Here is a 72,089-nt window from a genome sequence, read left to right on the forward strand (position 1 = left end):
TGTTGAAATTGCAGGACAAATTAATGAAGGTATTACTGGAGGAAATTTTGCGAGAATTCCTGAAAGAATTTCAGAAATAATTTCTGGAGTTTCAATTCTGGGGGAACCCCTGGAGAAATTTCAGGAGGATCATATGATACGCCCTTGTACGGTTACAACAAGGAACAACTTAAAGAACACATGCAGGAAAATCGGAAGGTTTTTCTACAATAATTACTGAATGAATTCCTAAAATGAATCCCTGATATACTGAAGGAATTAATTGGAAAATTCCTGGAGAGATTTCTTGAAGAATTTTATTTTTAATTTCTGGAGCAATTCCTGGCGAAAAACTAAAAGGAATTAGAGAAGGAATACCGGAAGGAATTCTTGGTGAGATTTCAAAGAAATCTATGCAGAAATTTCGTAAAAAAGTTCTGGCGAAATTCTTGGCGAAATTTCTGAAATGGTTCCCAAGAGAATTCCTAGAAATATCTTCGACGAATCCCTGGAAGAATCTCTAGAGGAATGCCTGGCGGTGAGAAATTCCTGGACTATTTCATGGAGGAATCTCAGAGGAAGTTGAAAGGCAGTTCTGGAGAATTTCCTTATGGAATTCTTGGAGGTATCATTGAAAAGCGATTTTTACAATGAGGGTTGTTCTTGAGTCTGAGATCGCCACTTTGTATTTTGGGAAGCGGAAAAATTATTACACTATTTTTGGTATATGATGAGCGCAATATTCCCATCTAAGATTAACACTTTTTTGTAAGTGAAAAATTTATCTCATTTACGACACACTGAACGCTGAGTTATTTATATGGGGGGCGTAGCATCATAGGTGGTGCAGTTATATTGAAAACATGGGTAACCAGCTCTGATTTTACCATAACAGCACTGGTTTCCAGTCGAATGTCCTGGAAAATTCACAATAGTGATGAAGGAATGATGGATATTATCTAAAACTGCTTGCAAGGCAAATTAAAAAAATGCACGGCTCTAGATTGTTTTCTTACGCAGACACTAAGTTTAATATTGTACTTCATGGAATTCCTATTGTCAGTGCTAATCCTGTTTCAGTCGATTAAACATTGCTTTAACTGACGTATTCTAATGGCACGTGCCCTTGACCATCTCGTAGAACCTCCGCATATCATTTCATTCCATGCTTTCTAATGGTTCTAATAAAGCAGTTGTTATAAGGCTCTCGTTGCGATGGTTGAAGAAGATTTGATAGGATGTTTAGAAACTGTATTTTAGTGTGGACTTCTCTCCCTGATACTCACTAGTTAGAAGCAATATTTATTGTGCCAAATGGCTACTGGCAAACAGCTTGAGACAAGATTTTTCGAAGAAAGAAACAAACATATTTATGTGTGCCAAAATGTGGAACCCCTTCAAATGTGGTATGTGTACACATGTACGGCCACACGCAATTCGGGGTAGCAATTTGCATAAGAAGGAAAACTTGCGGAAAAGGTTTATGCCATTTCGTCGAAGCAACAACGAGAGTGCTGCTATATGCTGGTACTCACCTACTTGCAGCATTATTTGCCAAGCATTTAGAATGCATACCATTGCACAAATATGTCTCCATTTCCTTCTGATATTTGCTGCATTTCACAAACCGACACACTTTTGCCGGCAAGCAATTGACGATGGATGGGCAAAACTGTATGTGCGGGGCGGGGGTGGCTTTGAGTGGGCGGTCGAGATGGGACGCCAAAGTTTACACTGCACCAGTTTCTATCGGTTGCATTGCATTGCATCGAAGGGGGTAGTTTACCCAGTTGTGCATGTTCTTCGTCGAAGTCGTCGTTGTCGTTGGGAGCTTTTGCATGCTGTTGGGTGTCGTTGGTAACAGAAGCCAATATTTGCTCGAAGACAGATGAACATTTATATTTCCTCGTGCTTGGGGAAGAAGCTGTCGACAACGACGACGACGACGACGAGGCGAGGAATGAAAGCATCTCAATTTCCCCTAACGATTGGAGGATGTTTTGTGTGCTCGTTGTGGGACATGCAACTGCAGTGTGTAGTTGAATTAGATTGTCAAAAATCTCTTAATTTGAAATTTGCAATAGATTGTCGGTTTATGGCTTAGCAGGGGAAACAAGATGAAAAGAAGTTGAGTTTGTAGCCCGATTTGGTAGTGTTTTATTTTCGTAACGAGTTAATTGCTTGTGGTAATGTGAAAGTCAAATGAAATGGTTTTAAAATTGAAATAGATCATATGAATATAAAAACCAACAATGTTCCTCTTCATTAAACTCGGATATTCTCGATTCGACTTGGATTGGTACACCGAGAAGCATATACAAGAAAAGAAACATAGACTTTTGCCATTTCATTATTTAGAGGAATTTCCATTTTTGTTCTACTCTCTCACGTGGCAAATGACATACCAGCCAACTGCAACTGCCACCATACATATGTACGTTATTCTTGAACTGACTGATGATAGTATTCTTCCACCGGCATCATCTGACCGGATGTATGCAATATAAAATGAAACGTGTTATCACGTATCAGGATACAAATGGAACTGGAACTGGCAATTTTGCATACCTTTTTCTTTGCTTTACGATTCGTTGACATCACCATCAGGTGTTGAGATTGCAGCAAGACGGCAAAATGACTTAAGGTCAAGCTTGAGCTTGTTAAGAAATGGGTTTGCATACATGTTTGCAGTTATTTTTCCAACGTTTGTTAAAGTAATCCTACTTTTATTTATTCAGGACACATTTCTCAATTCACTGCCACCTATTTGACTAAGTTCGAGATGCATGAAATAATTGTGTTTAGTTCTTTTTTTTTATCTGTATTAACGAGATTTTTAGCCCTAGGCTAGTTCATCTCGGGTGTTAAGTTCTTAAGCAAGCTGTGTGTTTTAAAACCGTTCGTCATGCGTTTTCTTTGTTTCGCGTAGTTTTGAATATGGCCAACCGCATTAAGAAACGCTGGTGCACCGTGAACATTTCGCTGGTGCGCCGCAGGGTTTTGAGCCAAAACAATATAATTCAATATCGGAACGTATTTTTTTATTTGATGGATCTTCGAAGTGTTGCTGTACGGCATTTTTCCAAAAATTATACGAACCATCGAATATTATTGGAATTCTGGTATCCTCTTAAACCATTTTGGTTTTTATCAAATCTTCAAATTCTCGGAGTTTTGAGAAATTCTTGGTTAAGATTCAAAAATAGATGATTGGATTTCCTATACTCCAGTTCAGTTTTCGATTTTACCAACAGCTTGTAACTGAAAGTAAACATTTCAAAAATCCTATTACAGTTCTTTCCAGAATAATTTTCGTCAGTCTCCCTGTCTTTATGTTGTATTCCACTTTTCGGGGCGACATTTTTACTAACGTCACTATCACAGAATGCTTCTGAAAATTTTCAATTATGTGCAAGTAGATCGCATCTCAAAAATGATTATATTAAAGCTACGTACATACTCCAAATACCTTGTCTACAATGGAAAATTATGAAAAAGGTAACCCAGTCAGCCAGTGATCGTATAAGATGTTGAATAAGATGTTAAAGTGAAGGTGATATGCGTACATTTTACATGCGCCTAAATGGAGGCATACACGCATATGCACGGTGCTCCCCAGACCGTTATTATAAAATAAAAATCTCCATCCGATCGGTGCCCAGCATTTGATTTCTATGACTATCCTGCATGTCTGGGTAAAATTTGAAAAAAATCGTAGGGCCCATTTTTGAGTTAGGCCCTTTTAAAGGGCGTAGAGCCATATATTTAAAGAAAAAATCAAAATATTTATGTACTCAGCCATTTTTAAACGATTTTGATGAAACATTTTCAAAAAAGATTGTATTGCATTGACTATTTGATATGTTTAGCATAGTTTCTGATATGAAAATACGATCATTTTTGTTTGTTGACATAAATAAATGTGAATTTATATGAAAATATTTCAATAATGTTTGTAACTTCTCAAGTTGAAATACGTTAAGAAAATCGAGAATGTAAATAAACAAAAAAATGAAGTGAAGCACATTATGTGCATTAGAATTAAAGAAAGAAGAGATTTTTTTATCTAGTTATTTATTTGGGGCTCAATCGCGTATAGCGCTTTACGGAGCCGAAAATTATTTTAGAACTTAATATATACATTGTACACACAATAATAACCTTCTAATCATATCTGTTAGTAATGGGAGGAAGCCACGGTATTCGTGACAGCTCGATGTTAGAAGGTCACATTTTGAGGGATGGACAGGGTAACGATTGAACCAAAGGTTTCACTTCAGCTCATCCGGGGGTGAATCGCATCTCGTCAGCGTAGAAGAATAGTTTGAATTATTTTAAGTCCTTAAATATTAGGGGTGATACACAAATTATGTCACGCAACTTTGTATGGGACCTCAAAATTTTTTGTATGGGTTGTCACGGTTTGCAAACCCCCTTCCCTCCCCCCTAATAGCGTGACATAATTTGTGTACGACCCCCTAGTTTTGTTTGCACAAGAAATAAAAAAAAAAACAACAAATTCTGCATAAAATCAGGAACATGAATATGTGATGATTTATAAATCTCGAATGACAATCACATTTAATCAAGTATATATTGTATTTAAGAAAGTAATATCTTGAATATGAATGTGGTGTATTATAAATAATAATACCTACACTGGAAGCCGCGTTGCAGTGAAGACCACAGAAAACATGATCATCACACCACAAGTGCCTCCTGACAGCGATTGGTCTTCTATTTTATCAATTAACATAGTGCTGACACTTTGTAGACATATATTGCAAATAAAATTACTCTAATGCCGAAGCAAGACTGTATATATTTATTTTTTACAGAAACATCTGCATATTTTATGTGAGTAGTTTCTTCAATAATATTCGCAGCTTATTTCAACTGGCGCTGTCCATAATCTACGTAAGGTATCTGTTCTGGTTTCTTTTGGGTATTGTTTTTTTTGCAAGAAGTGAGCATAAATGATAACAACAAGAAAGGAATCAATCGGTGACCATCTTAACCCCCTCCCACTTTTGTCCACATAATAATTTCTAAATTTAAGAGACTGATATATTGACCTTCTTTCCTTCAGATGGTTGATTTATTAATAACTTCAATTTTTTACCAAATATAAAAACTTTTTGTATAAATGTATCAGATGTATTGACATGGTCTTCTGAAAATAACTTTTTATGTGTTTTATCTAGCTTTTAGTCCAATAAGATTTCTAGTCGAAATGGCTTACTTTCCTGTCCATTATGTTAGAAGTGGGATTCAGGCCAGGATTCAGGTCTCGTCTTGAAAGACATGTGTTTCCCACTAGAATGTTCAAACATTGTGATGGATATCACTTTATGAACTCTTGAGAATGATTAAATGTTATTAGACTCGAGAGACATAAAACATTGGAAAACGATTGATATCTTGTAGCAAATATTTTTGAATCCATCCCTTTGAATAAGATTTTTTGTTGGGCTCTGCTCTGCCTCATACTTCGATATTTATTTTGTATTTCATTAATGTGTGAAAACGAATTTACATGGATAAAATTTCAATGCTCTAACTTTTTTCTACCATTTCTATTATAACTCCTGAAATTCTATTTAAATTTTCTCATCACTTTTATCATGTATTAGGTACATAGATGTCTTTATATTTTCCTTTTATGGTAATTTTGTCCGCGTTTTATTTTTAGTTGAAGCAAACATATACATATGTTCAGAATTTATTGTAATATTCACGTAATAATCCTCACTTACCCATATTACAAAACTCAAATGTTCACAGTTTCATCTAAAAATCTAGACTAGCATTTGAAAATGGTGTAACAATCAATGCGATTTCTGCAACCTCTGACCAGTAACAGAGAGAGCAGACTCCCCTGTATCTGATAACGGTATATATTTTCATAAACAAATTTAAATACGCCTCGCAGGGACGGAAGAAGCTATGGCGTGCAATGCTTCTTCCGCCCTTTTTTCATGTTGGTAGAAATCAGTCAAAACTATGTTTGATCCTACTGGCTCAATACGAAACGATTCTTCGTGAAAATATTTCATCGAAATCGTTAAAAAAATGGCTGATCACATAAATATTTCGACTTTTATTTTGAATATATGGCTTTACGCCCTTTCAAAGGGCCTAATTCAAAAATGGGCCCTTAATTTTTTTCAAATTTTGCCCAGACATGCAGGATAGTCATAGAAATCGAAAGCTGGGCACCGATTGGATGGAGATTTTTATTTTATAATAACGGTCTGGGGAGCACCGTGATATGGCCTCCCCTTTATCATCTTATGTAACATCTTATACGATTACTGGTTGTTTGGGAAGTAACTTTGGATCGACATTCAGAAATTTTTTTATAAAGCTTTTGCACCAAAGGCACTTCTTTTTCAATAGTTGGACGAAATAGTCATCCAAAACTTATGTGAAAGATAGAAAAGTTTTCTCAAACACATGGAAATGAATGATCCATCATCAGCCTAGTCCTGAACATTATATTTTTGTACTCAAGTTTGCTGAAAATCATCACACTAGATTGTTAGCAAACCGTTTTTGAAAATTTGTATCTCCAACAAAAATCTAAGGTTTTAATAAAATTCTGTGAAATTATTTAAATGTACCCGGAATCATTTATACTTAACCATTAATCATTAATTAATAACAGTTTTACTATTTTTTTTTGTTGAACTATAAGGCATCAGCAGAAATTTTTGACATATTGGATTACCTTGTTCAATAAATAAATATGACATTTGAAATCTAAATTTTAAAGCATTTTTTATTGAAAACACGTTTTGACCCAAGAAATTTTGTTTTAATTGGATTTTGAGGAAACATGGTACTGAAAGTTCTTCACAATTTTGCATTTAAGTGTTTGAATTGAAATCTATTCAAAAATAATGAAAATTCTCTGTTGAAAGTTGTAGGTGCGCCGCGAAATTTTTGAAAATTTCAAAAGGCGTCGCGATAGTAAAAAGTTTGGGAACCTCTGTACTAAACTATATCTTAAAAACCGTATCCTCTGCAAAGTTTAGACCGTCGGCAAAGTTGTTCAGCAGGTTTATGGCTATCAAATGGTGAAATGTTTGGTACGTAATTCCGCCGCTATGTGGCGTTAGTGTGCATGGTTTAGCTCATGATTCTGACGACCTAGAAAGTTCGTGTCTTCAGCAAAGCTGATCAGAAGGTCTATGGCTATTGAATGGTAGTAAGTTAAATGCGTAATTTCGCTGCTATGTGACGTCAGTGTGCATTTTCAACGAAGTACTTTGACATGATGTATCTCATGATTCTGACCACCTAGACCTGTGCGCCGACTATATTTTGCTCGGCGGCGGCGTAAGGGCCATTTTAGTCGGCGGCGGCGGCGTCATTGGCATCACGCCGGTGGCATCTCTCAGTGGCGGCAGCGGCGACGTGAATCGGCGTGACAAAAATTTGACCATAATGTTACATTGGCAAAGCAAACAAGTTATCATTACACTCTAGAATTTGTAGTCTGAGCTATTTCTTGACCATTGATGACATAATCTATTACGATTGAATGAATACCTTTTTTCATTCCTGTTCAGATCCGTCGCTGCGACCAGTGATTAGACCTATTTTGACATTACCCGGATCCTTAGTGTAGTTCATGTTGCATTACTCTATTGCAAATAAAGGCAATACAATATCGATTTTGCTGTTTTTGTTTTCTGAGAGCATTCAGAAGCTATCAAATTTGAAAATAAGATCGCACTATTTACACAAAGCAATTATTGAATGATTTCAGGGAGGAGTCTCAGAAAGAATTCCAGGAGAGATCCCTGCAGAAACTTCTAAAGGAATCCATGATTCAAATTTTCGAGGAACTTCAGAAGGAAATCCAGGAGGATTCCCTAAATGAATTCAAGAAGAAATTCTAAGGGATTTACAGCAGAATCCACGAAGGAATTCCAAGAAAGAATCCTTTGAGCAAGGATTTCCAGCAGGAATCCTCAAAAGAATTCTAGTGAGAGTTTCCAAGCGAATCAATGAAAAATACCTTAGAGGTATTTCTGGATGAATTCCAGGCAAAATCCCTGAGAAAATTCTAGGTGAATCCCCGAAGGAATTCTAGGAAGAATCTCTGAAGGAATTCTAAGAGGAATCCCCACAGAAATTCCAGAAGGAATCATCGAAGGAAGTCCAAAAGGAATCTCCCAAGAAATTACAGGAAAAATGTTTGCAGAAATCCCAGGAGGAGCCACCGAAAGAATTCTGGGAGAAATCTTCGAAGTAATTCCGAGCGGAATCCTCAAAGGTTTTTTAAGAGGAAACCCCGAAGGAATCCCAAAAGGAATCCCCATAGCAAATCAGAAGGAATCCCCGAAGAAATTCAAGAAGGAATGCTCGAAGGAACTCTAGGAAGAATCTACAAACTCTAGAAGGAATTCCTGAAGGAATTCCTGGAGAAATCGCTGAACAAATTAAAGAAGGAAAGCCCGAAGGAATTCCGGAAGGAAACCTGGAGAAATTCCATGGAGAATTAAAGGAATGCCAGGAGGAATCTCCTAAAAAATAAAGAGGAATCACCACAGGAATTCCAAGAGGGAACTTCAAAGTTATTCCAGGAGGAGTTCCCGTGTAAGTTTTAGGAGAAATCCCCGACGGAATATCAGGAACAATAATTACTGAAGAAATTTCAGGAGCAAATTTTGAAGGAAGTCCAAAAGGAATCCACGAAGGAGTTCCAAGACAAATCCCCGAAGGAACTCTAAGAGGATATCCCGAAGGAATTCCCGGAGGAATCCACGACGGAATATCAAGAGGAATCCCCGAAAGAATTTCTGGAGGAATCCATGAAGGAAGTCCAGGAGGAATCCCCGAAGAAATTTCAGAAAAAATTTTCAAAGTAATTCGTGAAGGAATTCCCAAAAGATTTCTAGGAGGAACCATCAAAAACAGAAAAACCTAGAGAAATCCTCGGAGAAATTCCATGAGGAACTCCTGGATGAAATTGAAGAGGAATCTTCGAAGGCATTTCAGGAGGACTCCCCGCAGGAATTTCAAGAGGAAATTTCGAAAAAAAAAAATCCTGCGTGAATCCCAAAGGAATTCCAGCAATTATCCACAAAGAAATTACAGCAGGACTCCCCAGAAGAATTCCAGTGAGAATTTCCAAGGGAATTCGAGGAACAATTCCTAAAGGGTTTCCAGAAGGGATCAAGTTCCTGGAGAAATTCGTGAAGGAATTCTAGGAGGAATCACCGAAGGAATTCCAAGAGGAATCCCCGAATGAACTCCAGAAGACAGTCCCCAAGAAATCCCAGTAGGAAACCCCGAAGGATTTCTAGAGGTGGCATCCACGGAGAAATTCCATGAGAAATTTCTAGAGGAATTCCAGGAGGAATCTCAGAAGAAATCGAAGAAGACGGAATAACAGGAGGAATTCCTTGAAGAAATTTCAGGAGGAATCCTTGAAGGAATTCCAAAAGAAATCTCCGAAAGTTTTCAAGGACGAATCTCCGAAGGAATCCCTGAAGGAAATCCAGAAAGGATACCCCACGGAATTCCAGGAGGATTTCCTGAAGGAATTTGAAGAGAAATCCCCGAAGAATTACAGGAGAAATCCCCCAGGGGGAACCCCTGAAGGAGTTCTGGGAGGAATTTCCAAAGGAGTTCCAAGCGGAATAGTTGACGGAAATCCAGGTGGAATGCCCGATAAAAACTCCAGGAGAAATTCCAGAGTGAATTCTAAGAGGAATTTCCGAAAGAATTCCAGGAAGAATCCGCAAAGGAAGTCCAGGAAAAATCCCCGGAGAAATTCCATGACGAATCCCCGAAGTTATTACAAGAGGAATCTCCAAATGAATTCTAAGAGGAATCAAAAAAGGAATTCCAGGTTTGATCCACGACTGATAATCCGTCAGAAACCCCGAAGGAATTTCAGGAGAAATCCCCGAAAGAATTTCAGGAAGAATTCTCGGTGGAGGTCTAGGAAAAACTTTAAAAGAAAATCTTGGAAGAATCCCCAAACGAATTCTATAACCAAGCAACATTTAACATAAAACTACGCTTTAGTTTTCGTGTATTTATCCAACAAATATTGAAAAGTTTGTCACGTGAAGTATCAACCAAAATTCCTGTGTCTGTTTTTGCTAAAAATCAATATTATTCTTCAACTTTCACATTTACATAATAATTTAGATTGCTCGTCATCTCTTTTTTTTTCTTTAATTTAGCAACAACCTCAATTAAGTTTGTTTCATCCATGTTTGGTATTGACATGTGCATTATTTTGGTCAAAACGAAAATTAGTATTTTGATTCAAATAAAGGTGGCATGAATCACATCACTTACCAAAGTGAATCCAGATTATGCAACTTAACCCCCTCTTCAATAAATACAAAACTCCTTCCCATGATAGTCGTGAAGAAGTAGAGGTGAATTTTAAAAGGAATTCAGGAGGTACTTCTTATGGAATTCCCGAGAATCTCCAGCAGGAATTCCCAGGGAACTTCTGAAGGAATTCCGGAGTAACTACAGTAGTTATTTCGAAGGATCTCCAGGAGTAATTCAGCGGAACTCCTGAAAGAGTTCCCGAGGAAATCCTAGAAGAATTCCTGAGGAACTTTAAGTGAAATTCTAGAGCAGGGGTTCCCAACCTTTTTGAGGTGGCGACCCCCTTCAAGAATTGTCAAAACAACTGGGGCCCAATGAAAATTTTTAGAAACAAATATGAATTAAATGATCGAGACGGAGTTTTTTGGGGTACAGTTATTATTAGCTCTTTATTATGGGGAAATTCAGCCCGAGGCTGGTTCGTCCCCGTTGGGTACAGTGAAGCAGCCAGAAATTTACTGTTGGAGGGATTTTCGACGTTTTTTTATTCGACACTCATATTTGGTAAACAATGATGTCATGTACATTTAATTTGAGTCGTAGCTGAAAAATAGCGGTGCAGCTGGAATTTTTTTCTTCTGAAGGCGTTTTATACTGAAAATTTGTTCCTGAAATTGTAAATTGTGGCTTTTGGGAAAATTGGAATAATTTGCACAAAATAGCAGAAAAATTAAAATTTTTTTTTGGTAACATCGCGGCTCCCCTGGACTGACTTCACGGCCCCCCAGGGGGCCGCGGACCACCGGTTGGGAACCCGTGTTCTAGAGGAACTGCTAGCAGAACTCCTGGAGGAATTCCAGAGGATATCAAGGAAGAATTGCCGAGGATCGTCCGGAAAGAACTCTGGAACTGCTGGTGGAACGTCAGAGGAACTCCTCTAGGAGTTCCCAATGAACTCTTGGAGGAACTTCTGGCGAAACTTCTGGCGGAACTCCTGATGGAACTTTCAGAAGGATTCCCGGGGAATTTCGGTGGAACTCGTGGGAATATTCGTGAACATCCTGGAAAGAATCGTGCATTATTGCTGGAGGATTTTTTTGTGAACTCCTGTAGAAAATTTTGTTGAAGTCGTCCTGAGGGGAATTTCCGGATAGTTAATTTATATGGTCATTTCCAGGAATTTTTAGAAAGCTTTTGAAGGAATTGGTATTCGTGGGGGACATAGAAGATGCCCGGGAGATTCTTCGAGAATTTCTCGGGAACTCCTAGAAAATCCTCCAGGAGGACTTCCTGGTTAACTGACGAAATTTTCGGGAAGCTCCTGGAGGAAATTCGCTGAGAAACTCTAGAAATATCCTTCAGTCCTTGTCTGTCAAAGGTATTTATATAAGATGGAAACATATTAAACATTTTCGTGACCTTTATTCTGCAACTCGCTTTCCCAACTGGGCTCCCCGATTGATCAAAATCGGATTCGAATGGCATCCGAATCGATAATTTTTGATTTATTACCCGCCATGTCCCTGCGTGGGAGGCCCTCCAGGGATCATCAACGCTGCCCCGATCCGGAGAGCAAACTTTGCCTTTGCCAACGCAAACAAAAGGATATTGTTCGGGAAACACACAGATTCCATAAACATTGACTAGCAAACATCCCCGGAGCGACAAACGGTGGCAAACCTACCTACTGGCGTGACTTCCTGGTGTGTGCCAAACGCACTACACGTTGAGGATATTGTGTGGATAAGGAAATGATATCGAAAAATCAGTTGGCAAATATAAACATTCATGAAAACCAGGCGGAAAGAGTATCATATACAATACCGCATTTTACTCATAATTTTGTTAAGGCAACACCGATTTATTACCAATTGTTTGATTTTTTGTGGATTAATGCTTAGAAAGTTGATTAAAAATGTAAATACATATATTAGCCATTATCTCATAGTCACACGCAATAACCATTGAAGTTTAACTAACTAGCAGAAAATATTGTCACCTTTATTTAGGGATCGAATTTTTCCTGCCATTCGGCTGCGTAAAGCTACTGTGGTGGCTCCAGGGAGTCCTTTCCCGGAAAATTTCTGCCGGTTATTTCCCCAACTACCCTGATGAACATCGAACCGGATGGCTGGCCCCGATGTTTGTATGTTCGGAGCCTCCGCTTCCAGCCAGCGCCGATACACAATCCTCCAAGATTTATGGCTTGTGTAATCACCCCGGCCGTCGTGCGTGAGCTTTCGTGAGTGAGTGCGGACGTGCGTGCGTGCCTGAATGCGGCGGCGGTCGGTGGTTGCCTTTTTTATTTGGCTCGTTGTCCTCGTCCTCGTCCTCGTCGGTTATAATGGTGACAAAAAGAGCGACAAATAAAATCAACCGACAAGACAAGAGCCAAGTGACACATTCGAGTCAGAACGGATAAAGGTTATGGCTGGTTTGCTTCCGGGCAGGATGTGATATTTCTTCCGGCGCAGAGGACACACACAATGCGTGTGAGGTTGCTGCCGCCACTTTTGGCGGATGGGTTCGCTCAGGGCGGTTTCTGTTGGATGTTTCCATCGGTGGGGTCCTTCCAAATTCAACATGATACTTTTTTTCTGACGATACTATTTCGCTGTTGGTTTTGCTGCACGCAAAGAAAACTTGCACGAAAGGCATTTAATTGCTATTTACGGATCTGTTTTTTTAACTCCAATTCAAGACAGCGTTTGGCTGGAGAAGTGTTAGCAATTAGGAAGCGCTTAACGCTAGTTTTGCGATGGGGTTTGCTGTCATGAAAACAGTTCTGTATCACGCACACTTTTTACCGATGTGTTATGATTGTATATTCTCTAGGAGGATGGCTTTTCATCCTCCTTGAGTATCAAAACATACAACAGTCGACAATTATTGTATATAAGCTGAGATCTCTGGAAAAAGCTTACTATTCTTGATAAGGCCGAATTTGTCATTGGAAATTGGCTGTATCTTCAAGCTTTTTTCGGTGATTTATCAAAAAATAACTAATTGCTCTTGAAACCTATTTTTTACAGGAACCCAAGCATCAATTCCAATGCTGATTGGCTTTGTTTGACTTTTATTAGGGCTTTATTACTGCAATAATTAAAACTCACAGTTTTATGACTGCTTTTATGAAAACCATTGATAAAATATTTTATAGTACATACTTGAAGATATCCATAAAGCCAGATTTCAAGAGTAAACAAAACTTTCCGATATGTAAACCTTCTGGCAATCATTATTACCACAATTAAACTGTTAAAACTCTCAACAGATGGCGATCCGTTCGATTAGTAACGACATCTATTGTTGGAAAAGCAGAAACTACGACACTGCTCGGTTTATTGCGGTCATCATAAAAGTAAACTTTCTTTCGTTTTATTTTCGCTAATTGTGGTCGTCACCATATTGAAGAATATGCTAACGTGAATGGAAAATAGTTAATTTTGCTCAAATTAGCAATGAATTGATAGTTTGTCACCATTTCCATAACATATTCACATAGATGAACTCTCTCTGCTGAGTTTTTTTGTGATTCGAGATAGTTTTGCTAAATTAACAAATTGATTTATTTTATTCCAAGATGAATATATTCACTATTTTCAAAGCGCATTAATTTTATGAGTCTGAAACCCCAATATTCACGGTAAAATTGAATGCATATAAGCCCACCAATACAATAACTACTAAATATTACTTTGAAATGATCGCTTTCTACTAACGAATGATGTATCCTCCTGAACTTTACGTGCCATCGAAGAAGCTTCTCTGGTTCTTGAGCTGTCATAGTTTTTTTTGTTGAAAAAAAAAACAACAACAATCGAGAATGAAAAATTTTTCAACTAGGTTTTAAACCGGTTTTATTGCTACTCTTAATGCGGTTTACAAAACCTCTCCAAGAGTGGTCCACTTAGCCGGAAAATGCTCTTAAAGAGGTTATCATGAGGTTTTGATGTATAAATCAGTTTCATTGCAAGTTTTATAAAATTTATCATGAAGATCTTTTATAGAGCCGAACAAAACTTAAAATGTTACTTGGGAACTGCTAGCAACAACGAGGATGCCACCATAAAATTTTTGATTTGATATTCGCAATATTTGATGAGATATTTCAGATAATATTTTGACCCAATCTCGCCGCTTCTGACCCATTGCCACCCTCAACGACGGTAAATCAAATGTTCTGAATTCCTTCAGAAATTTCACAAAGGTTTTCTTTAGAACATCTTCCAAAGATTACTTCGAAAATTCTCTCAGGAATTCCTCAAGTCGAACCTTAAGATAACTTTTCAGGGATTCTTCTAGAAATTTATCCAGAGATTCCTCAGAAAATTTTCTATGGATTTCTTCCAAAACTGCCCTAGTAGCACATATGTTCTAGAAATACATATGCAACTCTTATATGACCAAATTCAGTCATCAAGGGTTACAGATACTTTTATAGAATGTGTGCTGCTTGGGTGCACTATGGAAATCTTAAGAAATTACACCTAGATATCATTCATTAAATCTTTCAAGGATTCCTTCACAAATAAAGAATCGTTGAGAATTTTCTCCAGCACTTTATTCAAATTTCCGATATTACCTTAGAAATTTCTTAAGAAATTTCGCCAAGAAATCGTTTAAGAAGTTTTCAGTGAATTCCTTCCCCTGGGATTACTTGAGAAAATTTACCAAAGGTTTCATCAGAAATTCAGTCAAAATCTTTAAGAAATTCTGCCAGGGATTGCTTCTGAGAACTCTGTCTGAAAACCATTTTAAGAATAAGTTTTAAGATATGAAAAAAACTAAGAACTCTCTAGTGAACTCCTCCATAAATTTCTACAGAAAATCATCCAGGAGTTTCTTTCATAAAGTATCCTACGGAAAGAAAGTTCTCTAAAGATTCTTTTATAAGATCAATCATACATTGATACAGTAATTCCGTAAGATTTCCACAAGTTTCTTTACAAATTGCTCCATGTTTTTTTTCAGATTTTTTTTATCGGTTTATTTTAGAATATCAACAGTTCTGAATTGCTTAGGAAATTTCGAAAAAGAATTCTTGAAAACAACTTCCAATATTTCCATCAAAAAATTTCTCGGGGACTTCTTAGGATAGCACTTAAGATATTTTTTCAAGAAATCTTTCAGAAATTTCTCTAGAGCTTCTTTTGCTTAATCTTCTATGGATTTCTTTCAAATTTTCACTATGGATATCTTCAGAAATTTCACCAAGAATCAGTCATAAAATCATTCACGGATTTGTTCAAAAAATGGTCAAAGGATCTTTAAGAATTTTCTCCAGGGATTTTTTCGGATATACCCTTATAAAAAAATTTCTAAGTAATGCTACGGCCGGCGAGCCAACTGCTCATGGCCAGTGCCAAAACTCATGGCCAGTGCCACTGCTCTCTTTACTGCAGATCGCTGCTCTCTGATCACGATCCTACGGATCACGGTTGAAGCTTGGTCCGTTATATCATAGATTCCTTAAAAAAATCCTTCGGAGATTTCTTTCAAAAAGTTTTCCACCGTAAGAATGTTCTCCACAGAATCCTTTATCAAACCATCCATGCATTGATACAGTAATTTATCCAGGATTTTAAGAGTTTCCTCAGAAATTTCTCCATTTTTTTTCAGAAATCTATTCTGAGATTCTTACATATTTTTTCAGTAGTTTCTTAGGAATAGTTAGGAAATCAAACGTTCTGAAATCCTTCAGAAATTGTTGGCCAAAGTTCACGCTCCATCAAACTATAATTTTTTTGAATGAACAGAAGTCTACGAGGGGGGAGGGGGGTCTGAGATGACCATGTTTTGGTCTACGTGGTTTATAAACAGCCCTTTATTACTTTCAGTGATTCTAGTGAGAATTTCTCAAGATTTTCCTGCAGAAATTTTTACAGAGATTCTTTAAGGAGTTCCAGAGTAAACCTCCGTATATTTTCCCAGGAAGTTCCTTCAAAGATCACTATTTTGAAATTTCTCCAAAAATATGCCCTTGGAATTTTCACAGCAATTCAATTGGAAGTTTATCAGGCTATTGTTCGGATTCCTCCAAGATAAAAAAAATCCTCTTGGTACTCTATTTAAGGATTTCTCCAGGTATTCTTCCACAGTTCTTCCATAAATACTATTGGAGTTCCAACAAACGTTTATCAAGAAATTTTCCGTGGTATTACCTTAGGGATTTATTTATAAGTTCTTCATGAGATTTCTTCAAAAAATTTCTAGGGATTCTTTCTAAAATACCTCCAAGGATTTATACAGAAATTGGACAGGCGTTTTCTTCAAAAATCCCTTCAACTTTTTTTTTAATAATTCCTGGACGGATTCCTTCTTAATTTCTTCAGAAATATCTCCAGGATTTCTTCCAGATTTTTGAGGATTTTTTTAAGGAACTTTGTGAAAAGATTTTTTTAAAAGTTCTTTAATGGGTTTTATTTTTCGAAAAGTCTTCATTAAAAATGCTGGAAAAATTCCTCTAAAAACTTCTCTAGGAGATTCTTGATAAATTCCTGAGAAAATTCGAACAAAGATTCTTTTCGATATTATTTTCTAGAATTCCTTCAAAAATTTCCTCTGAGTTTTTTTTTCGGCAATTCTTCTAAAAATCATATAACAAAATATTGTCGGATCTGAATTTCTAAGGATATCCCACAATGATTTCCTGTAGAAATCTATGAAAGAACCTGGTGAGATTCCTAGAAGAATTTCTTGATAATTTTCAGGAGGGATTCCTGGACCTCCATCCCTGAAGCAAGTTCTGTGATAATCTCGAAAAGAATTCCCAAAATATCTTGAGGGAAACACCTGAAACGATTCCCTGAGATATCTCAGAAAGGAAGAAAACCTTAAATAGCTTCATGAAAAATTCTGGATATACTTCCATCCACTCCTGTAGGATTTTATGAAGAAATTTCCGGAATTATTTTCGAGGAAATTCCTGAAGAGATTTCCAATGGACATCCTTGAAGAACGACGACGTATCAGTAAAGGAGCGTAGAGCGAGAATGAAAAGAACGCAACGAGGGTGGTAATACTGCAGCATGGTATCTGGCAGAGAATGCAACATTCTGAGACCCACCACTTTTGAAAAGCGATCCACTTCCCGTGCCGAGGAAAAAGGCTCATTAATAGCATATTTTGATATGGAGATCAGAAAGTGATATTTAATTGTTTGGGATAAGAGGTAAAAATACTGAATTTACTCCTGGGACATCGTCCTCATAGCACATTTAGCTCTTTGATTTTATCAGAAGGTTCAAGAGCAAATTTTTGTATTGTTTTCAGTACTCTTACCTCATATCTCAATCAAACCAATATCACGTATCGATCGTCAACGCTTGACCGCTACCCGGGTTGGAAGAAGCGGTGTGCGAGGAATTTATTTCTGTTCTCCTGTTCTCTGTCATCTACAGTTCGCGGGAAACACTAGTTTACAAAATAAATCGAAAGTCGTGAACTTTTGTCAACGACCAAAATTTTTGAAGCATAATTTAGCCCTGATTTCGAAACCGTTCTTCAAAAAGTTTTAAGTAGAGCAGTTTTTGAGTTTTAGCTTAATATCAAGTTTCAAAACTTTTAAAAATATGGAATTAACTAAAATTCAAATATCTTGCGTTTTGTTCAACAAATTTCAAATATTTTTTCATTAATTAAAAGCTGAATACAATACCATTCGATCATCTGAATGCAGGTTTTGCGTCAGATTGATGAAATTCAAGATACTGGCGAGTTTAAGGGACACTCTCCTTAAATTTTAGCCAAATTTCCAAAAATATATGAAGAAATGTATTTTTTTCTATAAGAAAAACCCAGATTAATCCACCTAGTGGTGATAGTGCCTTTCTCGTCGAATATGTACTCAAAATTTTTCCGTCGCCATAAGCCGAAGTGTTTCTGAATTCTGAGAATTCTCTAGTACGGAATAAATCTCATTTTACTTCTTTTGTCACATTGCTCGTTGACTCGTCAATGAGGGTGGGGGTGGAGTTGATAAATAAGGAATGTATTTGATGGAAAAATACTCAATTAAGCAAAACTGCTTAACTCATCGGATTTGATAAGATATTTTCTGGAAGACTATAATTTCACATTAAAATAAAAAAAATATATTGGTTTATTTAATTGTGCCCTTCCTCTAAATGTTAAATTCCGATCAAAATTTCCAAGGGGGACCCCTCTTGACTTAAGAGAAAATCGAAATTTGTGTCAGACTTATTCAGAAAAGCAATAATTTTATCAAAGTCATAGTCGAAGTTGGAAACTTATTGATGGCTCTTATTCCGACGCTATGTTAAACGTATAGGCAGAGCTGAAAATATCAAACCTCTCAGTTGACTGCTTGACCACCTTCACTAGCACTGGATACCGATCATTACGAAGATATTTTGGAGATTTTTTTTCTGCACACTTTAACCACAGACAAACAGATGTCTTACTCTGCATACCCATCGTTTCCCTTTGTAACTGATTATTCAAATATTCCGTAGTTCGCAAATCGCTCGCTCAAAGCGCTCGCAACGTTTTTGCTCCTGTTTGACGTTTGGTCACTACCGCCATCTACTCAGTAGATTTGCGAACCACAGCGTAATTAGCATTGGGCGATTATGTTTTCGTGACGATGATTTTTATCGCCTTTTGTTTCAAGTGATACGTCTGTTTGTCTGTGCTTTAGCCTATCCCCGACGCGAATGCCTACTATGGTAAAGTGCCGTAAATAAATAATAAAAATAATAATAATAACTGAAGGACAAGGTATTTGGATTACATAGCTCAAATTTTCTAGAGCACCGTCTTTGATGCATTTTCAGCCATATCATTTCAAAGGTTCTAAAAAACGATGCTCTTGAAAATATGAGCTATGAACTCCAAATACCTTGTCCTTATGCCTATATTTTATTATCATTGGTCATAAGATTCATGAAAAATTTGACAAAAAAGTGCAAGCAAGCGAAATTTCCCATACCCATTCAAATTTCAACCGTGTTACAGAGCGTGAGGGCTCAACCAGATGCATCAAAATTGTTTGCAGTAATTTTAGACGCAAAAGGGGACTGGTGCTATAAAATTTCAATTTTTCCATACAACGCTGATCCATCCTACTGTATAATGACGCCTCAGGAATCTAAAATTGTGTGATTTGACAAGATCGCTTAAATTGTTATCAAGATTTTGTTTTTTACACATATTAATCACTTGCATCGATTTTGTTCACCTTCGTAATTTCAGTGTTGCATCCATTCCTGATTCTGCTACACTGCCGGTAATCTTAGGCGTGGTCAGAGCCTATTTTCTTGCTGCTTGTTTATCGAACATATTTGATGATTTGATGTTTCGCATGCACGGGATTGGTTCAGTTTTTTATTGGTCACTTCCGACGGGACACCTGAAACCGGTTCCGGAACACAACCGGTTCAGATATGGTTTGACACTATTTTCCTGCTTACCGTTCATCTGGTTATCGAAAAAGCCGCTCTTTGATGTGCCGCATGCAATGGTTTGGTTCACGTTTTTAATTGGTCAATTCCGGCGGGACACCTGAAACCGGTTCCGGAACACAACCGGTTCGGATACGGTCTGATACAATTTTCCCGCTTACCGTGCATCTGGTTATAGAAAAAGCCGCTCTTTGATGTGTCACATGCCTGGGTTTGGTTCACTTTTTTAATTGGCCACTTCCAGCAGGACATCCGGAACCGGTTCCGGAACACTACCGGTTCAAACATGGTCTTAAATTATTTTCCTGCTTACCATTGAACTGGTTATCGAAAAAGTCGCTATTTGACGTGTCGCATGCGTGGGTTATGTTCACTTTCTTATTTGGCCACTTCCGGTGGGACACCGGAACCGGTTCCGGAACACAACCGGTTCAGATATAGTCTGCGACTATTTTCCTACTTCCCGTTCATCAGATAATCGAAAATGCCGTGGTTTGATGGGTCGCATGCATGGGTTTGTTGCATTTTCATATCTGGCCCCTTCCTGGGGTACCGGTCCGGAACACCTAAATGGCCATAACTCCGGAACGGCTGGACCGATCTGAACCATTTTCAATAGGAAACAATGGGACAATGTACCCCGTCGAATGAACCATCGGTCGTTGAAATCGGTTCATATTTACTATCTAAAAATGAGGTGACCTTTTTGTACACATACACACACACACATACATACACACACACATACATACACACAGACATCATCTCAACTCGTCGAGCTGAGTCGATTGGTATATAACACTTGACACCTCCGGGGGCTCTATCAAATTTTCGTTTTTGGAGTGAACATATAGCCTTTCGGTACACCTTGGTGTACGAGAAAGGCAAAAAACAATCTAAAAATTCTTTCTCAACGTTTATTTGACATATTATATGTAGCCGAGTTACAGCAAAAATTCAGTTCAATAGGAGCATTGATTATGGAGAATGAGATGTGTGATGTGAGTGACGTTGCTTAAAAATAGAACAAATATCGATTTCAAATCATCAACCTAGTATGGAAAGTCGAAAAAATTTCCGCTCTACTGTAATTTTTTTCCTTCACGTTTTCGAACTCAGGGCATGATTCTACACCAAAAATGATCATCAGCTTACCGAGTTCAAAAATGCTGTAAACTAGTTTAATTATTCCAAAAGCCGAACGCATTCCGCAAAAGCTGCTTGCTACGAAAAAGGTCAGACTCCTAATAAGGCAGCGTCCATAAATGACATTGAGTTTTTTTTTTGCTCGTCACACAGTCCCAAACTTCCCCTTCCCCTCAAATTTTACGTAATTTATGGATGCTCCCTGATAAACGAAAGTCAGATGTGTTGAAAGAGCTGCATTTTGCGGAGCATTCGAAAGACGAGAAGATTTAAGGGTGAACCAAGGTTTTGGAGGAAATGACTAATTAGGTGCAGTAGAGAACGCGTATAAATAAGCTCCCGTGCTACCATCAAGAATCTGATAACCCAGAAAGCTATCGATAAAATGGAGCAAAAAAAGATGTAATCAAGATATAACCACTTCGGAGCAAACACCATTCCGAAAATCACCTACAATGTACTATCGCAAACCGTCCACAGTTGTGTATCTCTTTAAGATAATGATTTCTTAGGAATTTAACAGACCAGTTTTATCGACTATCGGTTGACAACGGGCTAGATCTTCACCGTAAGGAAAATTCTCTGGAAATGACATGTCTACAAGACCCCTATGCATCGCTCCAACCTCACAACCTGTTCATCGACTTCTCGTAAACAAATATCTGGAAACCATTGTATTAGAAAAGAAATAATTTATCAGTATTTTCTTCCTGTCGATTGAGATCTGTATACCATAAATAGCAGAACAACTATGTGTGAAATTGGATTTTTAACCATTTGGCTAGAAGGGATAACATTTTAGGTTCGATACGTTTGGACCAACATGCTGTTAGCTTTGCAATCAATGATCCTTTTATTCCAGGCTCTTCCCCATTTCAAACAAATGGCATGTGACGAAAAAACATCTAACAACTTCAACCCCAGGAGCACGCAAAAACTCTGCAGCGATAAACATGCAAAACAAACTCACTTCCTTCGAAATCTCTCCAACTAACCAAGGGTTTAGCACCCAGAGGAAAGCAAAAAAAGTGCGAACACTAACAACACCTCAACAACAACGGCCTCTCGGATGTCATAAAAACTGATAAAAAATATTTTAGCATATCAAGCCTAACAACCCCGCAACGCACGACGACCGCCACAATGCCAGCGAGTCGTCCCGGTTTGACCCAAGCGATAAACTTCCGGTCTCGATTGCTTTTTCCCTAGCCAATTATCTTCTGACGTGGATCCTCCGGCAAAACATCTCACTCAAAACGCTTAACAAATGCGTGCTTAGGTAGGTAGGTACCACCATCACACCGCTCGCCGCCGCCACTCGTTGTCTGCCGAAAGGAGCGGATTAGCAGTTAGCAGCAACCAACTGTCGTATAGTTGCTTGGACTTGGGCAGGGCATGATGGTATCTGCGTTACTATCTGTTTAGTATGCCACGTTGTAACCGTCATAACTTCCAATCCTGCGGTATGTTTATTTTCGCCCGGTATCTTATTTGTTATTTTTGGGACTTTTGTGGCTGCCGACCGCTTGAAGACGCTTTTGGAGGCAATCCAACTAGCCAGCGGGTCCCGCACGTGTTGCGTATTTTATCGGATTTTATTACGGGATGCTGCTGTTGGATCCATGAATGGACATGGGCCGAAAATGCTCTGTTGGTGAGTATGCTGGTCGAACAGTGAAACGATGTATCGAATGCTGTGAGCATTCAAAAGCAACTCACTAGATCGCATATCGTGAGCCCGGTAAAAGTGTTGTCCTGAACAGTTTGCTGAGCGGAAAAATGGTTCATAGAAGTTAACAACAAAACTAACAGAGTTCTTTTTTGTCCTTCTCTGAGCATAACCATGAGCAATGAGCACAGATGACCGTACAATTCGTAGGTGCTAAATTGCACAAGGAACAAACAAACGAAGCTTGGAAATAGCTAACACTCTCAATATGCATGTCTTCTTGTCGTGACATCCACCCTCCTGTGAACCCTAACTATGCTCCTGTTCATCAAGACCATCGGATTGCATCCAAGAATTTGTTGAAAAATATTTAATGACCGTCAATATATCAAGGCTTCTGGCTATAAAATATCCATTTATATGTATTATACGGTCCATAGGATCATGGATAGTCCGTAGGCATGATTCTGAAATAATCAATAAAGTTATCAAAAAAAAAAGGATGCAAACTATTTCGGTTGCCAAAGTGACCTGCTTTTGCGATGAAGGAAATTTTTAATGAAATATTCCGGTGCTCGTCATCGCATACTCCGAAAATGAAATAACTCCCTCACTCTCTGCCATAGTTTCCCGGACCACCTTCCGGAAGACGTTGGTCGTCAGGCAGTACTCCCGTACCACCGGTCGGTGGTGGGTGTAATAATTTAATTTGCATAATGTCACCTCCGCATGTGATTTCCGACCGACGAGGACGACGACGACGACGACAGCGTGGAACTGTGTTAACTCCTCGTGCGAGTCACATCATAGAGAAATGGACCTGAAATTGATGAGTTTTTTTTTAATCAGCGAACATGATGTGATCTTAAAACATTCCCAGGTAGATGTGTAGTTTTCATTGCAATTTTAAGTGGCACACTAGCCCGTTCCATTGGATTATTTTGACTAAGTGGGATTTCTATGTTTGTCTTTATCTACACTCTTACTTATGTGCATTAAAGGGGCCGTGATGCTGTTGCATCTGACTTCCTGAGAAAAAAAAATGTAATGATCATGCTGATGATGATGATGATGAATATGATAATTCTGAGCAACCTCTCTCGTTCTTCATTTTTACTTGCGAAAGAGCTGGTGGTTGCCGTTGAAACCTATTAGTGGCACGCTACTGGTTGCACCCATTCTCACACCCACATCTGCATAGATCCAACTGATGTATGTACATGTGCTCTGGGACGTGGAAATCCGTCATCGCTTCGGCGATGAAGTTTTTCGAGAAGTAGTTGACTTTCCTGGAAATGCTCACACATCCTCTTTTTGATGTGCAACGCCTTGACGGAAAATGTGTCAAAGATTTTCTTGACTTATGATTACATTTACAAAGAAAAGCTACGGAAGCTATAGGATTATACGAGAGCTTCAAAATTGATAATCGACGGTGTGAATTCCTTCGTGAAGGCTTCGGGTGACAAATCCAATTCATCAGTAAGAGTCGTGCTCACTAAGGGTTCCAGAAAAAAGAAACTACGGTGAGATAAATTCACCACGCATCAAATGTATCATGTAGTGTATTAACTAATAACACCAGTGGTTCACTACGATCATATGAGGACCACTGCTCGAAAATAACCAGCAAATACTTGGAGTGTTTGAGCGACGAGCGCTATGGACGAATTTTGTCGGTCGGTGTGCAGGACAACAGTGTGGCTGCGAAGCATACGAGTTTGTTGAAATTATGATAAGCCCAGCATGACTTCCGACTACGGTAGGCAGGCGTGTGTGATTAGGAAAAAATCTTGATATTATAAATGCGAATCACGGTAAGTCTACTTTGCCTAAACGTTCAAAACTACCCAACGAAAACAATGATTAACACTATACCGGCCAAGTGCAAATGCTCCTTCCCAAACGAGTGATTTTTATTGAAAATTTTACGGGTCGTATAATTTAATTAAAAAATAAAAAAATATGATTTATTAGCCGGGCGGTTTTCGTAAAAAATATCTACATATACTCCACCTATAGGCATCCTAGTGTAGATTGCGAACAGTAAGAGAAACGAACAGTAAGCAGTAGAAGGAACAACGTATGCTACGTACACTTGGTTTTCTTTGCTATTCCAGTATTTGCAGCCTAACCCTGCATTCGCTGTGCAATGATTTATCACCTAGCTGGTTTATCCCTTCAACTTATCGCCTGCAGGAACGGCAGACGGTTTCTCCAGAAGTTTGCACATTATTGCCTGGCAATTGCTTTCATGGCTGATAGTGATCAAATCGTTGAATTCTTCTTGAGTGATCAACCAAATGTAATCACATGCTTATTTGACTTTGGAGGCGAAATAGAAAAACACTAACCGTAGTAAGATGTTGAGATCTATATGACCCAGACAGACTCGCTGAATGTACACCACTACATCGTGGTGCGCCCAGCTTAACATCCTAGGGGATTAGGCTAGTCCTTGCAATTTTGTAATTTATGTAATGAGTTGCATAAAGTTGATTTTTTCAGCACGAGATGTACATTCATCCAACGAGGCTTGCCAAGCTTAGTCAAGAACCAGCTGAAGACTGAAAATATCGTTAATAATCGAAGCAAATTCAGAAGAAATGTCTGAAGGAATCTTTGAAAAAATTCGTTGTGGAAAGTTTCAAGATGAATCTTTTGAGAAATGTCTGGACAAATCCTGAAGAAGCTAAATTTCTGGAGAAATTCCGTCAAGAGTGTTTAGGGGAATCCCTTGACAAATTCTTACTGCAATATAATAAAATTTTAGTTATATAGGGAAGTGGAGGAAAGTGATGATTGCAATAGCTTGTTGCCAACAGGCCGTTGAGTTCTCTGCACCTGCACTAGGTCATGCGGATGTCGGTGTGTTGGTAGGAAACATTTTATTGTTGGCACAGGGTTCATGCATTGGTGCATGGATGCCCAAGCAGCACATATGTCACAAAGGAATGTCGACAGCGCAGGTTTTGAGTTGGATAAGAGCCATTTTCATGTTATTCTGCCTTTGGGTTAAAATTACATGAGTATAGCTCCTGTATAACCGATCCGAGCCCGCGGTTAGAAAGGGGTCCCCGGCAAGGGTCGGGGCAGGTGGAGACCCTGCTGTCAGCAACCTTCTGGTGCAGCTGATAGGGCCTGAAGGGTAGTGATACCCTTGCCTTCAGCAGGTCAGATCGGGTTGCACGTGGGCATCAGTTCTTGATATCTGCAAAGCAGTTGAGCGCGGGCGGGGTTGCCCACCTTCCGAGGACAATGGGAGTGGCGAGGACCACTCGGGAAACTGGCTAAACGCCAGCATGTTACCGTGATGGACTCTCCAGAGCGAGTCATCGATGTTCGTTGCTGCTAGGCTACGCAGCTAACCTTGAGGGTGCGATGTGCACTAGCCCCTCTCTGAAACAATACCTTCTTGGTGGGTCCGGAGAGACGTAGGGTTTGGCGACCATAGGAATGGTTTAGTGGGTACGAGGAGAGAGTAGTCCTGGCTTTTACTTTTGTTGTAGAAGACGACCTCAGACCTACACTACCCTAACCTTCTGTTAGGGTGTCTGTTGAGCAGATTATCCACCTATGGTTTAGAAGAAAAAAAAAGCAAAAAACTCCGAGGAATCGACTGGTAATAACCCCTTTCCAGGAAAACGTCGCCAAGTGTCTCATTTTGGCCATTTTCCCCTAAATTTGTCGAAATTACTTGAAAATACTTTGTCCAAAAGAGGTGGGCGAAAACCATATTATTTCAAAAAACTTCATGTACCAATGGCATGGTTTAGCAATTTTTTTTCACTTTTGATCTCAATGAGTGTCTCATTTTGTCCAATATTTCCTATAAAATGAGAATATTTAAGAAGTTCGGATGATTTTGAACAAAAAAACCATGCAAAATCGTTCAAAAGTCATGCTATTGTATGGAGAAACGCCAAACGAGTCGTGTCTTGTCCATCACATTCAGAGATGGTTTCCCATTTTGTCCAATATCTCCTATTAATAAAGAATATTTGAGAATTTAAGATGAATTACAATAAAAAAAACCATGCATAGTCGTTCAAAAGTCGTGATACTGAATGGAGAAACCCCAAACGGATCGTCTCTTGTTCATCACATTCAATGATGTTGTCTCATTTTATCTAATATCCCCTATAAATTAAGAATATTTGAGAATTTCAGATGAATTCCATCAAAAACCGTGCAAAGTCGTTCAAAAGTTGTGCTACTTAATTGTGAAACCCCAAACAGATCATTTCTTGTTTATTACATTCAGAAATAATGTCTCATTCTGTCCTTTTCCCCCTACAAATGAAAACCAAATATCAGACTTTTGAACGATTTTGCATGGTTTTTATTGAAATTTATCTGACATTCTTAAATATTCATAATTTATAGGGGATATTGGACAAAATGAGACAATATCACTTAACAAGAGATGATCTGTTAAGGGTTTCTCCATTCAGTATCACGACTTTTGAATAGCTTTGCATGGGTTTTTGTTGAAATTCATTATAAATTCTTAAATATTCCTTATTTATAGGGGATATTGGACAAAATGGGACATCATCTCTGAATGTGATGGACACGACACAACCCGTTTGGCGATTCTCCATGCAGTAGCATGATTTTTTAAAGACTTTGCATGGTTTTTTGTTCAAATTAGACCGAAATTCCAAAATATTCTCATTTTATAAGGGAAATTGGGGATATTGGACAAAATGAGAACTTATTGTGATCATAAGTGAAAAACCCTTATTAACCCACCTAGCGGTGGTGGTGCCTTTCTCGTGCCATAAAATATTCTTTCAACAAAACACAAGTGACAAATTAAGTTCACTTTATATAGATATATTTTATATGAGCATGATTTGAAATTTCGATCATTGTGGATTTTTTATGATTCCGGATAACTTTCTCAACTAACCAAGGAGAACCATTTTTCTTGGTTTCAGAGAATAAACTCAAGAAAACAATCGCCGTATTAAATATTGAGGCATCATCTAGATATTTTATTCATCTTTTTTTTTTTTTAAATCTTGACATATTTCCCATGCACAATTTACACAGCAAATAAATTTACTAGTTTACCCAGGGGGAGCGACACTAGTTTTGCCAAGCTGAAAAACCCCCAAAAAAAGTCGAAAAAAGACGAAAAACCCGCAAAACTTTTTACATCAATTCATAGCATTTTTAATTTTCTGTCTTCTCAATCAACTAAACTTGGAATTTTACTAACTAATAAAATATCAAAATTGATAAACGATTTCAGGCATTTCTGATGTAAGAATGTGAAAACTTTTTTCGCGGATTTGGAGGTCAAAATGTAAGTTGCGAAACTTGATGTGAAAATCTCTTTGTTCACTCGCAAAATTCATGGTTTGTGCAAAAAAGTGCCGTTTTAAGTGTAAAAATCCAAAATCGCGAGTACTTTTGGGGCAAAATGCGCCAGCCTTCGCCGTAACTCCAACACAGCCGTTGGCGTTAACACTAAAACTGATCAGCACTAAAATATGTAAGACCTACTCATAAATGCATAATTTCCATACCACTCATAAAATGTGTAAGAGTTACACATTCACAAAATCTGCTCCTACACTACCCAAGTAACAATTCAAAATCATTAATAAGCAGTTGATTAAATGTTCTACAAAGGCGCCGACTGTTGTACAAGAGTATATATTGAACTAAATGGCGAATAAATGTTTCATGTAAAGAAAACTTCACGTTTGTTAATCATATTTCTGCTCATTGAATAACTAATCGTACAGAAGTTTAAAGACAGCTGCTTAGGTATTCACATCATCACACTTAGAAATTCTGAAATTCCCACGAAACGAAATCACCAAAAAACGTAAACGTTTTCAAGACTGAATCACAAATTGGACTCAATTTTACGCGTATCATGTAAGTGCTGGTTGGTTGCGTGTTGCGTTAGATCCGCTTAAGGCCCCTCAGCGTGTCATCGCAAAATGGCTTCTTCAAAATCATTGACCAAAATCAACTTTACACAACATTGCACCAATACATATTTGTAAAAATTCGACACTTATCTTATTCTATAAAATAATCAATTTCACGCGAGATATTCGGCATAAAAATGTATTCACACTACTTCAAATACAAGCCTCATTCCAAGTAATCACGATTTCTAAGCATTAGTTCACTCGAAAGTAAATTTTTTTAACAATTTGTTTTGACCGCACTAAAAATGTGGTAGGCGGTGTTTACCACCCACCGCAGTACCAACGACGACGGCGCCAGCGCGGTGGTGTCTTTTGGCGCGCACAATCATCGATCATTGCACGCAGTGATGTCGATCCTGCTGGCCAAAGCATCAATGAAATTGATCGAAATCAATTAAAAAATCCAGTCAAACACATTGGTTATGGGTCAAATCAAATCAAAAATAATTTGTGGGGTGATTATTTTTTAACTTTTTTACCACAATTGTTAGTGAAATAAGCAAAGCATTATAATTCACGAAATCTTCACCAAGCGGTCCGCCAGCACTGCTGTTGCAGCAAACATAAACAGTGGGAGAGCGTACCAAAATAATTCGATCATTTCTAGCTTGTTACATAAAAAATCTAAGATTTTTCGTGACATTTGGATATGTTTCCTTGTTATTCATTGAAGTAGAGTAGTTTACTGCGTGAGTTGCTTTCAAATGATTCATATTCTCGAAATGTTTACATTGGAGGTACCGAGACAAAGAAGTGCTATTTTTGTTTGTTTGTTTATGGAATTGGTATAGAAAGGCTTTACAACTACTATCGTGCTTGATGATTGTTTGGAATAAGAATCAAATAAGAAGAGTACAATTTGAGCTGACACGCTAAGGGGCCTTAAGGCCCCTTAGCGTGTCAGCTCAAATTGTACTCTTCTTATTTGATTCTTATTCCAAACAATCATCAAGCACGATAGTAGTTGTAAAGCCTTTCTATACCAATTCCATAAACAAACAAACAAAAATAGCACTTCTTTGTCTCGGTACCTCCAATGTAAACATTTCGAGAATATGAATCATTTGAAAGCAACTCACGCAGTAAACTACTCTACTTCAATGAATAACAAGGAAACATATCCAAATGTCACGAAAAATCTTAGATTTTTTATGTAACAAGCTAGAAATGATCGAATTATTTTGGTACGCTCTCCCACTGTTTATGTTTGCTGCAACAGCAGTGCTGGCGGACCGCTTGGTGAAGATTTCGTGAATTATAATGCTTTGCTTATTTCACTAACAATTGTGGTAAAAAAGTTAAAAAATAATCACCCCACAAATTATTTTTGATTTGATTTGACCCATAACCAATGTGTTTGACTGGATTTTTTAATTGATTTCGATCAATTTCATTGATGCTTTGGCCAGCAGGATCGACATCACTGCGTGCAATGATCGATGATTGTGCGCGCCAAAAGACACCACCGCGCTGGCGCCGTCGTCGTTGGTACTGCGGTGGGTGGTAAACACCGCCTACCACATTTTTAGTGCGGTCAAAACAAATTGTTAAAAAAATTTACTTTCGAGTGAACTAATGCTTAGAAATCGTGATTACTTGGAATGAGGCTTGTATTTGAAGTAGTGTGAATACATTTTTATGCCGAATATCTCGCGTGAAATTGATTATTTTATAGAATAAGATAAGTGTCGAATTTTTACAAATATGTATTGGTGCAATGTTGTGTAAAGTTGATTTTGGTCAATGATTTTGAAGAAGCCATTTTGCGATGACACGCTGAGGGGCCTTAACCAGAAACGTAGAATCAGTATCACGTTCATCAACCACCTTCTAACTCGCTGAAATAGCCGAGAGGTAAGAGATGTGACGCACGATTAGTAGATCCGTTGTTCGAATCCCATGGCACAATATTTTACTTTTCTATGTTTTATCTGTCAAATCGGTTCCAGCGATTGCTTGACGCTAAGAAAATATAAGTTTTATTTTGGGGTGTCTTGAAGACGTAAATTTACATGTTATAACCTCTTAATTTGTGTTTTTGAAGATGCTCGTATATGTCAGGTTCAAGACACTTAACATTACATGATATTTTCTAGGTGTGTGTCTAATATTCTAATAGATGCGAAATGGCTATATGGTTCGCAAAGGTCACTAGTAAACCTAGCTAGGTAGCCATACAAAAAAATGCAACTTTAACGATTTTGTGGACGCATGAGCAGATTTTGTGAAACTGTAACTCTTACACATTCCATGAGTGGTATGGAAATTTTGCATTTATGAGTAGGTCACATTTAAGTGCTACGGCGGTTTTACTGTGTGTATTTGAATTATGACTGCAGTAACACAGACGAAAATCAGAACCTTTCAAATGTGCAATAATTGCGTTATTAGCTGCAGCACTAACGTCGAGTAAACGCCGTGATGCATGCAACACCCAAATCACGTTATTTCTTGGCGTATGACACTTATACCCTAAAACGAAACAACACAGGCTTGTGTACAATGTACACAGATTTGTTTACTCACGGAACTACAAATCAACCCAAATTTAAGTTCTTTTGACACAATCCCGCAGCTCCGTAGAATTCCACAAATTTGCGTCAAACAGCGATTGTGGTCACTAGGTAGTTCTCGTTTAATCGCTGCAAAATTTTTCACCCAGCGGAGGCCTTATTTGACGCAAATTTGGGTTTAGTCAAGATAACCCAAATTTGGCTTCTTCCACGGAGCCGCCAAAACTATCATAGTTTATAAGTCAAAAACATGAAATTGTAAAAAGTTTTAACTGAATTCGGCTCCGTTATGCCTGTTGGCGAATGTGCCTTAAATAAATGATTAAGTAAAAAAAACTCCTTGCGCCATTTTTAAAAATCATAAGGTCCTATCTGCTCTCTTTGATTTACCTCTCTTTCGTTAATATCTCAGCTGTTTATTTGTTTTATGATTGTCTCCTTGCATTGAACGATGATCGAAACAATCGTCTTTTGTTTTGTACTGTAAAAATAGTTGAAAAGTGTACCATTACATTGCAATAATTGAAAGAGAAAGTGAACAAAGAGAGCCTCTCAAATGCAGATAGGACCTATTGAAATGCTTGGCCTGAAATATCACATCACAAACACCACTTCGTCTGATGGGCCGAACCTGTGGAATAGAGAACATTGGGCTTATGCCTTTGCTTTTGAAAATGAAAACGTGCACTCATGCAGAAATATTTCCACTTACCCAATGAGTTGGTCTTACTTTATATCCAATTTAACGCCCAGATGTATGCAACTTAGCGTTATTACTTACCGTTACTTGACGTCCTTACTACATTCATACACCTAGGTAAATTTCTACTCAGTCACTGAGTTGGTCCTAATCAGAAATAGAAAAGACTTTTGTTTTCTTACTTAATTCCCGTTAAGTTAAAACTGAGACAACTCAATGAGTTGCCTCACTTCTAACTGAAACTGAGCAGGAAAAAAAAAATAATTTGGAATAAGTCCATCTCAGTAACTGAGTAGAAATTTTTCTCTTAATACCTCTTAAAACCCAACGGCCAATAAGAACATTTATTTCTCTTATAAGAAAAATTATATGAGGGAGTATCCATAAAAAAAACGTAACGTTTGAAGAGGGAGGGGGGTTTAAGATGGTTTGTCACGTAAAATCGTTGGGAAAAACCCGTGCAAGAGGGGGGTGGGGATGTACATTCCCAATTTTAGCGTGACGTACTTAATGGATGCTCCATGATGACTGTTCGCGAGATACACGTTTGGGAACATGGCAAAAAATTCTTGGGGAGCGTATACATCACGCGTTGAAGGGGAGGGGGGGGGGGGTTCAGCAAAGTGTGAAAGTGTGAGAATTTTTTTAGAGTTCTCATACAAAAAGTGTGACAGGGGGAACGGGGTTTGAAAATCGGCAATATTCGCGTGACGAAATTTATGGACGTTCTCTTGTGATATCACTTTAAGTTTGCTGCACATGAAGTCGCCTCGTAAGAGTGATGCACGAATTAGATCTTTTTTAACGCAGCAAATCAGCCGCCGCCATTGAATGTGGGTCTAGCCATCGCTAGAACCGGATCAATACATGAATCATATATATAATGTGGTCAATTCATATAATGTAATGATAACATTTAAAACTGTCCTAGTATGACAATTGAGGTGATACAAGGAAACATTATTTTTTATCTGAATTTAATTTGACTCTGAATCTGTATGTACTAGAATCGCATTTGCCACGTGGTTTAAATAAAATGTAATTTTGAATATTAGTTTCCTTAAATTACTGAGCTTGAATTTCCTTTAAATTTCTTTGAATATTCGCGACAATTCAAAAGTTCTGAAACCTTAAAAAATTCGAGAAATGCTTGAAATTATGTTAAGTTCCGTACGGTATCGAGAATTTCCAATGTCCTCGATGCATACGGATATAGGTATCTTTTACAGGTTTGGCTTTCCGAACTGATTTATACAAGCTGTTGTAGGCATGTGGCTAAACTTCCGACGTGGTGGAACTGCTCATGTAGTTCATTATGAATTTCGAGCTCTTTATTAATAAAAAAAAGCTTAGACCACGATTATCAGGTAATATTTTGAAAACCATTATGAACTGCATGGAAACTGTATGAAATGATTATGTCTTTTGCTGCTTCATAATGTTAGCCTTTTGTAATTCTCTAAATCAGTTTGCGTAGATCTTACGGTTGCGTTCTGGCGGAATCTGAAGCTACCCGTTTCCACAGTAGCCAGATGAGAATCTTAAAGCGCGTAAATAAATACCTAATTATACTTGCTACCTACGCGTGTACGAGAACGGTTTTGACGACCGCCGCCCAGGGTACCACGTAACCATAATCGATGAACCACCGAACCGCCTCTGCCTCTGTAGGTCGTAGCACGTTAGCGCCGCTCTTTCGTCGTCGTTGTCTCTCTCACATTCTCTCTTACTCTCGTTTTCGTGGTGTGCTGTGGCGGCCGTCGCGTCGTCGCGGTAGTCATCTACCAAGAGCCTGCTTAACCAAATTACACCTGTCGCTCGGGTGAAAAATGGTGGTCCGGATCACTAAATTGTCCCTAACTCCGGAACGCCTTGACCAATCCGAATCATTTTCAATAGCAAACAATGCGGTAAAATTCCGGTTCGATTCGAGCTATAATCCGAAAAATCGGCCAATGGGAAGTGCCTTAAAAGTGAGTGACCTTTTTTGTACACAGACATACATACACACATACACACATACACACATACAGACATCATCTCAATTCGTCGAACTGAGTTGATTGGTATATGTGACTTGACCCTCCGAGCCTTCTATCGAAAATTCGTTTTTTGAGTGAACATATAGCCTTTCAGTACACTTTGGTGTACGAGAAAGGCAAAACATTTACTAAACCAAGTTGTCTAACATTGTTACATGAAGATTTTTGAAATATTCAGGGTTCCTCCCAACTTTTTGGCTATATGTTCACTCCAAAAACGAAAATTTGATAGAGCCCTCGGAGGGGTCAAGTGTTATATACCAATCGACTCAGCTCGACGAGTTGAGATGATGTCTGTGTGTATGTATGTGTGTGTGTGTGTGTGTGTATGTATGTGTGTGTGTGTATGTGTACAAAAGGTCACCTCATTTTTAGATAGTAAATATGAACCGATTTCAACGACCGATGGTTCATTCGACGGGGTACATTGTCCCATTGCTTCCTATTGAAAATGGTTCAGATCGGTCCAGCCGTTCCGAAGTTATGGCCATTTAGGTGTTCCGAACCGGTACCCCAGGAAGGGGCCAGATATGAAAATGCAACAAACCCATGCATGCGACCCATCAAACCACGGCATTTTCGATTATCTGATGAACGGAAAGTAGGAAAATAGTCTCTGACTATATCTGAACCGGTAGTGTTCCGGAACCGGTTCCGGGTGTCCCGCCGGAAGTGGCCAAATAAGAAAGTGAACATAACCCATGCATGCGACACGTCAAATAGCGGCTTTTTCGATAACCAGTTGAATGGTAAGCAGGAAAATAGTTTCAGATCATGTTTGAACCGGTAGTGCTCCGGAACGGCAGACAATTAAACGTTCCATAATAAATACAAAATTTCCCATAAATAATTCGAAAAGTCCCAGTGAAGAAACAGGGGTGTAAGCAGTAATAAATAACAAAAGTTCCATAAACAAATAGAAAAATGCATAAATAAATCAAAAGTTTCCATAAATAATTGATTTTTGAGCAATTAAAAACGTCAAAAATGCAATGAATAAATCAACTGTTGCAATAAAAAAAGCCAATTTTCCCACCAAGTAACTTCGAATTTTCCATAAATAAATTCGATTTTTCCATAATTAATTAGAAAATTCACAATAAAAAAATATCGAAAAAGCAATAAAAAATTCAAAAAATGCAATAAAAAATGACGAAATTACCCATGAAAAACAAATGCAGAAAAGTATGAGACAGTGAAATGCTGAATCGCACTTATATGACTGAATCGACTGAAAAGCTTGCGTAACTATGATTGCAATTTACCAAGCAATTGCTTGCTGTCCGAACTCGCTATCGCTCGTCGGACCTAAAAAAAGGGATAACATCTATGTTTGCATTATACCGGGCAAATTCTTGAATCTGTGGTTTGCCTAGAACCGAATCGATGCAGTTGCGGTGCATCGGATATCGGAAACTTCGGCGGCCTTCTGCCGCCTCAGTTCCTCAATCCTCTATGCGGCTTCGCCGCATGGTCTAAGTAATTTTTGGCCCAAAATGCATTTACGCTTATTGCTCGTTTTTTGACATTTATTGATAATTTATTTTTTTGTTATTGCACTTTTTGAATTATTTATTGGTTTTTCGATATTTTTTTATTGTGAATTTTCTAATTTATTATGGAAGAATCGGATTTATTTATGGAAAATTCGAAGTTTTTTGGTGGGAAAATTGGCTTTTTTTATTGCAACAGTTGAATTATTCATTGCAATTTTGACGTTTTTAATTGCTCAAAAATCAATTATTTATGGAAACTTTTGATTTATTTATGCACTTTTTTATTTGTTTATGGAACTTTTGTTATTTATTACTGCTTACACCCCTGTTTCTTCACTGGGACTTTTGGAATTATTTATGACAAATGATCACTTTCTTATGAGTCGTTTATATTTTAGCCGCTCCGGAACCGGTTCCGAATGTCCTGCCGGAAGTGGCCAATTAAAAAAGTGTACCAAACCTAGGCATGCGACACATCAAAGAGCGGCTTTTTCGATAATCAGATGAACCGTAAGCAGGAAAATAGTTGCAGACTATATCTGAACCGGTTGTGTTCCGGAACCGGTTCCAGCTGTCCCGCTGGAAGTGGTCAATTAAAAAAGTGAACCAAACCCATGAATACGACACATCAAAGAGCGGCTTTTTCGATAACCAGATGAACGGTAAGAAAGGAAATAGTTTCAGACCATATCTGAAATAATTGTATTCCGGAACCGGTTCCGGATGTCCTGCCGGAAGAGGCCAATTAAAAAAGTGAACCAAACCCAGGCATGCGGCACATCGAAGAGCGGTTTTTTCGATAATCAGATGAACGGTAAGCAGGAAAATAATTTCATACAGTATCTAAACCGGTTGTGTTCCGGAACCGGTTCCAGGTGTTCCGTCGGAAGTGACCAATTAAAAACTAAACCAAACCCATGCATGCGAAACATCGAGTCATCAAAAATGTTTGTTAACCAGATAAACGGGCAGCAAGAAAATAGTCTCTGACCACACTTCAGATTACCGGCAGTTTTGCAGAATCAGAATTGGATCCATTGCTGAAATCACGCAGGTGAACAAAATCGATGCAAGCGATTAATATGTGTAAAAGAACAAAATCTTGATAAAAATTTAAGCGATCTTGTCAAATTACACCATTTTAGATTCCTGAGGATCAACGTTGTATGGAAAAAAAATAAATTTTATAGCACCAATCCCCTTTTGCGTCTAAAATGACTGCGAGCAATTTTGATGCAACTGGTTGAGCCCACGCGCTCTGTAACACGGTTAAAATTTGAATGGGCTTTAATATGGGAAATTTCGCTTGCTTGCACTTTTTTTTTGTCAAACTTTACATGAATCTTATAACTAATGAAAATAAAATATAGGCTAAAGTGCGCAGAAAAAAATTTGCCGAAATGTCTTGATAATGATCGACATCCAGTGCTAGTGAAGGTGGTCAAGCAGTCAACTGAGAGATTTGATATTTTTCAGCTCGGCCTATACGTTTAACATATCGTCGGAATATGAGCCATCAATAAGTTTCCAAATTCAATTATGGCTTTGATAAAATTCTTTCTTTTCTGAATAAGGCTGACACAAATTTCGATTTTCTCTTAAGTCCAGAGGGGTCCCCCTTGGAAATTTTGGTCGGAATTCAACATTTTGTAGAAGGGCACAAATAAATAAACCAATACATTTTTCAATTTTAAAGTGAAATTAGAGTCTTCCAGAAGTTTTTTTTTTTTATCAAAACCGATGAGTTAAGCGGTTTTGCTAAGTTTTTTTTAGGAATTTTTTCATTAAATACATTTATTACTTATCAACTCCACCCCCCATTGACGAGTCAACGAGCACTGTGACAAAAGAAGAAAATGAGATTTATTCCGTTCTAGATTATTTTCAGGATTCAGGAGCACTTCGGCTTATGGCCGGAAAAATGTTGAGTACATATTCGACGAGAAAGGCACTATCACCACTAGGTGGATAAATCTGGGTTTTTTGATTTAAGTTTGATTTATTCAAATATTTCCGACAAATTTAGGGGAAAATGGCCAAAATGAGATACTTGGCGTTGGTGTTTTTCAGGAAAGGGGTTGGCGCCATTCGATTCCCGGAGTTTTTTGCTTAGGAATGGGTATCTGTCGTTTGCTTAGCGGCCGGAACTGAATGGCGTCCGTTTTTTTGCTCGAATTTGTACACTGTGGCGATGGCTACGAACATACGAATATACATGAGATATACATACATATATGTAGAAGAGAGATATAGAGAGAAAGTAGATTGAAAGATACAAAGTAGGAGGAAAGGGACGAGCCAGGAATTGAACCCAGGACCTTATGCATATAAATCAGAAGCGGTATCCATTAGACCACCAAGCTCGTTTCAGGTGGGTTTCGGCGTATGTGACAAAAAGTAACGAAGGGTGGAGGGTGTTCATATTTTCAAAACTGGCCCTCCACGGAAACGGTAAGAGCAGATCACGTTGGAGGAGAAAGATAAAAAGTAACTTTGCCTATCCAGCAAAGAAAACCGCTTGTGGACAGACGAATTTTAATGCAGTGTATAATTAATAATATTAATTATCCTACAAATGCGTCATACAAATTGACGATAGAAAATAGTTAGGGTTCGTGTACCAGTCATCGCACTACCTAAGGAAAACTTTTTCCACAAAAATAAGAAAAAGACCGACGAATGTCATCGATGTGTCAAATGATAGTTTTCAAACTTTACAGGAAAAATATAGAAACGGATCCAAAACTACTTTTAGTACTTAATAGGTCGTGTGCCCTGTACTAGCTATGGATACGTTTAATAATTTCGGTTCCACTTCGAATTATTTACATGCATTCCTTATGGCATTAGCCATAACTGGTACACTATGGCGAAAAAGGGGGCACGGAAGCCGAAATTTCAAGGAAAATGACTTATTTCTACCTTTCTTAGGTGATCGACTGTATGTTGGATGTCTTCAGTTATGTTGCTGGCTTTTCAGTCTTCTGGGAGAATCAAAACAACTATATGTTTTCTTGATCCGACGTTTCGGTCCTTATTGGACCTTTTTCAAGGATTCGAAAGTCTAGTTGTCTTTTCGTTATGTTTGTTTGAACAGTTAACCGTCATTTGTGTTTAGTTTTCTAGGAGTGTTTTAACTTTAGGAAAACTAGTTTAAAATATCTAATATCAGAATCCGTCCCACTGTGTGTTGCACTGGCGCAATTTTTCAACAACAGTCATTTTGAAAAATTGCGCCAGTGCAACACACAGTGGGACGGATTCTGATATTAGATATTTTAAACTAGTTTTCCTAAAGTTAAAACACTCCTAGAAAACTAAACACAAATGACGGTTAACTGTTCAAACAAACATAACGAAAAGACAACTAGACTTTCGAATCCTTGAAAAAGGTCCAATAAGGACCGAAACGTCTGATCAAGAAAACATATAGTTGTTTTGATTCTCCCAGAAGACTGAAAAGCCAGCAACATAACTGAAGACTTATTTCTACCATAATTTGAGCAAAATGTGGAGTTTATAGGAGTGCAGCCATCTTTTGTGAACGTGATCTTTTATTCACATTTTTTTCTTGTTGATTTACACTGTTAAATATTGAAAATCAACTATGGCAAATTTGAGGTACTATAGTCATAACTGGTACACTGAGCCTAGAGGAATTCCTTAGGTTCCTTTTCAATTACGATTTTGGATGGCATGACTAATTACCCTAGATAATTCAAATCGTAACTAACAACCAGTAACCATCAAAATAACAATGCAATACCAGCAGTAAATCATGCATCGAATCAAGCCTATCAGGATCGCTTACAAATCATTGGCTCTGTCATTACCTCTATCCCAGGACCCCAGCAGATGCCTTGCTTGTGAAGGAAGACCCAATACACCATAATTGACAAGCAAGACCATCACCGTTTGTACCAACCCGCTAATGAACGCACCGGAAGCGGAAACGCGCACCCTGCTCGGTTGAATGATTTACGCGGCGGCAGATCTTGCTGCGCGCGAGCTTTCTCAAACGCGCTCTCTATACAATGTGGCAACGACCAACCACCACCGGCTCACGATGATGCTGCTTACCGCACACCAATTCTATTTAGTGCTTGTTGCAAGTGGATCCGCGAAATTTAGGGGAAAAGGGTTTTGCTGCTACGTGAAACATACTACGTGTTAAAACAATTTTTGTGAACAAAAACTGTACATCAGTCATTTTCATATCCCATAGTTCCTAGTGTGAAGTGTTGTGTTTCCTACCTTATTTCTCATCCCTATTCCTTTTTATACAGTCTCATCGTAAAATTAGAAGCAAAAAACAGCTGATGCCTATAAATCGGCAACCCACTCATCAAATTGAACCTGTGCCGCAGACACCATTTCATTCACACTGAGGATGCTTGTATTCAACGAAACATCTGTGGTGGGTGCACCTGACCTAATGATGTAGAATTGACAAGTAAAGACGGTCAATCAAGCTTATTATGAATGCATTATATGGGAGCATTCATTAGGCTCCCAGAGAAATTGTTCACTCCGGCAACTGTTACATGAATTATCGGCTGTGGTTCTGGCCAGATTTATTCGTGCTCAGCACACGCACCGTGACTAAGGCCAGGCTTCCTTTCCAGCTGCCATTATCATCGACCGCAGTGGCTCGTACTTAATGGCAGGATGTCGATATCAATACGGATTATCCTGCCACCGCACAGCTCCTCGCGCTCGTCGACCATCTACGATCTGCGAGGTCCTCTCTGGTAAGCACTTTGTACTTTGGCACCGTCGTCGTCGTTGTCGGTTGGACTTGGACGTCGTCGATTCAAATGAACTTCCGCCGCCCGTTCCCATTTGTTGTCGTGTGCAGCGATGAATCCTTTGCTTTGCCGGTCAGGATGCTGATTACGGCAGCTCTTGGGCGCTAATTAGCCGGAAGTTCATCACACCGTTACTCCGGGATGTCAATTGATGGCCATTGATGTTGATTGTGACTTATTGCGGCAACGATTGTGCGCCACTTATCGCTACGTGATTTATACGAGCGGCTTTCCTGTACTTGAACAACGAGGGAAAAATGATAACAAGCACAATATTCTCCAGAGCTGCCTGCTGGTTGTTATCTGTGATCTAATTATCAACGATTAAAGTAGAAAGTCCATATTCACATTCGCCTATTTTGGAGATTTCTGAGGGAGTTGAGGGAAACTATCCATAAAAGTTTAGAACCAAGCAAATGCAATTCCATGTGCTGAGAACCAGAAACAACTTTAACTCCAGAGGATACCAGAACTCTCATCTAATAAATTAAACACCCATCCAACTAAGGAAACGACCGACGACGTTCTTCTTCTCCCAGTTGCCCCCTCCCCCTCCTCCACCATATCGCTGCTAATCCTTTCCTATGGAAAACACATTAGTTGCGGTATTTACTCCATGATAACGCATTTAACCTACCAGCAGCCACCAACCAGAGCGCCGCCAGCCTGCGAAAGTTGCCAACATCGAGTCGAGAGCCAAACCATCTTCAAGGGAATTCCTTCCACAGGCGGCATAAGTTACGAGGAGAGGAATCGGAACTTTTCAAGGGTTAGGCAAACTTGGCTTTTAGCTTTCGATGAAGCACCAGCAGCAGCCTGGCTCTTGAAGTGCGAGCTCTTCTTCCCGGAGCGAGACGAGAGCACACAGGAAATGGTTTAATGGTTTCTATGCGTTCCGTTGCGTTGGTTGTCTGGGTAACTGTTCTGCTCTCTGCATCTATCGGGGGAGTTTCTTCCAATTACGAACTTCGATGGAGCGTCTACTGTTCTCGGTTAAAAAAAGGAATCCTAATCCTTTTCATTATTCCACTTCTTTGTATTAGGCTCCAATTCATTGTGGAACGCTAAGGCAATGTTGAGAGTTTACACAGAGTTGAATTTAAAAGTTTCTCAGTAACGTTTTCAATCCAGCTCCCACTTTCCTAACAATATGTTTTTTTCATTACACATGTTCGCGCTACGGATTAGCCAGAAAGCTAAAATGAAGGAATTTTTGTTTCTCTACCGATTTCGGTTTTTCCTTCGGCAACAAGCTTTATTCTGTACCAGAGGTCTATAACAGATCATATTGAGTGTTATTTTAATTTTGTCCAAAAATATTCAGAAAATTTCCAGAACATCAATTGTTCAATAATTGCACTATTATTTTACGATTTTTTTTTCGGACGACTAATTCTTGCTAAAATTCCTTTTTTGAATAAATCAAGAACTATTTTTTTATTTTTCTAGAAAATGATCTAGAATTACATCCAGTGACCAGAAATTCCTTTGGAGATACTTTCAGGATTCATCCATTTTTTCGGAATGTTAACGGAAAAAAAATATCTCACTGGATTTCCTAGAAGGGTTTTTGGCAAGAATGCCACTAAACATTTCACTTGGTATCCCTTCCCCTTCCATGCATTTCCTTGAATATATTTTTCAGAAAATCTTTCAAGAATTTCGCCAGGAATTTTCTCTGGAGCTTCTACAGAATTTTCTCCAAAAATTTCTCAAAAGATTCATCTTAAAATTGGTTTACAGGTTTTCCCAGAAATTCCTTCCGAAATTCTTCCTGGGATTCCTTAAGGATTTTTTTAGGAAATTCCTTCAAGGGTTGCTACATGCGTATAATAGTACATGGTCGTATTCCTTCATGATTATCAAGAAATATTGCTCAAATATTTCTCAAGGAATACTTTGAAAAGATGCAATTTCAGGAGTTTTTTTTTTGCAAAGATTCGGAGATTATTTCAGAAGTTCCTTTTGGATTTTCCTTTAGAAACTTTTTCTTGTTGGTATTGCTCCATTCATTCCGGAATTTTCTCAGGCATTTGTTTGGAAATCCCTCTAAGAAAATTTCATATGATTCTTCTGGAAGTTCCTCTATGGTTTTCTCCAATAGTTCCTTATGGGACTCTTTCAGATTTTTTTCTTCCAAAGATTTCCTCAGTATCTGTTCCTTAGCACTTTCAACAAATTAAAAAAAAAAATCATTCAATGTATACCTGCAAAGGTTTCTTCAGTTCTTTCAGGTACTATTTCAAAGATTCGATCAACAATATATATCTATTTTTTTTAAATTTCTTCCAGTGGTTCTAAGTTACTCACGGTTGCAAACGGAATTCCTCCAGGATTTTTTTTTGTTTCTGGAGCATTAGTAGGTATAGGGATTTTTTTTTCGTATTAACCACTGCCTGCTATTTATGCAGACATTTTTTAAGAAACTTCTTCAGAATTCCTTTTTCGATATATCCATAATTTATTCCTGAAATGTGTTCTTTGGAATAACTTGCAGAGTTCCTCCAGACGCCTCTGATGAACTATCTCTGATTATCAAGGGGACACCTAAAAGTGTTTCTTCAAGTATTTTCCTACGTTTAATCCTGCTCCCGAAATAACTCCAGAAATTAGTTCAGGAGTTCTAGCCTAGGATTTTTTCCCAGAAAATTTTCAAGAATTTCTTTAAGTAGTTTCAAAAATATTTCCAGAAGTTTTAAAAGGATCTCTTGCGTTAATCTTCCAGGAACTTCTTAGAAACTCATTCAGGGATTCTGTGAAGAATTGTTCATTAACTTTTGTAATGAAAACTTCTCAAAAATCTCTGGAGAAATATTTGAATAAAATTCGCAGCGATCTCTAAACACATCCCTGGAGGTGTTTCTGATGACACCGTAGGGGCAACTTCTAAAAATAAAGAAATCCCTTAATGAAATTTCCGAGGGAAACCCTTATATTCTGCAGGAGCCTTTAGTTTTTAAAATATATCCCCAAAAGAATTGTTGAAGCAATTGCAGCAAGAATGTCTTATAGAAACCCTGAAAACTTTTTTTTAAAGAAACTTTCAGTAGAATCCTTGAAGAAATTTTAGGAAGTTACTTTTGAACAAATCTCCAGAGCAATATCTGAAAAAAAAAATGCCAAAGAAATGTTGAAGTAAATAGAGGAGGAATATCTCAAGAACTTTCTGGATAAATATCTTGAGAAACTTTGAGGGAAACCTTTGGAGGGATCAAGAAAACTTTTAAGAATAATCTGAAGAAATCCGTTAATTAAATTCTTAGTGATTTTTCTAAAAATATTCTGAGAAACATCTGTGGACGAATTTCTGAAAATTTCCCGTAGGCATATCTGAAGAAACGTAAGTATAGAAAGAACATTTGAAATACTTTGAAAGGAATGTCCGTGAAAATTCCTAGGAAATATTTTTGAATACATTTCTTACAGAGTTCATGGTGAAATTTTTGATGAAATCTTCTGAGGAAATGCCAGATAAATTTCTGGGGAAATACATGGAGAAATATCTGAAAGAAATCCTGGAAGAATCTCCGTTTGAACTTCTGTAGGAATTTCCGGAGAAATATCTACCTGCAAAAACTACTGAATGAATTCCTGCATGATATTCGGGATAAATCCCTGCAGAAAATCCTGGACACATTCATGCAAGAATTTTCAATGGAATTCCTATATAGAGCAATTCCTGAACACATTTCTCGTGAACTTCATGAGGAAACACCAGAAAGAGTTTCTGAAGCTATCTCTGGTAATTTTTCTAAAAAAAAACACTGGAGGAATTGATGAAAGAATTTCTTAAAGAATCCCTATTACCGGCGATTCTTCAATGAACCCCTATAAGAATATCCAAAGTATATTGTGTAGTTTTATAAGAAGCCCAGAAAAATCTACCTAAAAAATCTGAAGGGAGCCCTTTAAAAATTTCATTAAAAATTTCTGGATGAATTTCTAAAAAAAAGTCGCCTGAAGGGTTTCTGAATGGAAGGATTGGTAGATTTTAACACCAAATTTAAGGAGCAATTTCCAAAAGAATCAATGAATTTATTTTGGAAGTAATCTTTGAAAGATTTTTCTGGACTTGGAATCCTTGGACTAATATATGCGGGAATCTTATAAGGATCCTCAAACAATTTTCAGGGAAAATTCTAAAAGGACTTCTTGAAGAATTTCCGAAAATATCTCTTTAGGAATTTTTAAATGAGTCTGTGGAATTTATCTACAGATATCCTTACGGTAAATTTTGAAAAGTTTTATGAAATAATGGAGGAATTTTTAAATGTGGCAAATTTCCGGAAGATCTTCTACTCCGAAGGAAGTTCTGAAGCATTCCGTGGAAGATTTTCCGAAAGGAATGGAGCAATACAAGCTATGTCCAAAGGGAAGTGTTATGAAAAGTTGATGTACCTCAAAGTTTATTCGCTAGATTTTCGCCGTATTTTTGGATCTCTAGATTCAGAATATGTGCGATTTAAAATAATCCATTTTGGTTTTCTTTTCCATACATTTTTATATGGGATGAAATTGACCTTAAAATTGCCTTTTCCGTCATTTGTATGGGAAAAAAGGAAAAAAAATAAAGAAAGTAAAAAAACCCAAGATTAAATATTTTAATCCACACAGATTCTGAAACAAGAGGTTCAAACTTACGATCCTAGTAATATCAGAAGTAATAAAGGGAAGGTTTCCAAGATAAAGGTGCCTTCTTAAAATTCTGGGTAATCTGTGGAAACCTTTGGAGAAAATTCATAAAGCAACATATAATTTTCTAAAGGAATCAATAAAAGAACTACTAAAGGAACACTCACAAAAATATCCGAAAGCATTACTGGAATAATTTCTTAGAAATTCCCTGGAGAAGAAATCACTAGAGAAATTTCTGAACTTGGAGGACTTAAAAGACACGGACACGTTTAGTACTTCCAGTGAGCTATTCGCTCTTTGAAGGAAGCACGACACTAGACAACGGACTAGCATGCAACGCCCAGTGGCACAGCCGAAAACTTTTCCTGACAGCTGCGGCGGGAATCGAATCCGCGCTTCTAGCACGATGCGACTAAATGCGTGGTGACACTAGCCGCACGACCACGAAGCCACAGACTTTTGGATGAATTTGTAAAGATATCCATGCATGGGTTTAAAACCCTTCGATAATTTTCTGGAGGAATCTCACAAATAATTTCTGAAGAAATCACTAAAGTGTCTTGCAAGACTTTATAAAATAACCTTTTCAGACATTTCGAAGGAGAAATGAGTGAAATATACGAATAAGTCCTTGTAAAAAAATAAAGAAATCCCTGGAGGAAATTTCCTATTCATTCTTTGATAGGTTTTTTGAAGAAATTTTGGTAGGAATACACAGATCGAAAAAAGAGTGTAAAATTCTGTGACATATGATGCACATGATTGGAGCGTGGGATATCACGAAAGTTTGCATGACATCTCATGTAAAAGTCATAAAATATCATGTACTCTTCCATTATATGTCATGTAATTCAGCATGACTCTGTGTATTTAAATGACATATAACACAAATTTACTTGATATATCATGTAAACCATCATAATACTAAGTTTACATGACTAAACTAAGTTTACATGACGTGTAAATCTCATTATTTTTATCTGCGTAGTAAATAAATTACTGGACATGTCCCACGACGAGTTAAAAAAAAATCCCCTAAATATTTCTTTTCATTGCTGAACTTCAACCACCTACTGATACTCAAAGTCAGTATTTTCTATTTCAACTAATTTAATTAAGCACAATGCAGAAGCAAAAAAATGCAGTTGTTTTGCATCACTCACCAAAAGTATCTATAATGCATTGAATTAAGGTAACATGTCGGTATTTGCATGCCTAAAACCATAATAAATAAATTCCAAATTGAAATATTCATATTCGAAATTATCGAGCTGAAGTTCGCCGCTTTCATTGTCTTTGTCATGTTCATTCTCGGCCTCGTGTCTATGGGTAACGGTGTTTGTTTATTTGTGTTCGTTTTCGCACAAATTGAACATCATTGTGATGATTTTTTTCGACACTGCAATTATCCATGAAATTTTCAAAATACTTGCCTTGATAATTCTCAAATAAATTTTCGATACAATATCTAAGGGCAATACAGACGTTCCCTTATATTTCCGAAGAAATTTCTAAAAAAATTGACGATTAAATTTCAAAGTCATTCATTATTAATATAATTCAATTTTACCATTTCTTTCCAGGATTTTTAAGGGGTTTCAGAAATATTTCAGGTTGACCGTGTCATGGATTTATAAAGTTTCAGAAGTGTTCCAAGGGCTTTCATAAAAGGTTTCAGGTGCGTCCAGGTGTTTTCAAAGGGCTTCAGGAGTGTTCCATGGTATTTCAGGGGAGCTACAGGAGTTAAGAGGCGTTCCGGGCATTTTAAGAAATTTCAGGAATGTTCCGTTTGAAGTGTTTCAGGGGTTTTCAAAAGGATTCAGGGGAATTCGGTGACGTTTCAGAGACGCTCAAGGTGCTTTCAAGGAGTTTTAGGGGCATTCTAGATGATTTCGGCAGCGTTTTAGGGATTTCAGGAGTATTCCTGGTGGTTTTGGGGGTGCTCCAGGGAATTTCAGGGGTTATTAAGAATTTTCGGGGTATTCCAGGGGATTTCAGGGCGTTCAAGGGATGTTCTACGTGTCTCAAGGGGTTTCAGGAGCAATTCAGGATATTTTAGGAGCATCCCTCCAATCTAACGGATTATTTTTTTTTCGGAACTCTCCTGAAATTCCACGAAAAGCCTTGATACGCCTATGAAACATATCTGAAATTCCCCCTAGAAGCTCCCTGGAACCCCCGGGAGCCTCTCCAATTCCCTTCTGACAGTCCCATGAAACTGAAAAACTTAAATCAGGAGTATTTGCAAAAGTTATACACCAAATCCTCCATTTAGGTAAAATCTATTTAGGTCCCTCCATTTGGGTAACGTTTCCTAAATGGAATCTGATAGTGGTCAGGGAAGTTGGATTGTTCTAGATTATGGATAGGGTTGGTTTACAGGAAATAAGTAGCGAGTGGAGTTAAGAGGAATTTAGTGCTCAGGGTGAAGTGATGAGGGGGTTGATACTATTTAAGGTTTCCTAAAAACTTTCTTGAGTATAAGTCATCGAATGTATAACATGTGTGCTTGAATGACTGAATGAAAGTCATGCTTACACAGCCTCATGCAACTGTGTGGTGACAAGTGCTAAATTCTATGTTTGTTGAGAAGTTTATGTACGAAATGTTGAGAAAATCTTCAAAAAAAAAAAGGAAAAATCCCTGGTCGGAATAAGTCCATAGCAATGCCTGAAGGAACTGGAGAAACTTCTAGAAAAATCTCTTGAGAATTTTACAGAGAAATTCCAAATAAATGTCCGAGAAAAACCCTGAATGAATGAAGTAATGGAAGAAACCAATGGAGAAATTCAAGCAATAATTTCTGAAAAAGTTTCTGAAAACATGTTAAATTTCTAAAGGAAAGCCTTTAAGGAATTTCTGGAGGAATCACTGACTCTTCGTTAATTTTTTTTTGATTTGCATCTTATAACTAAACGTTTGAACGAATTGCCGAAGAAATCTTCTATCCTTAAGAAATTTTTAGAAGAATTTTCTAAGAAATCTTAAAGCAAAACTTTCGAAAAACAATCTGACAATCTGACAATATTTCTAAAACATTTGTTTCAAACATGTTTGGAGAAGGACATAAAAATATTTTTCGAGCATGAGTTTTATGGCAATCCTTGAAAAATTTTCCTTGAAAATCCCTTAAGCAATCCCAGGTGGAATTTCGAAAAAAAATCTGATCTTTGACCAGTTTCAAGATTTATATTTTGAGATTTTTTTAAGAATCTAATCCAGAAGTGCTAAAAAAAATTCCTGGTAGAATTGCTGGAAATTTTCTAAGAAATCCATTTTGAAGAGAAATTAGTAGGAATCTTTAGAGGTATTCTTGCTTAAATAATTCTAAGCGATCCTATGAGAATCTTTTTTCGGTAAACATTCCAGATAATTTTTGATAAATCATCAAAATAATTGCAAAGGGATTTCTGGTGGTAATCCTGGAAGTTTTTATAGATATTTCAAGAAGAATTATTGCAAAACTCATAAAAAAATGCTAGCAAGAGTATCCCTTCCGCGAAAGTTACAGAAAAATTTCGTGAAATAATAATGCATGGGAGAGTTTTCCCAGAATAATGCAGTCTTTTCCTAAGAGGCGTATCAGTATATGGGGTGCTAAAATTGGGAAATCGTGAGTAACAAGCTCTGATTTCCAAGACATTTCTCTCTGGCGGAGACGTAGAGTAACGTCCTATCCTGTTCATTTTTTCATGTCCTTTATTTGCGATTACATCCACCGTTTTCTACTTTCTTCTACTTTGAGTTGTATTGAATTCACTAGAAAAATAAATAAAAACTTGTTATGGTTCTTATATATTTTTTTCGACCATTTCTATGGTAACTCGATTGGAAATTCTTCTTAAAAATCATGCAACAATATTTACAGGTACTTTCAAGAATTAGGATATTTAGTGTATAGACAAAACGAATTTGGAACTCCAGTTAGCCTAGTGGTTAAGACTTTGGATCGCCAATCCGGAGACGGCGGGTTCGATTCCCGTTCCGGTCGGGAAAATTGTGGAGCCTCGTAGCCGTGCGGTTAAGGTCACCAAGCTTATAATCGCACCATGCTATGGGGTGGGGATTTGATTCCCGCTTTGGGCGTTGAAACTTTTCGTGAGAATAGTTTCTTCCCCATTTCCACTGGTGCATGCTCCGTTGTCCGTTGTCTAATGTTAAGTTTAAAACAGTCTGTACAGCCGAAAGCTGAAGACCTCGTCCGTGTCTTTTTTTTTTTTAATTTTCTCGACTCCCTGGGCATACTTGCCTCACAATATACAAATTCATGCAATAATGGCAGGCAAAGAAAGCTCTTCAATTAATAACTGTGGAAATGCTCAAAGAACACTAAGTTGAAGCGAGGCAGGCCAAGTCCTAGTGGAGACGTAGAGCCAGAAAGAAGAAGAAGACAAAACGAATTTGTAAGGGTTTCGAAGTTCATCGCAACGTGAACATCTGTGATAGTTGGATTATTCCTTTTTTTTATCGTTTATTATTGACAATTTACGGTAAAGGTGGATTGATCAAAGATAACTACTGTACTGTAAGATGAGAAACGTGTAATGTAAACATTTGTTTGGCTATTCGCCTCGTACTACAAACATAATGAATGAGAAAACTCTTACATGTCTTCGACGAGTAGTTGCTGTAAATAATGGGATGTGTGTAATACATCAATCCGCATAGGTCATTCACATTAAAAGAAGCCCATTCATCTGAGTTACACGCATAACAATTAATTGATTGATCAGTCTAAGGCTCGGGAGAAAATACTTTTTCGTTCGTAAAAACACACATTCACATTCTGTGACGACCAACTTCATGTGAATGCATGTGGAAATAGTCGAGAAAGCTTGGATAAAATGTTTACAGTTCCGTTACTATCAACAAACAATCATGGTGTGCAAATGATAACTGCAAGATATATTTTCGCAAATATTTTCGTTTACTTAAAACAAATCTTTTACTGTCACAATTGCGTTAGATTTCAAAATGCATATAAAGAACGACCACCTCCATCTCCAAAGCTTATGCCACAGAAATTTTGTTTATTGGACGCAGAGGTTTAATTTCCCACACAGCGAAAAAGAATCTCAAATGCTCAGATATTTCAGCACAGCATTCATGCCGAACAACATTTTCCCCAGCTTTCCCCTCGTTTATCCATCAAAGTAGGCTACCGTGAAAAAAGTATCAAATTCCTATCCTTGTTTACACGAAGCAATCCATCGTTGTCGTAATCGTCATCGCCTACTCTACTCCCACAGCAGCAGCCCGGAAAAGTTTCCCGCATTCTTCCATCGAAGCAGTCGCCGCCAAAGGCAATCTTTCTTCATCCAGATCCAGACCTAGCAACGCTGTTCCTCTCTCCCACAACAGTCAGCTGGTCAGCTGGAACCATTATTTGCACTTTTCCTTCCAATTAAGATTGTTTGCTAATCTTGGACCTGAAAGTTTCCTTCGGAACTTTCCTTCGGAACGAAATGGGAACCGGTCGGAGGGATGCCGCCGGGATGCAGGAAAGTGATTTTGCGCTTGATTTCCTATTCTCGCCTGGCTCTTCTAATAGGATGGGGCGATAGTCGGTCTGTTGGGAAATTTCAAGCCCCTGGTGGTGAGAAAGCTTTCTTACGTTTGATTGCAGATCAAATAGAAGGAACTCCTCTGATGCGTTCAACTCGTTACTTTGTTTTACTTGTGTTTTGTGTTCTGAGTAGATTTTTGCTTTCCGTTGTTCAAACACGTGATGGGCTTGAGTAATCAGGAGAGCTAAAGAAAAGTTGAACGTCATACTAGAAACGAATAAATAAGGCAAAGTCAAGAATCTAAGGAAAAAATCTCCGAAGAAACAACTTGCAACTTAGACCGACAAAGTCTCAATGAGTGGCGCAAATCTTGTTGAGATAAAAAGCTTATTCAGTACGACTCAATTACCGCCGCCGAGACAGAGGAGCAAGCAACCCGTGCAGCGCACCCGTTCGCTTTCAGCTGAGTGCACGCGCGCTCGTGCAATTTCTCCGATCAACGTTTTTCCAATTCAATTTCTTCTTTAGTAAAAACTAAATTGAAAATGATTCTTGTCGAACGAGTAAGCAGCAGCCAATCACAATAGGCGGGGTTGCTCCTCCTCCCTTGGTTGAAGCTCGAAAGCTCTCCGTTTCGTATAAATACAGCATCCTCGGATCAGTGGCGACGATGAACTCCAGCAGCTCTATAGGAGACGCGTTCCGTCGTCGTTGCTGGTGGCTCCAATGAATGCCAACGAAGCAGGCTGGGAACCTACAAACGAGAATGGATCAATCAAATTTGCTTTCCGTTCCACAGCAACAACAACAACGTGGACTACTAGATTGCGTTTGTGTGTTTGTAGTTTGGAGCGCGTTTTCATCTAAGCAAGCGACAACCGACACGACGAAGGAAAATTGATTCTATCTTTGCTGACTTTGATCGCCACAGCGATGAATGAGCTGTACTATACAAACGGCGGCGGGCGATGTTTCTCCGCGCGAGGGAATTCGATTTCATGGAGATTTCAATTTGATAGTTCGACATCTATAGCTTGCCGATGGGGGTATACTTCATGCACTAAAGTGTGCTATTCTTTGTGACTCGATGACAAATTGGAAGCACCAATTGCCAGGAAAGATGCTCAATGACCGTGACGGAGTTCATTAGATTGAAAGTCGCACTGCATTGTTAACTACTATGGATTTGAATTTCCAACAGTTTATAATAAAATTCCATATGCTAATTCATTTTTTAATCTCTTTTATGTTTGTATTTCACATTTATTCGTAATTAATATGTTGAATCAAAGGGGGTTCCCTAGGCAAATCCTTCTGGATCCTTCTGGAATTTGCTCTGCAATTTCTTCCGGAAATCCTTCAGCAATTTGTTTGGAAGTGCCTTTGATAATTTCTTCGGGAACTTCTCCGGCAAATTCTTTGGGAAATTGCGAATTTCTTCAGCTATATTTTTGAAAATGATTTAGAACCATATTTCTGGAATTACATCAGTATTTTTTGCTTTGAAGTCATGTGGAAATTTCTTCAGCTATTACTTCTGCAGTGTTTTTTGAAATTCTCTTTGTATTTAATATCGGATATTTTGTCATTTCTTTCAAAAAATACTCCAGCAATTGCATCACAAATTAAAGGGCGAACACGATGAAATTGCCACACAGCAAATATTGTATAACTTTTGATTGCGTTCGCCAAAATAGCTATTTTTTTTTACCATGAATAGTATATTATGTGTAGCTAATACCATAAAATTTTGATTAAAATCGGTGGAGTATTGGCGGAGATATCGTTGAAACAAGGAAATTGCCACTTGAGAATCTTGTGCAAACAAACATTTTGGAAAATATCACTTTTTTGCCGTTTCAACGCTGGCGCCAAAAATACTGAACCGATTTCAATGAAAATATTTATGTACGTAAAGTATGTATGTAGAAGTAGTTTGTCAAAATTTCATTCAATTTGATCATACCGTTAAAAAGTTATAGCCATATATGTCGCACTATGTCACAATAAGCAGATGTGGTTTTTGGTATAGTGAAATTCAAACTGCTCTTACTTTGAAAGTACTCTACAAAAATGGCTGAAATTTTCACTGTAAACAATTTAATACAACAATTTTACACTGTCAAAGTTTTATAAAAATCGGGACAGTGTTACCAGTTCCACAGTCAAAATAGTGCACGCGGAACTAAAAATGGCCAAAAAGTACCTAAAATTTACCTTGAAGCAATTTGAGCTTTGGATATTTACTAGAAAAGTACTGAACCGATTTCGATCAAATTTTTACCACTTAATTGATACTATGTCAAGAATATCGAGTGTAATTTTCAAACGTTTTGATGAGGTAACAAAAAAGTTATAGCCTAAGTGATTTTTTGAAATAGGTGCACAAATTTTCTAAAATCTCATTTTATGATATCGAAAATATATGCGCCAATACTCAACCGAATTTAATGAAACTTTTATGGTATTAGCTACACATAATATACTATTCATGGTCAAAAAATTAGCTATTTTGACGAACGTAATCAAAAGTTATACAATATTTTCTGTGTGGCAATTTCATCGTGTTCGCCCTTTATAACCGATTTTTCTTTGAAAATTTGCTACGAAAGGCTTTTTGATATGCCCTGCGGAAATACTTCGGAGATTCCTTTGGGCAATTTCTTAAACACTCCTTTCGGCAAATCATCCAGTGAATCCCGACGTTTCGGTGAAGGTATGGCGCCTTCGTCAGGTTAAATAATAAAACTCGTTTTGTTATTAGGAAAACCCTATTACAGTGTGGAATTAAAAGATACAACACTCATTTGGAGAAGGTATTCTGCTTAGACGGTTCGAAAAGTCGATACAAGACTTTTTGTAGTTTCTCTAATGAACAAATTTGAAAAATTTGGTTAAAAAAAGCAGCCCTTTTCAAAAGACAGTCTAGATAAAATTTGAAGGAACCATGTACTTATTAGACTGGGTCAACAAAGTCAATTTTTTGTAACTGCGCAAAACTTGGCAGCGATTGGTTGAATCCCCGCCTCTAGCGTGCGTAGTTTTATTCCCACTCACTCTCGTAATCGAACACGAGAAAGAGAAAGATAAAAGAGGGGGCACTCGGCCCCCTTTTTATCTCGCTCTCTTTTGATTTTATCAAAGAGAATAAGCGAGTAAAAAGAAAAAGCTGCACGCGCTAGCATCCCCGTATTCCGTATTTCGATTGAAAGTTGTTTGGAATTAAATCTAGTCTAGTGTATGCCATTCATTGCATGAATCCTGGAGAATGATAGAATCGACTACTTCTACCACTTTTTTGTCACTATTAATACTTGTAGTACATCGAATGCATTTACAGCGGCCAGGCCTTCTGTGCTACGTTATTGATTCTACAATATAATTATTAAACAGGGACATCTCGTTTTAACCGCTCAGTTTTATTTAGAGAGCTTACTACTTGAAAAATTGGTTGAAGTGACGTTGCTAAGAAGATTTATGTCATCCCTTAGTCCTTTGTATCCTGGAATGGAACACAGGTATTTAGTCCATGTCCTGGTACTTGTGTCTAGGCTTAAGCGCCTTTGCTCACTCTCTGAAATGAAACCAAACACTGATTTCTAGGATTTGGGGAGCTTTGACGTAACAAGAACATGTTTCTTATTGATTTATGAATGTCGCCCCTATAGAAAAGAAAATTTTATGTAGCCTGAACCGATCTCACAAATTCGCCAGAAAACTCCTTGGAAAATCGTCATTGATGAAACATCGTCCTCCGAAAGATTTCGTGCAGGACGTTTATGTGCCACGGCATATTTTTTTCCGACGGAAAAGCTAACGGGCCTGCTTGAATTAATCACGGACTACTTATAACACACACTAGTAGCACCATAAAGTGCTGCTGTATCATTTGAAACGGAACACAGTCACTTTAAATACAAACACTTCCCTTTGAAATCCCTGCAATATAACCTGTTCCTTTTCTTCCAATTCCTAATTCGCCAAAAAAAAAATAAGGGACACTGCAGCACCCAGCTGCGATGGGCTATGAGAAAAAACTTTGGAAAACCTTATGCGGATGCTCTTGAACACTTTTTTCACTGTACCAAAATCCGATGCTGTATAAGCTGTTATTCAGCTATTATTATTACATAGCTGAATAAGAGCTTATCCAGCCAAAGTTTTTAAAATCAAGCCAAATAGCGGCTTATTTGTCTGTTGTACAGAAATAATGTTTGCTGGGAAGTCAATAAATTCACATTTTACTTCATTTTCAAACAATTGGAGCACATTCCAGGCTTTGCTAGAATCCGTAGCACCAGCAACGGAAACAAATTTACAAACTACAAATGATTCTGGCGAAAAATAATCGAAAACACGAGACCTCCGTCAAACAACGCGATCGTTCTCACCACCGGCTTGCAGCGATTCGTGGTTGTAGGTACTTACCCCCACTAGATCAAAACAACGTGATCTATAGCATTCCATGCAATGACTGTAATAATGTATACATCGGAATGACCACAAATCATCTGAAAAGACGAATATGTGGTCACCGATCAGATATAAACAAACTTGTAAACCAGGCATCGGACAACACACAAGCAAAAACAGCCCTCACCCAACACATAACCACCGAACAACACACATTTAACCTAGATAACACGAAAATCATAGATCGCACTTTCCGATCAACTGCCCTCCCCATGTTAGAAATGTGCCATATCCAAAACACTCCCAACACAGTCAACTACCGCACAGATGTGGATGGACTGAACACAACCTATGCCGGTATACTCCACACTATAAAAACAAATCTTTCTCGTAGAAAGCCAAGAAGCAATAATGACAGCACTACTACATACAACTTAGGATTTGACCAAAACGAACAGTCGACATAGTCGAAAAGCTTTTAGCTATCCATCCCGCCATCTTCAAACTCACCGTTGGCCATTGCTCAGTCTATCGTCCAGTGTAGTGCATGTCGTTGATAATTGCTATAGTGTCCCAGTGTCCCAAAATTGATAAATTAATGTGTAAAATTGTAAGTCCAGCTAAATTTGAGAAATCTGTGTATTTTTATGTTATAATTGTAAACTAATAGGTATACAAGAAGCTCCCCCTCAAAAATCCGGCAATACCCAATGTAACGAGGAACGGTTGACAGCGTAAGAAAATTATCTGTTATATGTAGTGCGAATAGTCGTTTTTTAAAATATTTCTATGTTTATGGTATCCCCTTGAAAAAGGCCCAATAAAAGAGCCGAAACGTCGGGCAAAGCAAAACTCACCGTTTTGAATAGTCCAAGACTGAGAAAGCCATTTTTTCCGGAAGTATAGCCTATGATATGCCGAAAAACTTTGCCAAAGACCGGAAAGTGATCGACACTTGTGACAAAAGTTATTACGTTCAGAACGTTCGATGCTGTTTAACATTTCACATTCAAAGGACTAACAACAATAATAAAATCTACATTTTTGACCTGAATTATCAAGAGTTCAACTTTTCGCACAAGCGTCGGATCACTTTGCGGTCTTTGGCAAAGTTTATCGATATATCATAGGCTATACTTTAACGCTTTAACGTCAACAGTTACATAGTTTTAAACCAAAAAAAAAAACAACCTATGAGTAAAATGCAAAACAGTACGTTTTCTCATACAAAATTTCATACAAATTTCAATCGCAAGAATACGGAGATGCAACCAACCCCAAGTAACCAAAAGTTCCGCTTCCCATGAAATGCACTTTCAAGATCCGCGAAGTTCAGATTCGCCCGAATGGAACTTTCGGGCTGCTTAAGAGGCTAACGATGAGCCTTGCTGGAACTTCGAATACAAGTTCCGGCAAGGCTCATTGTTAGCTTCTTAAGCAGCTTTAAAGCTGCGTAAGATGCTACTCGGAACTATGTTGGAACTTTCAAGTTCGTAGAAGTTTATTTCAGTAACTTGGTGTGCTAAAGAAATTGTTTTGTCATTTTAGCAAAAATTACTTTTTAAACATATGTTTATGGACAGCAAATTTGAATTTATCAAACCAATGAATTAAAGTGCAGATGAAAAAACAAAGAGATTGATTCACACCGGATTTTAACCGGGGGTCACTGCGTGATAGCCCAATACTCTACCCCAACACTACAATTGTGATGAAGTACATAGCGGGTAAATATTACTTGAATCAATGCTCTGTCTACAGCTAGGTTTACACACTTGTACAACAGCGCAGTTAGTCTCATTATATCATGATACTGTAGCAGTGCAGCGCAGCAGTGCAAAAGCAGCTTATCACGCAGGAGGACCCGGTTCAAATCTTCATAGGAGTGCTGTAATGTACAGTAAGTTTGGTCGTGTTTCACGCCATTAAGCCAACAACAGAGGCTGTAATGATTCCGAAAAGTGATTTTTTTGTTTTACATTCATTTTGAGAAAGTTCCATCAGAAGCCGTTTAGGAGGCTACTTCCAAGTTCTAAAATTACTTAAAAATAAAGCTGCTTAGAAGGCTAAAGAGCATTTTCTAACAAGCTGCAAAAGTTTGAGAACCCCTGCACTACATAACCTAATCATAAAACGAAAAGGATAAACGTGCAGTAAGCAAAACAATACTGAGTGTTCGATTTCTGGTCGGACTGGGAACATTTTTGACTTTCTAGAGTATAGAATTCATACAGGCCGCACGGTATACAATGAAAAAATGGTCAATCGGAAAAAGAAACTCAGTTTTGAGATACCGGCTCTATACCAGTAAAGATGTTATGCCAAGAATTACAAGAAAAAAATCACTATCACAATCACATGTAGAATTATGCTTATGGTCAATACAACAAGCTGCCTTTTTCATCGTAAGGAGGAATCTGTTGCACTCCATCTATTCCTTCTAGTTGCTGGCAGTAATCTCATCCCTGACCAGGTCCCCGACAGTGGTTGTTAGCCTGCTGAATTAATTGGGCAAACAAATCGGAGGCTCAAATCTTTCCTGTTCATCCCTAACTTTTCGTCTCCTAATCCTTGTTAATTACGCTTCCTTCCAACAAGATTGAACCAGCTATGTGGCTTTGGTGTAGATGCGCAGATATTCTCAGGTCAAATTGTCGCCCGCATCTGTAGAAGAAATTAGCATCAGAAGTTAATTGATTGTGGCTTAGAAGTTTGTCTACCACAACTAACTGCCCAGTAGGAGATTGAGATGGGAAGAACCTACGCGGGCAAAAGATTTGCTTCTCGCTTTTTGGGATACATACAAGATTTGAAGTTAGTTCTACTATTCAGTAACGTTGTGCAATAGTATCACAAGAAAACAGTGCTTCTCAAGTTGAATGAAAATTAACTCTCAGGTTTCATTTAAATCAATAATAAATTGATAATGTACTCGATTAGGATGTGGTTTTCAGAAAAGTTGTAGCTGATAGTGTTGCCTTAGAGTGCAAAGATATAACAAACCCTTTAAGATGGTGTCCGGAATGTCGAACAAACGAATATCATTTGATTTCGATTGGATTTGAACAACTTCTTAAAAATTGCGATACGTCTGTTTGAAGCACACTCCCTCATTATTTCAATTTGCTCCTCGTTATTGTCATATTTGTCATGACCCATAATTGGGGTCCCCTGTAAGGGTTAATTGTCCACAACCTTAAAATGATGACGAAGTACCATCGATTCGAACCGCCCCTCTCAAAATGGACAAGATTGATGATTCTCCCTGCTCCAGACGGTCAATGCCAGGGTCGCGCCCATTCCGGGAGGCCTTGACTTCCTGCACACCTTGGCAGCAGTGTTCCATGCCATCAATCACGACGGCCGGCAGGCCATGAAAACTTTTTCCGGCGCAAGAAATTCGGGTTGTCCTTTTTTCCGGACCAGAAGTGTGTTCAGCAAACTAGGTACATACTACATAGGTACGATAACAATGGCATCAGGCGGTAAATCGATGGCTCGCGTGTCTTACGGTAGTTCCTGGTCCGAAAAGTTGGAGAAAAAGGGGAAGTTCCTCGTCGCGTCGAGCTGGGTGCGTATTAGGAAACGATATAAATTAATGAGGACTAACAAGCCGGAAGCCGAAGGAAAGCCATACAATACGTGTTAAATGGAAGTCTAGGCAGGGGCGTGAAATCACGATCTGATCATCTGAAGATATTCATTATAGGAAGCCAACGTTACTTTTTGGAGTTCAGTTCATCCAAACCAGTTGAAGCCAGTCAGATTCACCACATTTGAAGTCATTGTTTTGTATAACATGTTCGTTACCCCACCACAAACTTCGTAAACATTTCCCATTCAATCAGTTAACGACTTAATCAAATCACAATGCGTTGTATCGTTGATTTGCTACATCAATGATGTCTGACAAGTTTGACGGATGGCAAATCCGCTTTTGCGGAAAGAACAACTTTCATCACCTTGAGCAACGTAGCTGCACTTTTGAACGCCCGAGAGTACCCTCTGAACCTCCAACCTCAAACGGGAAATAGTCGGCAAACAAACAAAAGCGCGAAACGAAGGCGAAATCGCAAAGAACAACTCCAACATCTTGCGCAAAGTTCTGCAGCATTTCATCACCCATAGGTAGCTAGCTGGCGATGCTAGTGTTTCTGTTTGCGCTCTTTTTTTGCCATCAACTCCAATCGCAGCCACAGCTTGGAGGACCAACTTTCCCAACCCGAGCGCGCACGTGGTTGGTGCATTGCCACTCTCTACACACCAAAATTTTATTGCTGTAAATCAGCAAAATTTTACTGATTTTTTTTGTGCTGTAAGTTCAGCAATCCTTCCAGCAAAGAAAATATTGCTGGTCATCCAGCAAAATTGATTCTCAGGAAAGTCACACTTGTAATGCTGAATATTCAGCAATGCGTGAATCATGTTGCTGGTTGATCAGCAACTGATTGTTTATCAATTTTGCTGATTTCCAGCGATTTTTTAATTACTAGAGCACCCGTATTGGAAAAAAATGGGATTTTCTTTTAACTGAAAGCCAAGTCTTGTTTGTCTAATGCATTTTTATTATGTAAATTTGAAGACAGTTGACAAATTTACGGCGCTACTTGACTATTACGTCGCCGAGTCATTCCGCCGCGTCCATGTCACCGCCGTCCTAAAAATATATGAATAATAAATCTAAGTTATTGTCTTTGTTTCCAGTTAAAAATCAATCATACTTACAAGTAAGAGTGGTCAAAGATCCAGCTCGAGGCACACAATATATTATTCAGAGAATAACACGCAGATTATCCCGATAAAGTGATTAAAAACTTGACACAAAAAAACTAAACCAAATGGGAGACATACTGCTTGCTCATACTCCATGTATTTGACAGTTCAAATCGTTTGCTGGTTATCAGCATAAAAAGTAATTGCTGATATATGTTCAGTAATAAGAATTGCTGATTTTCAGCGAATTCTAAAATCGATTGCTGGGGCTTCAACCATCTGTCAAATCGATTGCTGATAATCAGCAAAAAATGGAAGCGATGACATATGGTCAGCAATCTACAGTGCTGAACTCCAGCAATCAGTTTGATAGATGCTGTACTTCAGCAAACCGGTGTATTGCTGAACTAGTTTCAGCAAATTTTATTGCTGGAACGTGAATCAAAAATTTGGTGTGTATGGAAGAAACAGGGGTAATACCCAGCCAATGAGCTTTTCATTGCATTACACACAGTTGCTCTTCATGGTGGCGGCGGTGCTGGTGGGTTAACTTTTATTTTGCTTGCTTGCTGTGCCATAAGAAGCAACAGTCATCGTCGTCGCGTCATTTCGAGCTTCTTCGGGGGGTACCAACATAGGTGACTGAGCGATGTAATCGTTCTCAAGAAGTAGGTAGCTGAACTCAGGTTGAAAAGTTTCAGTGTAACTTATTTTTCTAGCGAAAAGATTTTTCAAAATTAGCACAAGCGCTAAGAAACTTTGTAGCCACCGGCGAATCCTTTAGTTTCATGAGATTTTTTGTGCTGTTTTAGCTGCTTGAGTGTCACGGAAAGTGTTAAAAAAACAGTAATCTTAAATTTTAAGGTGCCATTCTGGCTATTTGACCTCCGTTTTGGAAATTTGAGTCGCCATTTTGGACTCCAGACTTCTTCTCCATACCAGATAAAACCCTATTGAATGGGTTCAAAGCCTAAAACTCCATTTAACAGACGCTAAATTGGATATTGGACCGCCAGCTTGGTTATTCTGATTGCTATTTTTGAACTCCGGAAATCCTTTATCTTGAATTTTAGATCGCCATCTTGGATATTCTGGCAGCCAGTTTTGGACTTGGGACATATTCTCCATATTATATATACCCATACTGCATGGTTTTAGAGCCCAAAACTCCATTAAATAGCCGCCATATTGAATTTCGATCCGCTATATTGGATTTTTGACCGCCATCTTGGATATTCTGGTCGCCATTTTTGGACAACAGACATCTTTTCCATACCAAATATACCCATATTTACGGCCAGTTCAACCGGTTCTGGTTCGAATCACTAAAATGGCCACAACTCCAGAACGCCTTGACCGATCCGGACCAATTTCAATAGCAAATAATGCGGTGAAATTCCGGTTCTATTCGAGCAATAATCTGTAAAATCGGCCACTGGGAAGTGCCTTTAAAGTGAGTGACCTTTTTTGTACACAGACATACATACACACATACAAACATACAGACATCATCTCAATTCGTCGAACTGACTTCATTGGTATATGTGAGTCGACCCTCCGAGCCCTCTATCGAAAATTTGTTTTTTGGGTGAAGATATAGCCTTTCAGTACGCTTTGGTGTTCGAGAAAGGCAAAAAGTTACACGCAAAACAAGTCGTTACCTATTCTTCCAAGCAGTTTGGATCTACAGGGGGTGACTATTGGGATAGGGTATCGCGCCACTTGAGCGGTGGCTTCTATATTCGTCTGTTTTCCACTATAACTCAGTCAATTTTGGTCCAGTTGACTTGAAATGTTGTACACGGGTAGATACTATACGTATCTCACCGCATTCCAAAAATTGTGTCAATTGGTTCAAATTTGACTGAGTTATAGCGGAAAACAGACGAAAATAGAAGCAACCGTCCAAGTGGCGCGATTCCCTAGGCAACTTTTTTGCAAAGTTTAAAAAGATGTAACCTTTCATAGAGTGGATCAAAAATTCTCAAAATTTGACTTTTTGTCAATCTCTTTGTGCATCATTGGTACAAATTTGAGCTCGATTGGTTAATCTTTTGCGAAGCTAGAACCGTTCTCGATAACTATTATTTCTTAAACTACTAACTTTTGATCTGCCATATCTCCAAAACCAGTGAATCGAATCGAATGAAAAATCATGAATGTTCCATTCATTAGTTTGTTAGTTTATTTGGAACAATTTTAAAACTCATTTATTTTCTAAAGATAACGCCTTGGTGCTGTTGTTAAATTTTCAGAAAAATTCGTTATCATTTGGACGCACAGTGGTGCCGACATAGGCCAAAAATCGAAAAGTGAATTTTCTAGTTCATGAGTTTGTATAATTTTTATAAATCAGTGATGTTGCAGACTGCAAAAAAGTCCTTTTTGTATAAGTTTCTGTTACATATTTTGTTTGAGATCGTGAGTACTGTTATGCAATTTGACATTCTAAAAATCTGTCGAAAAACTACATGATTTTCGAGTAGTACACCGCGTATTTGTATAACAAAACGAAGTGGATTTTCAAATGGTTTCCAACGCAGAGAATCAGAATAGATCTATATCTTTCAAATTCAATGCACCAAAAAATGGAACTGGATGCTTTTGAATGAACATACTTACATATGTACATTCATAAAAAATCATTTATCATTTCAAACATGATCTCAAACACATTTAAATAATCCTCAGCCATCAAATAATTATATTCAGATAATTCCATAATAATTGGCAAAATCCTCTGATTTTTTTTGTCAAATGTAACCGTCCAAGAATATTCACGAGGTTTTTGAAACAAGATGGCTTAAGCGCCACTCTCGAAACTCGAGAGACCACCTGTCGTTTTGACTTTGCCCGACTTTGAAGACTTTTCCCTTAGGGGACTCATGAACGGCTTCACTATTATCCAACGAACCCGGAAAAACGCCACCTTACCCTGCCCACTTACGAATAGAAAACCCCGACCTAAGCTCTTTCGATTCGTACGCTTGGAATGGAAGGTGGAAGTTCAGAGGGAATTTACCTCAACCGTAAAGATATGAATTACTGTAAAAAAGTAAATTTAAGTTTGACTTTTTAAAACGTATTTATTCTAAAATTCTCTCAATTGCAATCTAGATTTCATAAATGATTCTGAACAAATTAATTCGGGTTGGACCTTTCATTTACAAGAGTTTACTGGTTGGAAAAAAAATTGAAACAATCATGGGCCATGAAATAAGGTTTCTACGTACCTGCGCATGTTTTGTTGTCCTCCGACGACGAACGATTCCGGCCCTTGCCGGAGCTGTACAAGGGATGTCTGTTGCTGTCCGATCTCTGTAGCAATGGCGATGACGATGCTTGGCCGCTGTCGGTGTAGTGATGGCGGCAGCGATGGATAGAAGAGCTCGGGAGTATGGCCGAAATATCGGTGCGGAGGAGGTGGAGGCTGGACGGAAGGCTTCCGATTTGTTGATTCCTCGAGAGCTTTCGCTACGACGGATTGTCGAGCTTCCTGGGTTGTGACCGTCTCCTCGAGACAAAGGGCCAACGGCTTCTCCTTGTGGGTTCCACCCTACGCAATGAAATGAAATCCCTCGCCTTCGGATAAGGTGCGGTCCTACGCACGACACTTCACCTTGCTCCGTTTAGTTACCTCGAAAGGCGGGCCTTTGCGCATTCCCGAGCTCAAGAGCGTCCATCCGAGTACCTCGGACGAGAAGGGCGCCAGGGACGCCACGGGTAACCCCTAATGGATCACTAAAATAACTAAAACGGCCGCTATGAAATGAACAGATAGCGCCACCGTAGTCTTGTGTGTTTGACGTAACTCGACTGCTGTCACCGTGTTACCGTCCATATACGGTGGCGCTTTTGTTTTGATGCGGTGAGTAGCGGAAAAGACGGCTTGAATGGTTCATTGACTCCGCTTGTCACACAAATTCGCTGATTCCAGCCCGTATAATAAAAAGCGCCTTGGCGCTTTTTATGTACAAATCCACACGAAGTGTAGAAGAAACGCAGAATAACCACGGTCTCGCCGACCGGAAAAACACGTACAATTTTACTTCGGTACGCATACGAAGGGCACAAACTACACACCTAGAAAAAATCATGTAATTTTAGGTGTCCTGAACCTGACATATACGAGCATCTTCAAAGACACAAATTTAGAGGTCAAAACATGTAAATTTACGTCTTCCAGGACTTGTATTTTCTTAGCGTCTAGCAATCGCTAGAACCGATCTGATAAATAAAACATAAAAGTAAAATATTGCATGTTTGGATTCGAACTCCGGACCTGTTGATTGTGAGCCACATCTCTTACCTCTCGGCTAATTCAACAAGTTAGAAGATGGCTGATGAATATGATACTGATTCTACGTTTCTGGTGAAGTGGATTTGTTGACATCTAACGCAACCAACCAGTACTTACATGATGCGCGTAAAATTGAGTCCAATTTATGATTCAGTCTTGAAAATGTTTGCGTTCTTTGATGGTTCTGTCTCGTGCAAATTTCAGATTTTTTAAGTGTGTAATCAAAACTACTTCACTTTTCGAAACTTTAAAACCGCGATTACTTCCACACACCAGCCTTGAGCTAAGTTTCCTGTTGCCAAGTAGAGCGCTTAAGTTAAATTTCACCTTTTTCCGTAAGTAATTTTGACATTTGTTTAACTGACAGCATTTTAACGAAACGATGCTGTAAGAAGGATGTGAAGAAAAGGGCACCAGGTTGTTTACGATTTGGACTTAGAGAAATTTTGTTCTTTTCCTCAGGAAATGTTATTGAAATTTAAAAGTACTATTTCGCGCGCGTGTAGGGAAAATTATTCAATTTAAAACTTTTGAGTGGGCTTCTGGAGAAAATCCAGATAGTAAGATTCCAACGGAGTTGTGAAGCATTCCAGGGAAAATACTGATTAGAGACATTGCGCTGGAATTCTGGGGGAACTTTTATTGGTTTTACAGAGAGAACTAAGGTTAGATACTCATTAAAAATTCTGCAATTTAGGCGTTCGGACTACGATGGAAGGAATTCTGCTGGGACTCTGGCGGTTACTTTATGGAGTTGTTGAAGAAATACTGGGACAAAGCTTCACGGGAAATTTTATGAAGATTCACGAAGGATTCTATGTGATGAATCTTCTGGCATTCCGTACGAAGGTTTTTCTCTGGGATTTCGCAGAGGAAATCCTTCCTTCAGCAACTTCTTCCGGGATTCCTCCAGAACCTCCTTCTAGATCTCCTCTAGGTGTAAATTTTTGGGTTCCTCCTATAGTTTCTTCTAGTATTACTCCAGGATTTTCTTTTAAGATTACACCAAGAGTGGCATCTGTGAGATTTCTCCAATAATTCCTCTAAAGATTCCTCAAGAAATTCCTCCGAAGATTCCTCCAGGTATCCATTCAGGGATTCCTCCGGAGATTCCTCCAGAAATTGCTCCAAAAATTCCTCCAGAGATTCTTCCAGAATTCCTCCGGAGGTCCAGGAATTCCTCCGAGGATTCCTCGGAAGAATCTCTGGGAGGAATTCCTGAAGGAATCTCCGAAGTAATTCCTGGAGGAACCTCCAGAATTGGGGGAATTCCGGGAGGAATCTCCGGAGAAATTCCAGGAAGATTCCCCGGAGGTATTCCTTGATGAGGAATTCCTGGAAGAATCTCTGGAGGGATTCCTGGAGGAATCCCCGGAGGAATTTCTGGAGGAATCTCCGGAGAAATTTCCGGAGGAATCTCTGGAGGAATTCCCGGAGAAATGTCTGGAAGAATTTCCGGAGGAATTTCCGAAAGAATTTCCGAACGAATCTCTTGAGGATTTTTTGGAGGAATCTCCGAAGGAATTATTGGAGAAATCTCAGAGAGCATTTCTGGAGATTTGCTCCAGAAGATGCTCTGATGATTGCTCTATAAATTCCTTCGGGGATTCCTCCGGGAAATTCCTCCAGGAATCCCTCCCGGAAAGTCCTGCAGGAATTCTGGAAGAATTGCACGGGAATTTCAGAGGAACTCCCGGAAAATTCCTGGTGGAATTATTGGTGAACTTCTGGTGGAATTCCCGAGGTAATCTTAGATGAGTTCGTGGGAAACTCCTGGAGGAATTTCTTGGAAACTCATTGGGGAATTCCAAGGGAATTTCTGCAGGATATCCCGGGGAACTCCTACAAGAATTCACGGGGAACTTCTGGAGGCATTCCCGGGGAACTCCCGGAAGTTTTATTGGGGGTTTCCTGGAAGTGGAACCTGATAATTTCTGGATGATTTCCCGGGGGAATCCCTGGAGGAATTTCCGGAACACGCCTTTAGGAATTCCCGGGGAACTCCCACGAAAATATCCGGGAAAATCCGGAAGAATTCCTGATAATCTCCTGGAGGAAGAACTGGAGGAGAACTTCTAGATGAATTTCCGTGAACTCCTGGCGGACATTCTAGAGGCAATATCGGGAAACTCCTGAGAGAACTCTTTTAGGAATTTTAGAGAACTAGAAAACCTCAGATTTCTTTTGATAGAGCAAAACAGAGCAAGAGCAACCGAAATATCGATACAATTCATCTTATTCAGGCATATCCACGTGAAAACTAGTGCATTGGACTGAAAAAAGTTGAATTTTGTCCAAGTTTGGAGAGCTTCGACCCCCCAACTACGTCACAAGTTGGCGCCTATGCCGCATTTTTTTTAGTACGTACCACAGTGCTTCCGCATTCCATCCCCCCCCATTGCGTTTTCCGCTTCAAACTGATGTTGTTTCTTGAGTTCTATCCTTATAATTTTTTATATTTATTTGACGTCAATCAAATAAATAAATAAAATATTTGACGCTGTGTACTACATGCCTAAGGCCCCTGTGTACTAACAGCTTAATGCACCCTTATGTCTTTGGTGCGAAAGAAGAAACAAAAACGAAAGAGAAATGCCACTTTAACTCACGGAATAATACATCGACATATTATTCCGTACGGAAAATTAACAACATGACTGACAGCATCGCATGACAGTGCCATCTGTTGGCAAATCTTTCTGGCTGCAAATTACTTATCAACTGCGAACGCTTAAGTAATTTTGATTGCAAAAGTTTTACGTGACCATTATTTGTCCTATCTTTTTACACAGTACTTACCAGGTGGAAACTAGCCATTATGATGAACGAAAAAAACCTCACCTGAGCTGTGCATTTTTTTTTCCAATTTAACCAATAATTTACCCATCTGTACACATGTACGTTCAGTTGTTTGAAAATCATAATTAACCACACGGATTGGTATTACCGAAAATTTGCACATTTAGTGAGTCGTTTTTTTTTTTCACAATTCTTTTGGAAATTGAGGGGTAGTGGGGTACCTGGAGGTCTCAAAGGCTTTTCAGGGGGTTTCCAGACACCTTCATGGGGATCCAATGGGATTTCAGAAGCGATTCAGAAGGTCCCAGAAGCGGGTGGTCCATGTGGAATCAGGGGCACTTCAAGGGATCTCAAGGTTTTCCAAGGGAGTTCCAGAGGGTCTCAGAGGCATTTCAGGTGCATTTCAGGGAGTTTCAGGGGGTACAATGAGATCTCAGGGGTGTTTCATGGGGGACCCATGGAGTTTCGGGGGTGCGAGGAGCTCACAGGAGCGTTTAAGGTGGTCTCAGGTTCGTATCAGATTATTTCAGGGGGTTTCAAGGGAATCCAGGGGTCTCGAAGGAACGCCAAAGCCACGATAGTAAGAGCGAAAACACGAGGAGGCAAAGCCGTAGCCCGTCAGCGCTATTCGGCTCTCGAGAAGGAAGTAAAACGCTCATGTAGACGGTACAGAAGAGCGTGGGCGAACTCCCTAGCCGACGAAGGCGAGAAAGCCGGAAACACCGGCGACATCCGTCTCCTCTATGATGTGTCACATTGCCTTACCAGATCAGTCGACGCACCAAAACATGAATTTTTAACTCGATCGTGAAATCTGTGCTGCTAAACGCCAGTGAAACCTGGTGTGTATCAGTGGAGAACACTCAACGGCTGCAGGTCTTCATCAATAGATGCCTATGGTATATAATTCGTACATGATGGCCTCTCAATTGGATCCCCAACGTGGAGCTCCATCGTCGATGTCATCAAATGCCGATAGCGAAAGAAATTCGGGAGCGAAAGTGGAGGTGGATCGGCCACACTCTACGCAGGAGCGGATACGAAATCTGCAAGCAAGCGTTAGATTGGAACCCAGCTGGACATCGCAGCAGAGGCAGACCCAGAGGCTCATGGCAGCGCAGCCTCAACAACGAAATCAAGCAATTCGACAGAAGAAGAAGAAGAAACTATTCGATCAAACGGGGCTCGGCCAAACGGCAATCGGAAAAAATGACCCGGAACCATATTGTCCAGCTTCGGAGCCCCGTTACACTGTTGAAGAGTCAAAATCACCCAATCAGTGCATCATAGATGCTTTTAACATTATTCTATATTGAATCCATAAAACAGGTACATCTTGTACTGTAGAGATCTTGATTCGCCCGAGAATTTATCCTTGTTACCACGCAAGATATTCATAAATCCATAAGTAAACTTTGTTGACTTAGATTGAATGATGATTCTTTTCCTATTGAGGCTAATCAGTTACAATTACATTGACTTAAACACGCATGTGTTCAAAACATGTTGCGAAAATATCAAAGTTTTCCACTCATCATCAATTTCTGCAAAACGAGTGTACATATAGATAAGAAGGCAAACACCCAAGAAGCAAAAAACCCGGAAGCAAGTGGCGGCATAAATCATGACAAATTTGTCATCGGCGTCACGATTTGCCTTCGGGGTTGATTCGTCCGATTCTTCCGTTCCGTATCGTTAACGATAAAAGTTTTCGCTTGCATTATTGCTGATAGGTCAGAACCCTCTCTCTCTTCGAAATCGTGTCGTGTTGTAGAACCGAGGGCGCTGGCTGCTGGTGATTTATGCGCGATATTTACTATGGTGAAATTTGATCACGCATAAGTGTGTGCGGTGGAATGAGAAATCGAGAACCCTTGTTGTTTTGCGCTACTGACTTGCGATATTTTCAGCTATAAATCTCGTCTTTGTTTGCGGATATAATGTCGGTTGGGTTGCCATTTCAGCGGTCCGAAGCCGATACTGTTGGCTTAACGTTGATTAAATTGGACACAAAATGAGAAACTTTGAAGAAAGGTTTCGTGATTCTAATGAAAATGTATTGCTATTTGAATGATGTTTTGGATGAATAACACGATACGAATCGAAGCAAACACACTGGTGCGGAGGAACGCCTTGTTCTAGCTCAGTTTAAAATGGAAAAACTGCTAAACACTCCTTTTGAATTTCTAAGCAAAGCGTTAATTCTCTAAACAATACCATAGGAACATGAAGGGTCTCTCAGATACATGTGAAAATTTATCTTTATGACATTTCTTCGAATTTCGACTGTTGATAATTATGTTGGGAGGTATGGCGTTGTGTTTGGAGGAATAACTCAAAAACGGATTCTAGTATAATTATATGTGGAGGTAACAGACAAGATTTCAAAAGATCTTCGTTGGGACACTCCAAAAAAAAAGAAAGAAAAGTTAAAAAAAAAAGTAAAAACTGGGAAATTGACACATTTTGAATACAATGTATTTATATTTATTTTTTATTTGCGATTGCTTTAAAAGCTTTTTCATATGATATTTCTTTATTAACGTTTGCAATATGCTTACAGCTCTCAACGCAGACTAATTAGAACAAAATTGGCTATGCGGAATGCGAGAGTAAGTCTCGGCTTTATAAAAATAATTCGCTCTCACTTGTAGTAAGTGGGCACAAACGCGAGTGTGTTGTAGATTGGCATCTAAGCCGAAAGAGAGATGGGTTCATGAAATAGGAGTGTTCACGGTGTGTGGCTTCGGAGTCAGTTTGGCTTTCTATTCCGCAGAATCATTACTTGCTCTGTGGCTTAGTTGGTTAAAGCGTCGGTCTAGCGAATACGGAGTCGTGGGCTCGAATCCCACCAGAACGCGAAGTTTTTCCAGTATGTTCCAGACACACGAGCAAATCTGGTAAAATGCCAGTAAAAAGGCAATATATGTCATTGTATGCTTATATATAGGCTTTTTAGAAACATACAATTACAATTCGACACTGATTTTTTATTTGGGTCTAACTGACATTTTCAAGTTCTCTTCATCGATCCTCTCTTTGTGTTATCACAGAATGTGTATTAAGTTTTCCAAAGATTTTTTGGTTGAAATGCGAAGAATACGACTACATGTTGCTATAGAAACAAAAGGAATAATGATTTTGAGAGAGTCGACGAAGAGAAATCGATCAAGTCAGTTAGGCCCTTGTGAAATATCATTATCGAATTTCAAGCTGAAAAAAAAATGTCAGATATACAGTAGGAAAGTGACACAAGGTCTAATATGAGTTGTGCACATTATCGAGTAAATTACTATGAGTGAAGTTTGGACCATCCTACATAATCATCAACCTCCTTTAAAATGCCACTATCTGACTTCAACAGGTGACTTCAAACTTCCGCAGTTTCGCACCTCATGAAGGGTGGAAAATTGTATGTCCCCAAACTGTGGCACTTTATTACAATGCTTTTGGTCGGCAGGCCTGCACTGGGGCTGTAAATAAGTTTCATACTTTCAGACACCGAGGTGGAGCTCGAAAGAGCACAACAAAAAGGCAAATAGGGTTAGGGTGGATGTTTAATTCTCGCCTAATTTTTAGTTATTACTAGCTGTCCCGGCAGACGTTGTACTGCCATTTTGATTGTGATTGTTTGACAACTGCTGTGATCGTTTTGAATTTCTTCCTCGCACATAACAATTTCAGTAATTTTACAACTGCTCTTCATTGAAGTTTACTTTCGTAACATTTTTTTTACTTATAAACACAACCACCATGAATACGAATCAAACCCTGCAAGGGTTATCCCGATCGGTTCAGTCGTTCGTGAGGTTTGGTTGCCTCAAAGGGGCTTCAAACTCATTTATATATATATAATTTATGTTAATTTCTAACAACATTTTTTTTTTTACAAAGTCTCATTGTTGTATGCAAAATTTTGGTTTTACTGTAGTTTTTATTGTTTTTTATTTCTAATTTTTGCATATTTTATAGGGTGTCCCAGAAAGTATGGGCACAACTTTGCAGCTCTGCCATTTAGGAATGGATGCATAAACAAACTTTATTTTTACACATATCCTGCCTTAATATGTCAACATCAAATGCCAATCATTAAAATTTGCATTTCACACTTCGTTTGAATGCGGTAGAACATTTCCTGAAAGACCTTTTAAAGCATCTGCACAAATTGCTATATTTTTCAATAACATCGCTTAACAAATTATTTTCTACGCATGAAATTAAGCTCGATGAAAATTTCAAAAAATATACCCGTGTATTTCTACATGCGTATCTATTATACAACCCTAAGTTCGAATTGAAAACATATACTTTTGAACCTGAAATATGAATTGAAACACCAAAATCGGTATTTTTGAAAACCCGTTTTTCTAATAGTTGAAAACAAGCTTGTGAATATATATCACAAAATGCAGAAAATTACATTTTAATTTGACTAGGGAATCGCGCTACTTGGGCGGTGGCTTCTATATTCGTCTGTTTTCCACTACAACTCAGTCAAATTTGAACCAATTGACACAACTTTTGGAATGTGGTGAGATAGGTATAGTATCTACCCGTGTACAGCATTTCAAGTCAATTTGTTCAAAATTGACTGAGTTATAGTGGAAAACAGACGAATATAGAAGCCACCGCCCAAGTGGCGCGATACCCTATAGGTTCAATAAATGCTCCAGCTTTATAAAGTGTAGATTGAATTGTTTTTATTCTCATCAAAACAGGTTTTAAAACTCGAATGTCTGTGGGCATGTCTAATCCAGAAATAAAAAAGGCGAATTTTTCAGTTTTCTCAAAAATATGATTTACCCGTACGCACAATCAAAACGTATTTCTATAAAAAAAAATTTCAATCAACCATCTGAGGAAACATGTTTTCGAATGTATGATGTGAAAAAAATTCGAAAAAAATGTTTCGAATTTCGATATTTGACAAAACCGTAAAAAAGTAGTTTGTGCAGAAGTTTTAAAACATTCCATTTTAATCGTTCGGCATACAGAAACCATTTTTAATGTATAAACTCTTCACAGGTATCAATTAAAATATTCTGAATAATAATACAAAAATATAAAAAATGTTGTTTGTTAAGAAAATGATTGTTTTTTCGCTATACAAAGTTGTGCCCATACTTTCTGGGACACCCTATAATTGACTTATTGATTAGATTCACTGTTACATCAAGTTATCTTTACTTCTGTGTTAAAAGTTTACTCTAATTCACGTGGAAATTGAAGAAAAGAATTGTTCGTCAAGTTTCTCTAACAGCAATAAGCTGATAACGACCTTGAGTTGCACGGAAACAGGACAATGAAAATGTTATGGCCCAAGCTGAATGATCACTTTAATAATTCTCACGCCGTACTATGAAACATCCCGGACGGAACTCTCATCACACTTTTTTTACTGTACTGGGTGTAATGTGTGTTCATTTGAGTTTTAATTCATTTACCGTTCATCCTTTCTCGCACGGAAGATAAGCGAGAAGGACTGCCTAATACCTTCCGTCCGCGCCCTTTGTCCGACTTTCATGGTAACACTTCTGTGTGAGGTTTTTTTTTTCTCTCAGTTTGTAATTCTGCTTACTCTATTGTTGGAAACTTTTGTTCGTTGGATCGTTTTGATTTCAGCTTTTGCGAGGATTTCACCGCTCGGCGCGCCCACCGTCGTCCTGGCTGCTGGTCGGGCCGGCC

Source organism: Aedes albopictus, chromosome 2 (assembly GCF_035046485.1).
Source record: "Aedes albopictus strain Foshan chromosome 2, AalbF5, whole genome shotgun sequence".
NCBI lineage: Eukaryota > Metazoa > Arthropoda > Insecta > Diptera > Culicidae > Aedes > Aedes albopictus.